At 33.0% G+C, this 57,171-nt stretch overlaps 2 protein-coding genes and 1 pseudogene across 5 annotated transcripts; 1 reads left to right on the top strand and 2 right to left on the bottom strand.

Moving 5' to 3' along the window:
* Positions 1-4,076: 4,076 nt before the first annotated feature.
* On the top strand, positions 4,077-10,509 carry LOC133672563 (lysM domain receptor-like kinase 4; annotated as a pseudogene).
* Positions 10,453-12,667, bottom strand: LOC133673516 (serine/threonine receptor-like kinase NFP). The gene has a single exon (XM_062094371.1). The coding sequence runs from the start codon at positions 12,535-12,537 to the stop codon at positions 10,672-10,674; it is 1,866 nt and encodes a 621-aa protein (XP_061950355.1). The 5' UTR covers positions 12,538-12,667; the 3' UTR covers positions 10,453-10,671.
* Positions 12,668-16,759: 4,092 nt separating this feature from the next.
* On the bottom strand, positions 16,760-23,394 carry LOC133673137 (protein DA1-related 1-like). 4 transcript variants are annotated; one of them, XM_062093796.1, is made up of 13 exons: positions 22,969-23,394; positions 22,713-22,865; positions 21,888-22,027; positions 21,516-21,606; positions 20,720-21,011; positions 19,870-19,990; positions 19,632-19,715; positions 18,484-18,603; positions 18,119-18,331; positions 17,974-18,036; positions 17,769-17,887; positions 17,418-17,476; positions 16,760-17,331 (listed from the first exon to the last, which is right to left on the bottom strand). In XM_062093796.1, the coding sequence occupies exons 3-13, from the start codon at positions 21,984-21,986 to the stop codon at positions 17,012-17,014; spliced, it is 1,581 nt and encodes a 526-aa protein (XP_061949780.1). In that variant the 5' UTR covers positions 21,987-22,027; positions 22,713-22,865; positions 22,969-23,394; the 3' UTR covers positions 16,760-17,011. The 4 variants fall into 4 exon arrangements, with proteins under 4 accessions (XP_061949780.1, XP_061949781.1, XP_061949782.1 ...); XM_062093797.1 differs by having other exon boundaries at positions 22,986-23,394; XM_062093798.1 differs by having other exon boundaries at positions 23,072-23,394.
* Between the last annotated feature and the right edge of the window lie 33,777 nt (positions 23,395-57,171).

Below are 57,171 nucleotides of genomic sequence, written 5' to 3'. Positions count from 1 at the left end.
ATCTTAACAACAAAAGCTTCAAATCCTTATAAACCGTAATCTCTTCTTTAATCATTCCATAAACAAACTATAATTGAAAGTAATATGAAAGAGAACCATTTACTTGCTACTTCCACCTTTCTTGAACCAAAAACTCAAGATAAAAATATAAAATCTTTGGTTTGATGAGGAGAGGGTCACGATGGCCACAAGAATTAGAAGAGAGAAAAGTAATTCATTTGAAACTTTTTCTTATATACCTAAGTTAACTTAAGTTGGGTTTGGGCTGATTTGAGCTTAGGTTTGGGCCCAAAGTTTGGGTCTTACGGGTTTAATGTTAAGTGATTGATTTTAAGTATGTTGTTAGCAATAAGGATTGTGAGTTGATTTGGTTAGATTGATTTTTATGAGTTAAGAAATTCATTTCAACCTTGTTGGAAATTCTGGACAGAATGGTCTTGAGGTTGAAGATAATGAAATTTTATTTTGGTCCTTGATGTATGATAAATTACAGTTTAGTCCCTAACTTTGGAAAAATTATTATTTGATCCCTAATTATATTTTGGGATTCTTGGCAGTGTTATTATTAGGTTGAGGATGATGAATCTCAGTTTGATAATTGATTTGGAATATTTTTAGTTTGGTCCCTTAATTTTGAGAATTTTCATTTTAGTCCCCAAACTTTAAACAAACTATAGTTTGGCCCCTGGTTTGTTCTATATAGAATTGAGGATGGTTTATGGGTGAAATTTCAGTATGGTTATGTATTTAAAGTTTGGTCCAGTTTTGGTAAATTTACGTTTTGGTCATGTTTTGGAAAATTATCGTTTTAGTCGCTAAACCTAGGACACTAAACCTGGTTTTCTTTTATGCATTGAAATCTTTTATTTGTGTTGTTTTGAGAATATATTTCGTATATTTATTGTAAGTTCTCTTAACGATTCTCAATAGGTTTTTCGGATCTTTCATCTGATATTCCTTTTAATCTATATTTTTTTTTCAGGTAAGTGAAATAATCTTTAATATGCATATAATATAAATAAATATGTATGTTGATTATATTATAAGTACGACTTGTTAATCTCTTGAATATTTATATATGTTGCTCTATTTTTCGAGTGCTCATTTATTCTTAAATTTGCACTTGTATTCTGTTGAACTAAATTCTATTTGATATGATATACATTTCTTTGATGATTCTACGTATATCTATTATGCCTTGATATAGGACTTGTCAGTAACTTCATGCTAACGTAGAGTAGTTAGTCTATGTGCACATAATATTCTGTATACCTAGTTGGTGAGAGAGACACAACCTGTGGCGACTGATTATCCCACAATGGTCACCTTTAGGTGTCATCTGGTCACTTTTGAGTTTCATCTGGTCACCTTCGGGTGTTATCTGATTTTTGACATGTATTCCACTATTTTATGATAATATGTTTAGTATGTATATGTATATGTATATCAAGATAAATCAATTTGCAAACTATTAATATGTAAAATATCTAAAATGTATATTAAATGTTATTTCCTTAATGAGTTGGTTGAACTCACCCCTCATTCTTAATATTATTTCAGGTTCTTAGTTTCTGATAGCAGGTGGACTTTGTAGAGTGTTCCTGCTTCTTCAGTTTTGGTCAGCATGCCTTACTTGTTTTGCGAGGCTTTCCTTTTAGTTTTGATTCGATGTTTTAGACACTCCAATGTTACCTTATTTTAATTAAGTTTGGATTTTGACAATGTAATGAGTATCATGGATTATTGTTTTTGTTTTAATTACTGATGAGAAGTTTTGAATTATCATTTAGTTTCGTTAGTTTTGAATAAAATAATATTTTTAAGATTATAAAATGCTGCGTATTTTTAAATAACTTGTTCTTTAGATATGTCCGTTCTGAAGCTTAGCGTAGGTGGGGTGTCTTTCTGATGCCACTCCTACATTGCCGGTCATGGATCCGAGATTCAGGTCGTAACATAAGATTCAATAAAAAAGAGGAGAAAGAAAAAGACCTATAAATCACACCGAAACTCTGATGATGACACCATCGGTACCGTTAGAAAGATCTCAACAAGCCGAATCCAACGATACCAAAAAAGGTCACCAATGGTGATCATAATGGACCACATGAATGGGCCAAAGACAAGGGAGCTCTGACTGTCACAACCTGATTCCCGGATCCATGACCGATATATAGAAAAAGGTCCCCTTTCAAGTTCTTTACCTATGCAAATCTAAACATTCAGACATACCTTTTCATTTTAACTCAATCAAAGCTCTACATAACATTTGATATCATAATAATTCCATAATATAAATTAATATCTTAATACAATCCTTAATACAAATTCATTAAATGTGAAGTACTAACTAAACATAAGGAATACCATTAATTATAATCAAAAGAGCAGGTTCTAGAAGTCCAATAAAAATGACTTGCTAACAAAGCTACATGCATGAAAATGATAAATAATGAGAGGGTAAGTTCAAAAACTTAGTGAGTAAATAACATTCAATATACACTTATAAGGTAATACAATAAAAATGAATATATATAAGTTTGGCTTTATGCTTTTACAGGAGAATTTCACAAGTAAGTCATAATAAGAAATATCATCAGGTAAGGCTCATTAGAAAATCAAAATGCAGTGAGCATGACGCTCCAAACTATGAAATGATCAATCACTATAGGTTGGTGACTCTCTCGACCAACTAGGATTCAGAACTACGATGTGCACAAAGACTAACACTACCCCTGTTAGCATGAGTATTCTGATTTGCATACCACATGGTCATAATCAAACAAATAGAATCATTATTATAACCTCAACTCATGCAATTAATCAAATAAGAAGCTATCAATTCAGATATATATAATATCTCATATCAAGAAATCAGTCTCAATGAATGATTATGCTTTATCATAAACAAGAGATAATAAGCACTATATACTACCAAAAAGCATGATCCATTTCATATTAACAATTCAAACATCTATATTATTCCTCTTGCATATGGAATATTACTCACTCATCTGACTTAAAAGTAGAATGAACATAGAAACATATATCGATGGAATCCTATTAATGCTTATTAAATGAAATATCTAGAGTATATGAATATGAAAGAAGACATACTCAAAACGACTTGAAGTAGATAACATAAGAGATTACAACTCTAAGATTAAAGACCAAAACATAATTATAAAAACAAAACGAATTCCACTCGATCGTTCCCAAATATATCTCAAACTAATAGAACATAAAAAAGTCGTTCAACCTTCATTGTTAGGTCAACCGATCGACTGAAACTTACCAAATGGTTGACCAAAACTTACCAACCGGTTGACCAAAACTAGTCAAGTCAACCGGTCGACTAGTTGAACGAGATTTTAGAATCCCGATCCACTAGTCTCTCCAAAAATGACAGATCTCTAATTCAACTAACACCTCAAAACCCTACAACAATTAACCCTTAGCACTTTAATTAACCCATCAATTAAACTAAAAAACATAAACTTTAAAATCCTAAATCTTAATTAATTCAAAACCATAGCTAATAACAACAATTATACATATCAAGGTATAAATCTTCCCTTAAACACTTATTTTCTCTAACCTCCTTCTCTTTCCTTTATCTTTCCCTCTCCTTTCTTCTTTTTCTTTTCCTCTCTCAGTTCTCTCTTCAATTTCTGATTTCTCTTAATCTTCTTTTGTTTATCTCTTTCTATTTATATTTATCAATAATTATATAATTACCAAATTACCCCTTACCCATTTATACCTATTATCTATTCTTCCAAGGGCATTGTTGCCATTTCCTATTAAAACCTTTCTTTTCTTTCAAAATATTACATTGACAACTTTAGATGGATGGTGTGGTCCACTCCGTTTACCGCTGTGTTTATTATTTTTTTATTTCTCTCTCTCTCATCTTTCACAAATTACAAGGAGGAGAGGAGAGAGAAAAAAAAACAAAGAAAGAAAAAGAAAAAAAAACCCTGAAGGCACACCGAAACTCTAATGATAACATCACCAGTATTGTTGAAAAGATCCCGATAAGATAAATCTAATGACACTAAAGAAGGTTATAAACGATGAATAGAGTGGGCCACACGAGCTGTTCAAAGGTGTTGGGACTCACTTGCCTTTGGGCTGCTCGCGTGGCCCACTCCGATCAACGTTGATGACCTTCATTAGTATTATTAGATTCGTCTTGTCAAGATCTTTGCAACAGTATCAGTGGTGTCGTCATTGAAGTTTTGGTATGCTTTCGAGGTTTTTTTTTCCTTTCATTTTGCTCTCTCCTCTCTCTTTATTGAATTATATCCAACAATTTTGCAATTTGAGATAGTTGCAAATGGAACTCGCGACTCGCGACTCATAACTCATAAATTTCATATGCGACTCTCTAAATTGTGTTATTTCTCTAAATATTTTTTTACACTGGATTATTTTATCAATTTTTTTACTATGCTAGAATCCCAAAAAACTCCTGAGTTCCTAGTGCTCACATTTTCTCATTTCAATTTTCAAGCAAGTCTTCAGAAAAGATTTCCATAGAAAAATGAATCGGCTTCTTCTTAGTCTCCTGTTTTTCTTCTCTATACCTCCATGTTTTGATGCCCAATAAAGTTATTCAGGAAACAATCATGGATTGCGATAACTGCGATGCAACTTTCGCATTTTCAGCTTTCCTTTACACCAAAAATGGTAAGAATCAATCCTGCCAAGCCTTTCTCATCTACAAATTTCATCGTCCTTATAACACAATCTCTAGCATTTCAAACCTCCTATCTTCAGACCCGCCTGAGCTTACTCGAATCAACAATTTCTCAAGTTCCCCTGGTAAGAGGTAATAGTTCCTGCTCAGGGCAATACTATCGGGCCAACACCTCCTACACAATTCCAAGTATCTATAATACATATTTTACAATTGCAAACTACACTTTCGAGGGTCTAGCCACCTTTAACTCTCGTATACGTGAAAACAATTGCAACAAATTTAGTTTGGATGTCGGTATGAAACCGTGGGTGCTACTCTGATGTGCTTGACCTACAAGCAATTAAACCAAAAATAGCACCATTTAATCCTGAAGGGTAGCTTAACTGGTCAGGTTTTAGGTTTACTTCTTAATGATTATGAGTTCGAGTGCTCTCAAGGCTACTAAAAGCTTACATGGTTATTAACTTTAGGGTCCGTGAACATCCACGTTAATAAAAAAATAATAAAAATTGCACCATCTATTAAGTTACTTGGTCAGTTGGGTTGATAAAGTTCATATGTCAGTGAGAGATTCAATGCGAGCATAGAGAGTGTAATCTATGCAAAATAGGTTCACTGAAGATGATCCAATTGTTTTTCCTTCTACCACAATTCTTATTCCAATTTCAAATGAACATTCACTATCCACCACCACCCAATTCTTCTCCTTTCACTCCATTTCATCGGACTCAAGTAAAGGATTTGAAAGAACGATTATAATTGGAATTTCCTTGCTAGTCCTCTCCTCTGTTTTCCCTATGGTATTGTTGCTTTACAAGAAGAAAATTTTTGGAGTTAGAAAGGAGAAAAGAAATTCACTTTGTCTGAAGAATTCCTACATGACGTTGCTGAGGGTACATTAGGGGTTGAAAATCTGCAAATTTAAGGAAGTAAGGGTGGCTACCAAATATTTCAACACCCAAAGTAGGTTTCAGTTGTCGACTCAGGGTTATCGGTGGACAATTAGTAGCGATAAAAAAGATGAGCAAATATGCGTCTGATAAGGTGACTTTGCTGAGAAAGATCAACCACTTCAATTTGATAAGGCCCTATACTGCATTGAGAGTTAGAATTTTAGGATTCAGATTTTCCTTGGATGTTGCTAATGGGCTTCACTACTTCACTGATCCTACATGCGTGCACAAGCGCATCTGTAGCAATGTTCTGCTCAACAGACATTTAAAGGCTAAAATTGGCAACTTCAGCCTTGCACATTCATTAAAGGAAGAAGAATATATGAGTTCTTCAATGAGGTTGGCTTTGGGGGGAAAAGCTTACGCGACACCTGAGTATGTAGAATATGGCTTGGTGACTCCTGAGATTTATGTATATGCTTTTGGGGTTGTTCTGCTGGAATTGGTCACCAGAAAGGAAGCAGTTTTTCCATACAGGATGGAAAAGAAATGCAATTATCAGAAGCAATAGTTTCAATTATGGAGGAAGATGATGGAGAAATTGAACTTGGCAGACTTATAGAACCTTGTCTGATGGCAAAGCACAGTATGAAACTTTTCCTGTGAATGGTGAAGTTGAATCTGTTAGGTTGGTTACCATTAATGTGCAACAACCCACAATTGCAGCAGCCACCATTGTCAAAGAAGATGGCTGCAATGGTGGGTTGTTGGTGGCAGCCAACAACCATTGTCTAATGTCAAAGTTTGGTAAGTTTGGCAGCCACTATTATTGATAAAAGAACAAGTGGAGCAGCACCATGAAATGCCTATAAATAGAGGCATTATGTGAGAGCAAAATGTGAGAGTTGTGAGAGTGAGGGAAAACGTGAAGTGAAGAGAAAGAGGAGCTTCTGCCATTAGCAGCAGCCCTGCTGCCATATCCAGCAGAGTGTGTGAGCTGGGAGTTGAGTGATACTCCTCAATGTATTTATTGTATCCTTTCTCTATCCCTAAATAATATAGGCTCTCTCCCGTGGATGTAGGCGTTTTGTCGAACCATGTAAAATATTGTGCCAGTGTGCTTAACCCTCCATTGAGCAAATATCAGTACACCACCGGTCCGCGCATGGGGTGCCGGAATTCCCCAACACTTGGTATCAGAGCACATGGTTTAAAGTGGTGTTTGATTTTTGCTCAAAAATGAAAGTTGTCAAAATTGTGTTTTGACCATACCACTGTGTAGAGGAGGAAGAGATGAAGCCACTGGTGAAAACGACGTCAAAATCAGACATCGGACATGGCCGCACTCTCCATCACTCTCCGGCAAGGCGTCTGCCCACGCGCGCAGACGCGCCCCACGCGTCTTCTTCACCCGGATGAGTTGACTCGATCCGAATACCAGTTGACCCGACCCATGTGACTGACCCAGATAAGGATGACGCCAGCATGACGTAAAGTGACGTCATCATGCACAGTAGACATGCGAGGGATGACATTAGCATGATGTAAGTGTGACATCATCATGTATAGTAGCATGGTCCATGATGACATCAGCCTGATGTAATGGTGACGCCATCATGCAAAGTAGGCATGCCATGTCAGCAACCACGTCATCGACCAGTCAGCAGACATGTCAGCAAAGTGGGACCCCACATCATCAGCCGCGAGCCGAGCCGAATTGGAGCCGAGCTGAGCCGCGAGCCGAGGGATAAGATTCTGTGCAGCAGAGTCTACGTGCAACCGGATCTGAGATTGAATTTGGGCTGTTCATCAGGCCAGAATTGTTTTGATCAAATCTTAGCCGTCTGAAATGCGATTTGGACGATTTCAGACTTGTTTCCAGCTAATTTGATCGTTCCGGATGCAATGGTATGGTCTAATCATTGAGATTTGAGACCGAAAGTGGTGGTGGTGAATTAACAAAAGAGATTTCCCGATCAGGAGGCATTTGAAGGTCATCATGGTGGTCGATGGAGATGAATAAGAAGAATGTACACATGTTTACCCAATTACATGTGCTGAACTGTTAAGTGGGGAGAAATTTAACTGTCTTGAGGGAAGGTAAAATTGGGACACTCTAGACACCCGATCATGTAGATAATTTGAGGTGAAGAGTGGAAATTGACGAAGACCAATCTTGACGAATCTAAGAACTGATAATCTCGCCAGATGTTGAGAAATCATGTATTAAACTAGTATATTCCAGATAACTTGTAAAGGAAAGCCGGGACAAAGCTAGCAAATGGTTGTATATACGGAAAGACAGTACGATGATAGATATGGCCTGAGAAGTTCTGTCTAGAAGATTGGGTTTTAAGCGGGACCAGTGTGACCCCTCCAATCTTTCCTGGGAACTTGCTTAGTGGAAGGATTATCCATACGGTACTATTTTTGTATATATAGCAGTTTGTAATGAAACGGTTGAAGACTAGCAGGATGACGGCACAAGGGAACAGTTGGGTTCCGAAGGTTCAAGGATCTGATGGAGTGGTGATTTCTCTAATGAAGTTAGATTCGGTGACTGTGATTTCTTCAAGGGTAGAATTGATGAAGACCCTAATAATGGAAGAGAAATACAGCAAGGGGATAAAGATTGGCACCCTATTTTGACTTGGACAGGTGTTGTGACAGGATGAGCTGCTGTCAAACATAAGCAAGGAATAGGGAGAAATCTGGAGAACAAAAATTGCACGAGGGCACGCGGAGATTGTGCAGGAGTACCCGTAGGATCCAATAAGGTACTGTAATGAGACAACAGGTGCAAGGAGAAGAAGTGTTTCCAGATGAAGCTCAGAGCAGAGACTGTTAAAGTTTGTACAACAAGAAGTCTCTTATGCTCTTGATGAAGACAACAGGCGAAGACCTTTCCAATGCATGCAAGGATGGAAAGAGAGCTGTTGTAGAGGCACCTAATTGAGGGGGTGCAAACGCCTGTGATAAAAGGCGACCGCCTATGATGAAAGACGAAGACACCAAAGAGAGTTGGTGTAGGTGGAGCTATCAAACAGAAAGGCGTAAAAGCTCCAAACATAGAAATCGAGGTGGAGGATTGCGAGGAGTATACCGCAACTTTCTCTTTCTATGTAGTCAGTGGCAGTAATCTCTCCCATAGGGCACATGGTGGTAGAGAATTTTGGAGCCACTTTGAAGCATCTCAGCTGAAGAGGATGCGACCGCCCCATGACAACGGGCGAAGACGCCTTAGAGAGAAGGTGTGAAGGCCGTGATAGAAGCCCCAGTTCAGACCGCCGCATGGTGACGAGCGGAAACACCGAAGGAGAAGGTGTGTGGGCCACGATGTAAGCTCAGTTCAGAACGCCCTAGAGCCAATGTGATGGCTAGACATGAGTGGACAGGTGTATAGCCAATGAAGTGGCTATGATGAGTATGGAGATAAATGCAGGATTGACTTTCATGGATATTGCCCCCATGCTAAAGATCAATGAGCTAGAAGACATTTGCCTTGGACAATAAGTGTGTGACTTGTGGAGCATTAAGACGCGGTTGCTATGAAGGAGCAGAGGGCATGCGCAGGTTCCGGGAACGAGTTAACTCTTGTCAAGGTGGTGAGCTTGGTAATAGCATTGTAATACTCAGAGTATGAAGATATATATGGATCAACCTTTAATGGGCTGCCCCCATAGGTGAAGGTGGAGAGCTACCTGGACTCTTACGACTAAGAGCGAGAGACTCAAGGAGAAGTAAGGTGTGGTTCCTAGGGTGGAACAGAGAGCAGACGCAACTCCTGGATGAGTAGACTCTTGGAAGAGTGGTGAGCTCGTGATCATATTGAGATACTCAGATAATGACTGTCGCACTTGGAAATAGAAATTTCCATTTGAGGGGGTGTTGTAAGCCTTGGTGTAAGGCTTGATGAATCATTCCAAACCGAGCATGGTTGATACGCTCGAAGGGGAATGTTGTGTTCCAGAGACAAGCGTTAACACTCTTCAGATGTGATGTGGGAGACTATCTGGTTGTAGTGATCCTTTTGTGTGAGAAAAGGTGTGCTTTGGTAACTCTGATGATTAAAAGGTTTGACGAGTACCTGTAAATTCGGCCACAGACGCTCTCAGAATGGTAAGCTTGGAAGAGTTGCAAGATGCAAGCTTGTGCTGAAGAAGCAAGAGGACAGTTGCCCCACATGAATGGCAAAGGGGGTGATTGTTAGGTTGGTTGCCATTAATGTGCAACAACCCACAATTGCAGCAGCCACCATTGTCAAAGAAGATGGCTGCAATGGTGGGTTGTTGGTGGCAGCCAACAACCATTGTCTAATGTCAAAGTTTGGTAAGTTTGGCAGCCACCATTATTGATAAAAGAACAAGTGGAGCAGCACCATGAAATGTCTATAAATAGAGGCATTATGTGAGAGCAAAATGTGAGAGTTGTGAGAGTGAGGGAAAACGTGAAGTGAAGAGAAAGAGGAGTTGCTGCCATGGGCAGCAGCCCTGCTGCCATATACAGCAGAGTGTGTGAGCTGGGAGTTGAGTGATCCTCCTCCATGTATTTATTGTATCCTTTCTCTATCCCTAAATAATATAGACTCTCTCCCGTGGATGTAGGCGTTTTGCCGAACCATGTAAAATATTGTATCAGTGTGCTTAACCCTTCGTTGAGCAAATATCAGTACACCACCGGTCCGCGCATGGGGTGCCGGAATTCCCCAACAGAATCTAGCCTGCTTGGAACAAGAACCAGAAAGCAGACCAAGTATGGCTGAAAAAGTCTCCTCACCACTGAAGGTTCAAGTCAATGTCTGGTATAAATGTGGACCTATCCAGCGTTCGGTTGACAGATGCTGTAGCATGTATATGTTCCAAAAAAGATGTATTTTACTGTCTATTATGTTGTTTATTGAAAATAAGCTAGAATATAAACTCATTAGGAGGTCAGGTATTTCTTTTATCCGCACAATAAAACAATCCATAACCAAAACTGAAAAAGGGCTAGTGTACAAGGATTTTTAAAGCATGAAATATTAGTAGGAAAAGATCTACATGGACTTGTCTGTCCTGTTACTTCCATGCTAAATCAACGAGCTGTGACAGGGCTGATGAGCCGAGTAAAATCTTCCGTTTCCACCTCAGAAGTCCACCTTTCTAATGTCTCTGGAGATGACTGGGTGAGAACTGTGAGGTTGAAGACAATCTCTGCCATGCTTGGCCTTTCTGAAGACTTTTCCAGTGTGCACAACCTAGCCAAGGTTGCCAAGCTCATGGCACTATCAATGGGATAAAATCTCTCCAAGTTGGGATCCATCCACTTTCTTAACCTCTCCTCTCTTTTCTCTTCCATTTCCAAGACATCTTTGATTTCCCTGCACAAAAGAACAATCTCGCCTTTTTCTTTGGTTACCATGGCCTTCTTTCCAGAAAGCAACCCTAACAAAACAACTCCAAACTCAAATACATCATCTTTAGGCATCATCGAGTCTGTGGCAGCTCTAGCCATTGAGAAATTTGCTATCTTTGCCCGAAATGTGGAATCGAGAAGAATATTACTCGTTCGAATATCCTTGTGAACGGTTCTTGGTTGAGTATGTTCATGCAAGTATTGCAGGCCGTTGGCCACATCTAGTGCTACTTGCATCCTTTGCTTCCAAGTGAGGAAACCCACGGAGCTTGAGGAAGATTCAGACTTGGGATGCAACCACTTGTCCAGTGACCCGTTTTCTGCATATTCGTAGACCAAGAAGCGATTGCCTTCTCTATCAAAGTCAGATGACATCCCCATTAGTTTCACCAGATTTGCATGACTGACTTTCTGCAAAATCTTTAGCTCTTCCGTGACATCATCCTTGGTTTTCTTCACTGCTAAGACACAGCCATTGATGTTGGCCCTGTATACTGATCCTCCTATCTTGTAGTGTTCGTGTAGATCCATGGTTCCCTCCATAATTGCTTTAACCTCATAAATTATTGACTTGCCCAGACAACCTGAAACCCCTGGAAGCAGCTTATCCGGCTTGATCTTTGCCTCAAAACTCTCAAATTTCACAGGTTCCTTCGTTTGAATGACATCGCTGGTCTCCAAACAGGAACCAGTACGATCCAAAGCTTTGGTTGCCTTATATGAACAACGCTTGTGGATCAGAAAAGCAACCAAAGGACAGGTAAAAAAAGTGCTTGCTATGCTTGCAGCAACAATGACAATCCAAAGATGCTTAGATCCTCTTCTTTCAGGAGTGAGGTATGGTTGAGAGAGAACTGGTAACTTGGACACAGGGATCACTATCGGGTTATAGACTGCAGCATTAAAGTTATCATAGTTGTTTTCAATCACAATATTACGTTCAGATGCATTAAGCATAGCAGCTACTTTCTTGAGATCATCACCAGGTTGCCACACATAAGTAATGAGATGTTCAATCCCATTCTCCAAATGAGTCCTTGAAGGGCACTTACAGAACAGAGGAAATATAACCTTGTCACCAGCATGCAAGAGGGTTGGAGTCAGACTGCGGTTCAAAGCTTCCACCTCTTGCCAACGGGTGAGGTTCTCAAATGAAATAGTTGAAACCGAGTAGATGCTATCACCTTGCTGGATTTGGTAGGTGATATTGACAAAAGATTGGCTACCAGTGCAACCACAACGTACAGGTACAAGCAAGAGTTGATTTGGAAATAATGGGGTGTCCTCAGACACCAGGTTACTGGCACTTGCTATTAGCGTACGACTGATCCCAAATAGATGAGAAATCTTTCCGAGGTCCAAAAAATCTGGTGGCTGGGCAAGGTAACTAATATAAGTAGGACATGAGGTAGGTGAATCAACAGGGCATGAAAAATTTGTGCCGGGTGGAGCTTGTGTTGTGACATAGGTGGAGAAAAATACAAGAACCAAGAAAAATAGAGCTTGAGTGAAAAAGGAAGAGAGCAAAGAAATTGCCATGGCCATAAGCTTGAATGATTAGACTCTGAAAGAATTTGTCATATGAACTAGATAAAAACATCATTTTGCCAACTCTCGCTTAAGGTTGATGGAAAAGCTAAACAGCATTGTTAGCTTGGAGTTTTTGTTCCAAGTAAGTTAGATTTTATTGTAATGAATATACAAGAGGCCTTGTCTTTAGCTTTGATTTGAATGATTCTCTTGGTTACTTCTGCTTGATGTAGACATCATATAAAAAATTGTGCCTGGAGTACATATTATATGATGGGCTGACATGTTAATACACCTAAAGGAAGAATCATGACAAAAGCTCCTATAATTGTCTATTTTTTTTAGTTTAATTCCGTTTTCTGCTTAGAAATCAGAAGCCTTGTTAGTCACCCTACTATTTTAACACAGAGCCCACAGGGACGGCAATGAGTTGCATTTATTACTAATTCTATAAAGTCAGTGGGCCAATGCTTTAGTGAACAACTAATTTGATGGCTCCTCCAGGACTGTCTATACAGAGATTTCCCAACTACTACAGCATCAGAATCTGATAAAAATAATCTTTTTATAGAGTTAACTCGGTCCAAAAGTATGCCTACACGCTGCCTTAGTTGTAAGAAATATCCAATCAAGTTAGTTTACATATGTTGCAAAACAATCAGGACAGCCAACACACGAAAGACAAATGCACATATGAAAGGATTTTCCAGTTTAATGATTTGCGACCAAAACAAAGGATCAAATATCTCTTTCACATTGTGTCCTCGAGTGGCTTGACAGAGGAGGTAATTATCCCCGTCCTAAACTATCGTTACTCTAAGAATACATGGAAGAATATAAATTCCATTTTCTTTTTCTCAATATAGAAGGCTGTTAGTAGTAATAAGCAAAGAAAAGCAGTGTAGAGAAAACTCACATGTAGCTCATTAGTTTTCTGCTGGGAAGGAACGATGTTACGCAATAAGAGACTGAATTGCACATGTTCGCAGCTAGTCACTGCTGTTCAAAGAGGTTCTCTGCATATATATATAATATATAGAATATAAATTCCATTTTCTTTTTCTCAATATATAAGGCTGTTAGTAGTAATAAGCAAAGAAAAGCAGTGTAGAGAAAACTCACATGTAGCTCATTAGTTTTCTGCCGGGAAGGAACGATGGTACGCAACAAGGGACTGTGAATTGCACATGTTCGCACCCAGTCACTGCTGTTCAAAGAGGTTCTCTGCATATATCTGTGTGTGTGTGTGTGTGTGTGTGTGTGTGTGTGTGTGTGTGAGTGCAACACCTTATACGGCATGGTAACAATGTTCAAAAACATGTATCAGGATCAAGATTTATTTAATAGCGTTCGAATTGATGCAGCGGACCACATGGTGAACCCCAGGAAGTAATGACCTCTTAGGGTCGTTTTTGTTCTTTTAGCAGAAAACCATCTTTACATAATTTATCTGAGAAAATAGTTAGAGCTTAATTGTTTTTGCAGCCACAAAGGGCAGGATGAAACACATAAACTCAAGTCCAGATGAAGAGTCAAAGGAAGAAGTCATTTTTCTATAATGTTATGATGCAATGCAAACATATGGTTTTTTAAGAGATCACTGCATATTTTCCTAATCAATAGCAAACTCTACCCGGTGCTCAGCTTAAAACAGTTAGAATAAAGACTATAAACTCTTGCGAGATCTTCAGAGTTCACTGTCCACTTATGACCATGCTGTTTATGAGAACGGACTGAATTTATTTTATCACAGCTTTCTTCTACAATGGAAGCCTCTTTCTGCTTGCCTTCCTTCCAAAGACTCTTCACAAGCAAATCTTTTGTTGCAGCATCAGGTATTAAATTTGAGTTCTTCATGTCTTCAAGAATCCTCCACGCAACTACGCAGGAGCAGCGCTCTCACATTTACAATAAACTTGGATCAATACTTTGTACATGTAAGCATCTGGTTCCACACCGTTCTGTCTAACCATTGCTAACAGTTTCTGCACGGTTTTAATATCTCCTTGTGATGCAAAGTGATACATCAATCCAGAAAATGTCCGAGTATCTGGGAATATCCCACACAAAATCATCTCTTCAAGCACATCAATGGCATCAGAATCTCTCTTGCACTTGATCAATGTTTGTAAGAGAGATGAATACCAAAACATTAGATTATATTTATTGTATTTTGTTACGGGACCACAGAGTGCTCTGTCTTCTCAGAAGACCTTTAGAGCAGAATCAGCATTCTTTGAAATACCACAGAAGTCAATAATCAATCTAATGGTGGTAAAAGGAAACCTTATTACCTTACTTCTTATATTGGTTATAAGTTGATTAACCAATTCAACCTTTCCATATTTCGCTAAAATTGTCATCATCCTTCGTACTGTATAAATCCCGGCTGATAAGCAACCCAATAGAAGTTAACACAGATCGATTTTGATATTTTCTTGGTTCTTTTTATTTTAATATTTAATGTTTAATTTTTTAAAATTGATTCTCATGTTTTATTTTTCATTTTCATTTCACATTTAATTTTTTATGAAATCAAATATTTTAATTTCAGTTATTTATTGATTAAAGATTAATATATTTATTAGATTCATGTATAAAAATTTTGATTTATAATTAGATTTTTTTTCATATGTCAGGAGTTGGAGAAATCAGTATATTCATTTTTACTTTGAACTTACTGTTTAATTTGTTTATTTAGTCCTTATATTTTTTTTTGCACGATTGCATTTTTTTTTAAGCCAAATTAAAGGATAATTGAATCAAATTTATTAACCAAGGATAAAATTAAAAGACAAAAGATCAAAGTGAAAAAGGCACCACAAATGGATAATGCTTTCAAATTTATCACATAAAATTTATTTTAGTCCTTAAACTTTACAAATTATATCTACTTAATCTCTCAATAGTTTTCCAATTCAATTTTGGTACAAATTTTTATTTTTATTAGTTTTTAGTTCCTAGTTTTTTAGAGGAGAGAAAGAGTGCTGAATCCTAGTAGTAAAGAGAAAAAATCAGTTTTGACATCGATTTTAGCCACCAAAATGATTGATGTTGGTGTCAAATAATTTCCTGTGGTAAGAAAAGTACTATATAGTTGTTTTTTTTCCCCTTAAAATTGTCTAAAATACTAGATCTAAGTTCTGGAAGATTTTTTTATCTTGGATTAATTTTCAGGTTTTTATGTGGTTTTTGATTTTTCATGCCTATCTATAGGTTTGTCAAGGTGTTTAAACTATTTTTAAGGTGTTTTTATATAAAAAGGGAGGGGGGGGGGGGTTTAAAAAATTGGTTTTTAGATTAAAATAACATAGATCTTATTTGTTTTAGTCACCATTATAGCCGGAATTTGAAGAATATCAAATGACATGTTGTCTGGATATTTTTTTTTCAAAAAATATTAGGGTAGACATATTGTCTGCCCCTATTATATTTTTTTAAAAAATAAGACCAGTGTGCAAACCCATTCTATTTAGTTATGCCCAGTAGCGTTTGATCCTTTTTTTTTGTAATTTTGCTTTTTTTAAAAAAATCATGCTTTTTTTATGTGTTTTTTTAAATAATATTTTAATTTATATTTAAATTAATGTCCATTCTCTCTTATTTTTATTTTTTGTATTTAGCCTTTTTTAAATATTATTTTTTAAATTATTTTGTATGTATTTAATTTTTGAAGAAATTATTCTAAATCATCTATAATTTTTTTATATATAATTGAACTTTATTTTAAAAATAAAAATTATTTATTTTTGGATAGTTTTTCTAATAAGTACAACCTTATATTTATTAAAAAAAATAATTTTAATAGATAGTCATTGTATAAACTTTTCAATTTATACTTAATATTTTTTATGTAAAAAAACATATAAAAAGTTACATGTTATATATTTTTTGTTGGAAAAATGCAAGTCAACTATTTTAATAAATAGTCATTGGTAGATAATTTGTGATTTATTTAATTAGATGCATGTAGAAGCTTTTCAATTTATATTTGGTATTTTCATGTAAAAAAACATATAAAAAAATTACATGTTCTTCTATTTTTTGGTTAAAAATAATATCTAACTTGTAACGAGAAACAACACGAGTCAAATAAACAGTGAAGACTAAATAATGTGATTAGATTAGCCAGCATGAAATGACACCATCTAATACGTTTCTCAAGTGCATTATTAAATATGGCTGTCGTGTTGATAATAATGTGATTCTTCAAAGTGAACAATGGAGAGCAAGGAAATGATGTAAAGAAAACATTCTTATATGTTCAATCTTCTGAATAGTTTCGACAGCTTGTTGGTGCCAAACTTTAAAGATTTTTACAATAATTGCGCAAAGGCAATTTCATTTTTATTGCTTGTAAAGCCTCCTGGTGTTTTCATTTTTTATGTCGGTCTTTGACTTTTGATAGTGTAGATTTTTTTATGGCAGGGGTGAGGGAGGTATTGTGCGAGAAAATACCCATTGTAGCTATAACTATCCAGTCATTATATCAAACAGGAAAGTTTCCCGTCATCCGAATGTGGTCGAGGGTTGTCCGGAGGCCATATTTCAGCACTGCCTGGTTACCTACCCTGAACCCTTCTCCATAAGCCGGCGACTCATCTGACTCGATCTGGTGTTTGAAAAACTCACCAAGTTTCTTCTCAAAGTCAGACTGCTGCCCCTTCTTTGATGATGGTGGTGGTGGTGAGGATGAAGACGACGAAGCACCTTCATTTCCGGAACTAGAATAAATCTCGGAATCCAGCCACATGTGAGCCAGCACCTGGCATATGCCTTCTTCAACGTCTGGACGGAGGTTGGGATAGCCTGTCAAAGACCAAATTTGTACTACTTAGCTGACCATACAAAAAAGAGGAATAGACACGTTCATATATGTCAAAGGACGGACAAACCTTTAAGTCGAAGCCATGCATGCATCATCTCATGAGCCAGAATCGAACCAGTCAACAACCTGTGTATGTATGGAATGCAGTGCGTGTTTGAGATTATGTTAAATGTTGTTTTTTAAAGTATTTTTTATTTAAAAATACTTCATAATAATTTTTTTATATATATTTTTAATTTTTTTTTATATTAACATATCAAAACAATACAAAAATATAAAATTAAAAGAAATAATTTAAAAAAAAAACACAGGAGAACACAAAAACAAACACAGCAGTAAAGGATGCATACAAGTAAATTCTCAATATCACGAACGATAATGAGTTTGACAAGTGATCAACGCAAATAAATGATAATACCTGGGAAGGCCATACAGAATGAGAATTGCAGTCACTTCACACCTACGGCTTAGCCTATAAGATTCTGTTATTATGTCTATGGAACGTTGTTCTGCCCCAATCCTTGGCCTCCTCGAAACCTGATTATTGGGGTTAAATAAATACAGAATTCCAATCTAACAAACAAAACAGTAGTTTAAGCAGGACTTGTGAAGGGAAAAATTACTGTTGTAACAGTTTGTTCTTCCGACAAGCAGAGCCCTCTGGTTTCGGGCAAGTGATGATGACCCTGACCACAAATATGTAAGAAATGAAAATAAAAACAAGAAGAAAGAGTTTAAATATTGACGGCCATGATACATCAGCCTTACATTCTTTTCTCCCTCCATGGCCTCATTTAGGGCTGTTCTCTCAACCAAAAGTAAAGGAATTTCCTGCTCCACCTTCATATTTAAACCTTCATAAAATTCTCGTATTTCAAAGTAAAGAGGTTGGCATTCAAGAGTATCCACTACTGCAGAGTCTAGACACTCTAGACACAGCTTCCTTCCATCATCAAGCGATAGATATCTCGTGTCCCTAGGCTGCATGGATTGGGAAAAAAACAAATATATTACTATAAAATTAAAACCATTTTTCAGAAAAAATACATTTTCTTTCTAAGATCCTTTGTTTCCCCCTCCCTTCTCTCCTATTTTGGATGAAAGGAAGGCGGTTTCAAATTCTCTCAACCAACCTCCATTCTCTCACAACAACAGCAACGAGGAGTTCCATCACGCTCATGTGAGGGGCAGTATTTTTGTTTCCAGAAAGGATGGACCTTATACTCAATGAGACCAGATGAATTTGTAGGAATCTGTACAAAAAGAGATGGAAAGAAAAATTTTTAGGTCACCAAGCAATCAAGGGGATAGATATATAGAAGCAACATGATGGAATATTAATGTTCTGGTTTTAGATGATATATCATTGAAATTAGAAGAAACCATCGTATTGTAAATTCCACATTCCCAGAGATGTTAGAATTAAACAACATATATTGTCTCCAGTTACTCTAGCAGATAGCAAAATCCAAGGTTAAATGACAGTATGACACTATCCAAAAGGTTGCACATGGACAGGTCAGGGACCCAACCCAGCACATTCCCGCACCTGTCAGCCCATGAGCTCTATAAGTTAACACAAAATGTGATCATAAAGATTACAACAGATGGACAGAAAAATTGGTTTCAGTGGTTGTTGCAGATTACTAAACCACAAAATTACTAGGATATAACTATTAATATTCATTACCTCGCAAACAAAATGTGTGTACCTAACACAGATTATAGCAGTCGAGTTGGTTATTGTTCCATCTCTAAAGATGAAAAACACTTGATCCTTATACATTACAAACTCAAATCCCACCACACCTTTATTCACCAAATGAGGTGCTTACATAACAAGTGATTCCTCCATTCGAAAGAACTCGTAGCAAAGAAAGAGCATCAGAGAACATTTCAGTGACTCTCTAAATTATTTATTTCTTTTGGATATACAACTAGCACATCTAATATTTAAGCATAACCATTGCTGACTTTAGAGGTATCAACTGATTTTTTACCAAAAAGGGCCACTGTTGGATAACTTTTAGCTACAAACATTGATTTGTCTTCAACTAAAAATAAGGATTCAACAAAAATTATTCAGGTTTGATATTTGCTATGGTTTCTCTCCACAGTAAAGCTGCTTATTATATAATCTGTTAGTCTGGTTAGAATGAAGCCCTACTATGGTTTGCAGAAGATTGGCTTCCTTGTTCAACTACTCAGCAAAGCCTTGAATCAATAATTATATACTAGACCAGAAGATGGGACTGTTATGTTTCTGTCAATAAATACTTACAAAGTTGTTGCAAACATCGCATTTTGGATGATGCTGATTCCTATAGCAGGATTTGTGATAATGACGATTCCCAGACATTGAAAACTATCACAGAAATGAATTTGAGAGTTAGTAAACAAACAAACACCAGTTACTTGATACTCCACAAAATAAAGGACATCAGTTAAGAACTCAAGCACACTGCCAATCAATTCCAGACAAGAATATCAATTCACTTGAATAAGATTTAGATTTATACCTCATAATCAGAAATTGGCAGATTGCATGCATCGCAACGAAAACAATCAGGATGCCAAACACTGTCCAGGCAACTCAAAAACCGTCCTTGACCAATCTCAGTGTTGCACCCAGCACATATCCTAGGAGCAATAAATTTTAACAATCAGATCTCTCTGAACTGTGATATGAAAAAAGAGATTTAGGGGACATGCAAGCAACATCATATCTGAAAGATATTTACATGCAATTACATGTTCAAGAATATATAGCACCTCCAATGTTTTCTTAACTAACTTCATTTGTCCCTTTGACGGAAAGATGAAAGCTCAAATGTCTGGCTAATATAATAGAGACCACATAATTTTTCTACAAACTGATCTCATAAAATACATATGAGTGCATTTTATCGCATGGGGCTATGCATTTCATTTATCACCTTAAAGAAGAAATTGTCAAGGAACCATCTCAACCCAAAAGCTTAAGCTATTAGGTGAGGTCCCAGAATATGATTTATATTATTCTATAACACATCCCCTCAAGTGAAAGCCCTTTGGGCTTGAAACTTGCACAGGCCCACATTACCTTGTGCTTAATTTTTTATCAAATAAATAGGGATGGTGAAATTCGAACTCGAGACCACTTGGTCATCAAGACTCTGATACTATATCAAGGAATCATCTCAACCCAAAAGCTTACGCTATTAGGTGAGGTCCCAGAATATGATTTATATTATTCTCTAACAGAAATCACTCTACTAAAAGAGTTTATTAAGAGGAAGAATAATTATTTATCCTTTCGAAACCTGATTTGAATGCATGTTGCACCAATGGAACTGCAGACAAATGACTGTTCTACAAAACCACAGTTACCTGTAGCTTGATGGAAAGAAGAATGCATAAGGTGGAACTACATTTCCACTGTCATATCGAGCTTGAGGAGGAGGCTCCACACTTAAACTTTCTTGAATAGCTTTGGCAAATTGCTCATCTTCTTCCAATTGAGGGTTCACATCCTTCTCATCTTCCTCTGGCTGGTGGGTCTGGTAATCTTCCTCTGACTGGTGGGTCTGGTAATCTTCCTGTGACTGGTGGGTCTGGTAATCATCCTCTGACTGGTGGGTCTGGTAATCTTCCTCTGACTGTTCTGACTCAGTATCTTCCTCTGGTTGAAATAAATTTTTTTACTTGATCATTGAACAGTGAATGAGATAAAAACAAAGGGGCATCACTGACACAATAAATCATCAACATATACAAAAGAAAAGGAAGAATGTTGCTGTCTTGACTCTGACTATGAATTTTATGAATGAAACCAGTCAGTTATTTGATAAAGCCGTGGTTCATTTTAAATGAAAAGGACTATATTATGAAACCTTTAAAATGATATATTATCCAGAATGAATTCTTTCTATTAATAGGCATGATTGAAAGCATTGTCATGTGATTTGTTGCATATTCGGCTTACATGATGCCTGATACAGAGAAAAAAAAACACAGCATAGACAGGAACCTAATTAAATTATAACCATTTTGGTATTTCTTTCTGATATCTTATCCAAAACTGCTTGAAACATTGAGTCAACAGTCATGTTGCACAGTCATTAAAAGTTTTCAAATTAAAATTGGGAGTAAGGACCTAATCAGTGCTTACAGCTTTGCAACTTACCAATTACTTTTTTCCCTTTTTGATCTTCTACAGAAAGGGAAAGTGCAATAGCACATTCAATTTCTTCTTTGTCAAAACCTGATGAATCATCCTGTACCAAGTTGTCCGTTAACATACAGTTAGCTCAGGAAAAATTTAGAACAAACTTTTAAAAGAAAGTGTCAGCATATATAAAATTATGAAGAAGATTACAACGTCCCATCTGTTTCATTAACTAATCACACAAAATTTATCCCACAAACTAGCTCCTTTCAGAGAGATTAGGCCAGCATCATATCACGGACAAGAGTAGGCCAGCATCATATCATGGACAAGAGTAGGCCAGCATCACATCATGGAGAACAGTTTTAAAAGCGCAGGGACTATGATTACCACTGATTGGCGAGGCTCATCCCGATATCTATCTTCATATCTCCTATGATAGTGCCCCTTATGGCTAGAACCTTTGAGAAACTTGGTCCACCAACGCATAGTGCAAAATGTTTTACACTAGCAGGCTGGTGAATTTTAGCCTGTTGAGTGACACATGAGTGCCAGAGAGATTCAGGATAGGAAAGAAAATCATATAGCTATTTAAGAAAACACTTACAACAACAAACTCATTTAATAAACAATTACAATTATTACAAGTTGTTAGCAGCATCAATTTGTTGAAAAGGAATAATTCCAATCTTAACGATGAATTAACGCATATTATTTAACAGGGTACGCAAAAAGGTTAAGATGTTACTGAAATCAAAGGTTAACAACACAAGTAGAAAATTGGAGCATATTTCAACAGATGCCTTGGAATTTCTAAATGTGGAGGCAGCAATTCAACCGATCATGGCAGGCATCAAGCAAAAGAGGAAGTATAATTAAGCTCACCAAATGTAGAAAAAGATAGTATCAATTAGGTCAAGAAAACAAAAGGACCTCAATCCAATCAAGAGAACTGGAAATCCATGCCAATAATAGACAATCCAGAATCACTCTCCATACAAATTTAGCCAAATTCACATATAATGTAATCAGTAGTCCCAAATATCTTACCTCATAGTCCCAAAACACCAAGCAAGGTATGACACAGTTGAAAGAAAAAACAAAAATTGAAAGAAAAACCCTTCAACTTCAGCTTGAAATCATACTGGAAGTATATGGCACAATTGTCTATCCAATCTTAAAACAGCAAGACATAAGATTCAGACAGAACCTGACCTGAAACAAATTAAGAATCTGCAGAAACAATAGAATCGGATGAATCCAAGATCAGTTACAGAACCCAATTCCCATAAATACATAGTTACCGAAAGAAGACTCTCATGACACAAAAGGTCATGGTTTTCATCATCTCTTTAACTGAAACCAATCCTGCAAAAAATACTTTTAACTTTTAACTTTGACAAAACAAAACCAGTATGTCATAGTCAGGATAAGAATTTTATAAAAAGAGATGGGATAAATAGAGAGAGACCCGAAAAAGAAAAATACTTGAATTGAATCCTACTCAAATCCTGGCTAAAAGAGGGGGGCAAAAAATGCCGACAGAGTGAGCTTTTTTGGAAATTGTGTCTAACCTTCCTTAAAACCCACAAAACCAAAGCAAAGTGAAACTGTTCTTATGATAGATTGAGAGAGGGAGGGGATGGGGGAATCAAACCCAAGGGCCAGAGTGGGGTGGTTTAGTCTGTTGAAATTCTTAACAACAACGTCTTCTACTTTTGCAAGTGGCCGGTCCTTCAGTCATTTTCCACCACAATTCGCAAAATGTCAAAGAACCCATAAATCTTTCTTGTTGGAAAAGTGACATGGAGGAACAGAGAGGGTGGTTCTTGTTGGTTTTTTGTTTTTTGTTTTTTTATCTTTCTTTGCTTTTGTGGAGTTCTGTGGATGAAGTGAGTGAGGTCTGTGCGTGTACTTGTATACCAAAATCTTTTTGTCAGTGATGATTCAAGTCAATGCATGTAGCAAAATTGTGACACTTGTCAACAAGATAACAACTTGCCTGGCCAAATTTACCAGCCATGTTTTTTTATTTCTTGCAAAACAAAAATTTCCCAGTTTGGTTTTTGATTATTGAGATTTTACATTGTGTTATTAGTTTGTTTATTGAAATTTCATAATAAAAATATTTTTATTTTAATTGAGAAGGAAAAAAAATAAAAAAAATAAATTTTAAAATAATTTTAAATTGAATTTACATAATTTTTTAAAAAAAAACATGTTTTTTTTCCTTATCATTGCTTAGGTTTATAATAATAATAAGGCCACCTGATTCCTTGCACATGTCATGTCAATTATTACTCAAAACTGAAAGCTTACCGAACTTCAATAAATTTATGAAGTTACCTAATTTTCGACCTCCATTTTCTATCTTTAACAAGAACAAGGGCCATGGATGAGGCAGCAATTTGGTTCTATACTATAATTAATGGCATTACTTTAATTATTATTATTTATTTTTTCCAATTTTTGGAATTTAATTGAATGACCATGTTTTTCACAAGTCAGGAGGGCTGATAATCTTCAATCATTGAGCTAGCTTAAAAACTCAACAGACACACAATGTGGAACTGTGCTTTACTGCCTCAACAGAGGTATTCAGAGGACTTTTGTGGGCTAAACAATCATAAACTTGCCTGCCTCCAACTTCATTCTCTTGCCAGATTCAAAAGTAAGCAGCCACATGTGTGCCATATCTCCCCAACTGTATATATCTTGGGATCTAGCGATACGTGTATGCCGATCACTACATGCGTAGCTAATGTTTTTATAACAGAAAAAAAAGTAGAAATTGATGGAAAATTAATTTGATATGAATTTATCTATTTAACTAGTATGAAGATAACCTAGACAAGTAGTAAAAATCTAGTTTAACTAAAAAAGTTTAAACAATATCTTTTTTAAAAATTACCAAAACGGCAACATATGAATCGAGTCGGGTCAACCTTTTAGATTCGTAATCGGGTCATAAAATCATGATAAGTCTGTATAAAGAAAATTTAAATAAATTATAAAGTTTAATTCTTAACCAATTTAATATTGAAAAATAAAATTAAAAAAAAAAGAATAAAAAAAAAATAAAAAACAACTCAAGTCAACTTGATTTAACCTGTTAAATCCTTGATCCGGGTCTTGAAACTAGGATAACCTATAAAAAGTAAATTGAAATAAATTATGAAATTTAATTCTCAATCAACTCAATGTTAAATGAAATTGAAAAAAAAACATAAAAAATAACTTGAGTAAACTCAAGTTAACCTACCAAACACATGATCCGGATCATGAGATTAGGGTAATCTTATCGAAAGTAAACCAAAAAAATAACCTAAGTCAACATGGGTTAACCCGCTAGGCCTGCGATTTTGATCTTGAGACTAAGATAGTCTTATAGAAAGAAAATTAAACGAATTATGAAGCTTAATTTCTAATAAATTTTGTTTAATGATATAATTAGAAGGAAAAAAAAAGCAATCTAAGAAAACGACATAATAAAACGAACCGAGTCTATCTAATTAGCTTGCAAAACCTGTGACTCGGGTCATGAGATTATGATAACTTTATAGAAAACAAACCGAAATAAATAACAAAGATTAAATTATAATCAATGCAATATTAAAGATGTTGAAAAATTAAATTGAAGAAAAAATAAAAAAAGATTAAAAAAAACTCAACTCAATTGAATTAACATGTTAAACTCGTGATATGTGTTATAAGATTGAAATAACCATATAGAAAGTAAATCATAACAAATTATAAACTAGATCTTCAATAAAAAAAACAAATATCAAAGAATAAAATTAAAGGAAAAATAGTTTTTTTATTAAAAAAAACACTATTACAAATGGAGTGAGAGCACAATAAAAACGATATATCTTTTAATTTTTGTTAATAATAATTAATGAACCTAGAAATGATTTTGAAACAAATTAACAAAAATTGCAGATCATCACCACTTACTTTGGATGAATCCTTCACTTGCCCTAGTATCATTAACAGGGGATACTGGTATGTTGTGGATGCTTCAAAGGGTGGGAAAAAATAATTCGCCGAGGAAAGCAAGCATTTCTCTGCCGACCATTTCTTTTGTAGCTTTCACACGATGTGGTGCCATGACCCTACCTTTTGTGTCTCCTTGCTTCATGTTCTTTACTTCTCATTAATCAAATTAGGTTGGGATTTAATTAAATGCGTCTTCTTGCATATATTGTGACTTTAACACCTTTACTATTATTTGGTTAGGGTTTAGAAAAGTCACAGCAATATCTTCTAGCTATATATATGCATGCTTTTAGCAGCTCTATCCAGATGATATGCGACTGGATTTTAATGATTACTAGCTACATTTGCAAACTCTCTTCATAATCATTTGTAAAATGGGTGCGTGTCGAATTTAACACCATCATCAAATTGCATTGTGCTAATTTTTTTTTAAATTAAAATAAATATTAAAACCAGTTTATACGTACATCGATTATCTCACAGACTCTGATATTAATGACCATATAAACTTTCAATAATCCTGATATTTGTGGGACTCAAACTAGTAATCTCTAAGGAGCAAATCTAAAATCTAATTAGTTAAATTATACCCCTCAAGATTTGTACTATGGTAAATTAAATTGCCTCCAACGTGCATTGACTTAAACCTATCAAATTTTTATTATTTTTTCACATATTTAGAGTCATTAAACTGTAAACTAAAATATATGAAGAAACTTAAGCAAGTGGTTTCTGATTCTAGCCCTTAATTATTAATGAATTCAGCAAATTTTGTTGGAGAGAGGTCTCCATCTTAACACCCAACATAACCTCGTGATTAATGAGTCCTGACAACAGGTGGGATGATTGGAGAACCGATATATATATATAAAAAGACACTCATTTATGACAAAGTAAAAGACGTTACCCCATCAATGGAGAAATGATAATAATACCTAGGACTCTAGGAGATAAGCTTTCTGCACGCACGGAACAAAGGTTACCATCATTTTCAAACAAGAGGTATGCTTACCATATGAGAACTTGAGGGGGGGAAAAGGAGACTTCGTGGGTCCTGAGGTCAATTGACCATGGTAACTTGCAGTCAAGGAAGATAAAACCCTAACCATCACGCACCAGCCTTTTAACCATTGACGTCAGGGCATGTGGATGACACAGAGGCCACCAGGCTGCAAGGGCGGCTGGTTCTCGGGTTTTTACTTTTTAGATGATGTTAAATTATACCTATCTGTTGTCCCATCTAACTTTTGTTCTCATGCAGAAAAAATAAGCAGCCGACAGCAGCTCGGTACACTGAATGAAATAATTGTATAAATTATATTTTACAGTCTTATTTAATAATTTAAATTATTAAATTAATATGATTATTTAATATAATATTAAATTTTAATTAATGTTATAAATTTAAATCTCATTATAATCATTTTATTTGATAAAGACAGTTTTTTAACACATTACCATAGTCAATAACATGCTTATATTTTCTTGTATGATTACAATTACTCTTGTAAAGACCTTAAATTTCAACCGTCGTATATAGACATGAGATGAAGGTCTTTCCATGTAAAAACTAGTATGGTGTTAATAAAATATTTTATTTCGGAGAACGGGAAATATAAATTCGAGTTGAGTCTAACCTACTTACCTCTTTTTTGTTTAAAAAGAGAGAGAGAGGCCGATTGGCCAGCACCTTTCCTCCTCGCTAGTATAATATAAATTCGATGACGCTGGGGTCTTCTATTGCCAATTATATATTTGAAGCAAATTATTTTAATGGTAATTAATAACCTACTTTCAAGGTAACCTTTCAAGCACAAAGAGGCATGTTATCGTTAAAATAAGTGTAGAGCCGTAGCTGGTCAGTTTTGTTTACATATGTTGGAGTATTATTGACGTGACCAAACTTTAGAAAACTGACTAAAAAATTACGTACAGATCCAACAATGTAATGATTCTTTCCAGTTCATGATTAGGTTAAACTCAACTGTTTTCCATGTCTAATTTGAACTGTAATAAGTTATAATGGCAAGTCTAGTTGATTCATATGGGCTTACGATGCATAATGCCCATGGCTTCTCAATTTCTTCTCTAATTTTCAATTTGTACAAGCCATAAAGAACAGGGATTTTAGTATTTGTACCAGCCAAGAATAAGGATTGTCAAAGCATTGTTTAAGTGGGAATCCTTGTCTTGGAATGAAATGGGTTGATATTGGTGCGAGATAGCCCATCATTAAAGATTAATTTCGAGCCTGATAAATCATTTTTATTTTCGTTGATATATATAAGAAATGTGGGATTTTTCTAAGTGGATTTTTATAACATTTACATGTACTTTAACAAAATAAACACTAAATATGTATGAAAAAAAATTTAGGTTCAAATCATAAAAATAAAGAGATGGGATTTTGGAATGGAGGAGGCTATCCCATGATGTAGTTCAAGATCCCTTAATGAAAACACACGATACAATACAACCAACCATCACAGGGATGGCAATGAGGCAATTTCGTGGCAAATTTTACCTCTCTCGTTCACTACTATAATCTTTGGATTTACCGATGAAATTTTTTATTAGTTTTTGCACTATCATTTCATTGGTAAAAAAATTACCGACGAAATCATCGATGAAAAGTCTCTATCAGTGAATCTTTCGTCGGTAGTTTGTTTTCATCGGTAAGTCCATTAGTAATAAAAAAAATATTATTACCAATGAATTTACTGACGGAAAAAAGCGACCAAAAAAAATTTCATTTCGTCGGTAATTCCCTCGGAAACAAATCATATGTAATTCCATCGGTAATTATTTAAAAATATTTTAAAAAATATATATTTTTTACAAAACTATAAAATAATTAAATTAATATTAATTAATACTCTATAATACTCAAAATGTTTGGAAAAAAGAAGAAGAAATTCAACTCAAAAAAATTTGCAACAAATAAATAACATGAAAAAATAAATTCAACTAAAAAAATTCATATGAAAAAAGTTTAAAAATCCTATAAATAAATCAACTAAAAATTGATCTCATATGAAAAAAAAATCCTACAACAACATTCATACAATTATTAAGAATAAAAACAATTAAAAATAAAATAGAAAACAAATATAGTGAAAAAAAAAAGAAAAAAGAAGATTTTTTTTTCCTTAATGTAGTTGCAAGTGAAGCTAAGAAAAAAAAAAACAAATTCGTAAAATATACTAATTAAAAAAAACTGAGAAGAAGACATACATGAGCATGGAGAAGAAGAGAAGGAGTTGAGAGAGAAGAGAAGAAAAAGAAGAAGAAGAAGACATGCCTGAGTCGGGTCTGTTGTGAAGTTAGGGATTCTAGGCTTTTTATTGGGACGTTTTACCAACAGTTTTATTGACGAATAATTAAATATTAATATTTTTAATCATTCCGTCAGTGATTCTATCTGTAATATTTAATTTAAAATTTGAATTTAATAAAACAATTTCAGAAACCGCCAAATATCACTGATGACTTTTTAATCCGTCGGTGATTCCTTCTGTAATATTTAATTTAAATTTTTAATATAAATTAAAATTTTCAGAAAATCACCAAATAACACCGACAACTTTTCAATTCGTTGATGATTTTGTCTGTAAAGAACAATAATTAACAGTGCAATTGGAAAGTGAATAGTTCCAGAGCTCTCTGTAAAATACAGAAGGAATGTTCCGTCGGTGATTCCCTTTGTAATTAACATGATGAATAGTGTTGACAGTTTACCAACGATTTTACTAACGGAATTTATTCCGTTGGTAAAAATAGCACGTCATCATTTTTTTTACTTTGTTTTAATTATTTTTCCCACTATAATTCCCTCGGTAAATACCGAGGGAATATTTCCGTTGATAAAATCTGTCGGCAATTTACCAATAAAAATATTCCCTCGATATTTCCGTTTGTATTTATCGATTTTCTGGTAGGGAAAGAAGTTCCCCATCAAGTTTGAAGCAAGTTTAAGGATTATCCATTGATAAAAGAATAATTGTAATACCAACGAAAACAACATAATAAAAATAATTTAATACTGAATATTTTTTTATATAATCTTTTAAAATACAAGCTAAATAACTCTATTTATAATATAAAAAAACACTTTAAACAAAAATAAAAAAATAATAAAAGAGTTCCAAACAAATAAATTTTTTTTCTTCAAACAAACTAGAAAAATATAGCAAATCTTGAATAATAACTTTTAAGTCATATTTGAAGGCTTTTACGACTTTTTATGGTTATAAAATTATAAAAAGTTTAAGGATTCATATTCACTTTTTTCACAACTGATCCTTAGGATCCTCACCTCCATCAATTGGCTATTCATTTTCATAATTTATTTTTGCATGTCTTCTATCACTAATTCCTGAATGTCTTTTGCTTATAGAGGAAAATCCTCACTCCATCCCACCTGAGCACTTCCTTATTCTCCTAGCTTGGTTACAAAGAGTAATACTTTAATTCTTTGGAAAACTCAAGTCAGAAAAAGAAAAACTAGAACTTCCAGTTTAAGTACAGTATTTCTCCATCCAAAAAGCTAAAAAACTAATTTTTTTTAGTTTTCAAAATTTATACAAAGTTTGGAAAACATATTTTAGAGTTTCTTCGTAGTTTTCTTTTACAAAATTTTCACTATTTTCTAAATAAAAAATAGAGTCATAAACAAGTTTGTTGTTGCTATCCCCTAATTTTATGCTAGATTTATAATGATTTTGAATGGTTTTAGAGTGGGTTCTACTATTAACCCATGGTTTCTCTTTGTTTCAGTTGCATCACATCTCTGATGGGATTGATTAAAAGATTGATGTGTTGTTTCAAACTCCTTATTAAAAATAAATAATTAGGGTCATTATTTCATTGTGCACAGGCTCATATTTTATTATGGATTTGCATAGTGAAATGATCATTTTATCATTCTCAAACAAAATCATTTAACTAGCCATATGGACATAACAATCTTTTTCCACAAGGTCCACTTGTCATTATCATATTGCAAAACAAACGAGAATTTTTTCATTTTAAGTGCATAATGAAATGACTTAAATACCCTTAAAAACAAAACAATTAAAACTTGGGTCTAGGGCTTTTTGGTCCTTTAATGCTTTGATTACATAGTGAAATGACTACATTGCTCTTAAAAAGAAAAGCAAAATAAAATAAAACTAACGTTCAAGGGAATTTTCATCTTTCCATCATGATTTTTTAGTTATAATTATTTTGAATAAGGGGAAATTTAGTCTTTTAACAAATATAAATATAATTAAAAATAAAAGTGGTTGACAAATGCAACAAACTTATCGGCTAGTACAACGTACCTCTTCGCAGTCAAATATCACCTTCGATGATGGCATTGAAAGCGTCACAACATCCTTTTTTTATGGTTAAGCGTGTGTGCTCGGCAAAGCAACAATTGGGCTCTGATGAATTTTTTTTTCTTTTCCTTTATACTTTCTCTCTCTTTGCCTCAGATTTTGCGCTAGGCTTTCAAAAATCAAATATGTCATGTTAGTTTGTATTTATATCAATTTTGATCTTTATTTTTGTGATTGATATTTGTTTTGTCTATAATGTTTTTTAAGATGATTTTTCTTCAATTGTTTCCTTAATATTTAATTTTTATTTAATTTTTATATCAAATTTGGTTCTCATTCTTTTGATTGCTATTTTTTTTTAATTTGTTTTATCCCTTTATTGGGTTTTTTTTTTCAATTTCTTCTCTCAACATTTTTTTCATTTAATTTTTATATCCAATTTCATCCTCATTCTTTTAATTGCTATTTTTCTTTTGTTTTTATCCTTGTCTTGATTTATTTTATTTTTTGATTTAGTCCCTCATAAGTTTTTTTGATTTAGTTTTTATACTAGATTTGGTTATTATTGTTTTAATTACTATTTATTTTGTTTTTAATTTTGAATAACTAGGAATTTTACTTCGTGATTTTTTTTTCATATTTATTTTTTAAGAGATAATTCTATTCTTATGACCCGGCCACGTTTCTTAAAGATTGACCTAGTTTAACTTTGATCTCCTTTTAAGTTTTTTTATTTTCAATTTTATCCTTTGATATTAGACTATTGAGACTTAAGTTTCATAATTTTTTCTACTTTTCTTTCTATGTGTTATTTTGATCTCATATCTTAGGTTGTAGGTTAGTCAAGTTAACTCGAAATGGCTCAGAGATTTTTTTAATTTTTTTTTTTTAGTTTTATCTTTCATCATTTAGCTTGTTATAAGGTTGACCTCTATTGTTTCATTCAGTTTCTTCTATGCGGGCTTATCTTAGCCTTATGATCGTGTTGTGATTTTGACATATTGACTAAAGTTAGTTTTTTGTTCCTTTTTAAATTGATTTTTTTAAGTTTGTTTTTCAACGTTTTTTTGCTAGTAATTGATCTTCAGGTTTCTTTTATTTTCCTCTTTATAAGGTTGTTATGTTCTCATTTAATTTTAATTTGATATCAAATAAGATCATTGAAATATTTTAAGAATTTTCAAAGGGTGTTTTTTTATAATATTTATAAGCATTTACTTTTTTTATAAATCATTGTTTATTTTTAATTATATTATTAAATTAATTGAGCTTATTGAATCTATTTCAATCATTAACTTGGGTTCCAGATTTTTCTTTTTTAAGAATATTATTGGATTTTTTTTATGTTAAAAAAAATTTAATCTAATCCATGGCATAACACTAATATCTATCTAGTTTTTCTATGCTAGTTCTTTTTTCTAGGGTTGTTCTTCACATTGGGAGCCAGCGGCATCTATTTGAGATTTTCTTGTGGTCAAATAAGAGGTCTAAAGGCATTCTAAATTCCTCGTTTTCAAGGGCATCATGTGAAAAAGGGTCTGCTGAGTATAAAAGGTTCTCTCTCCTTTTTTTTTTCTCGGTCATTTTCAAGGGTGCTGTCTCACTAATTTTCATTTTGGTTCGTATTTGTTTTCCATTCTCTCTATAATTCCTTTGTTGTTTATGAATTTTTCGTTATTCTATTTCTACTGCATTATGATCGACAAAAAAGGTTCTTTATGGTGCTAGATGTCCATCTTTTGTTTACTTCTTTGGCAATGACTTTGATGGGTCTTCATCTACTTTGTTTTTGGATAAACTTTTTGTTTTTTTGTTTTTTGGCTTTAACTTCTATGTTTTATGTTTTTTTGTTTGTTGTGTTGTATGCCATGGTTTTTAAAGCTGGTAAATGCATGTAATGATTTTTAGGGCCCCTTACTTTTTTTGGATAATTCGAACAATTTTATAAATATTTAATATTTAATAAAAGTAAAAAACATTTCTTGATATAAAAAGTTCTTATATTATTTCTTAAAGTTGATTGAATTTTTATTAGCATATGTGAAAAATCTTAGATCAAAATGCAAATTTTAAAAAAAAATAATAAAGTGATTTTATTAATGATAATGATGAAATCAAACAAAAAGATAATATTTTACTCTAAACATGATAATTTAATGATAAAACTGAAGAAATTAATAGGATCGCCCTCAATGACAATACCAATAGTTCAAATGTGAAAGTCATTAAACCATTTTTTTTTTATTTTATAAGTTACTCCTTGTTTCAAAAATCTCAAATGGATTTAGGTTTATGTAGAACTAGATTATTCGCCTGCACTATGTTGTAGGTCAGATCAATTTTTTTAAAAGAAAAAAAAATATCTAGGTGTTATTAACGTTTTTTCTAGTAAAATAAATTGTGTGGAAATTGACTTGATATGACCTGATTGACTTGGAATGTGTTTGGCAGTGTGGTAGCAGTTGCTTTTCAAATAACTTTTTGTGTCAAAATACATGCCAATGATGTTTTTTTATTTTTTTAAAAATCATTTTTGATATCAACACATCAAAACGATCCAAAACGTATAAACCATATTAAATTTTAGCAAAAAAAAATTTTTTGGGTCTTGGCGAGTTCAAAAACATATTGGATCACTAGCTAAAACATAATTTGACATAAAAAAATTTCAAGATGATATTTTTTAAAAATATTAAGGCGATAATATATTGGATCGATCCAAGTTAACTCAGATTAACTTGCTAAATCTTTGACTTAGGTCATTAGACCATAATAACACCATATAAAGTAAATTAAAATAAATTATGATGCCCAATTCCTAATCAACACAATATTGAAGAATGAAATTGAAAAATAATCAGTTAAAAAAGACATAAAAAACATTTTGAGTCAAATAGAGTTAACTTGCCTAACCTACGACCCGGGTCATAAGACTAGAAGAACCCTATAGAAAGTAAATTGAAAACAAATTATAAAACTCAATTCTCAATCAACCCAATGTTGAATGATGAAATTGAAAAACAAATCAATCAAAAAAGTTAAAAAAAAAACAATAACCCGAGTCTACACTAGTTAACTTGCCAAACCCATGATTCGGGTCATGAGACCGAGATAACCTTATAAAAAGTAAACAAAAAAAGAACCTAATTCAACTCGAGTTAACCCATAAAACCTGTGACCTGAGTCATAAGATACTTCTCACCTATAAAATATAAATTTGACCGAATGCAGAATCTGTAGGCATGCTTGGTATAAACCCATAATTGGTAGGGGAAGGACTCTTGTCACATATAAAAAACTAAGATGCTTCCCAATCACTTATATATTACAAATATTATTCATGTCTTTAAAGACTGTTGAGCACATGACATCATTCACATAATGCGGTAAATGTTTCAATGGTACACCCTTCTAATGGTAAAGCCTGGAAACAATTTAATAAGGTGCATCCTTAGTTTTCAATGGAACCGAATTCAGATATGTAGTTAAAGGCAAGATCTTCCGGTGAACCTGATACAAATTGAATTTATGGTATCTCAAACACTACAGTTAAGGATATATGAATGGACTGTTGTGTATCAACCATTTGTTCCTTGTAATTAGGTTTGAGCTCCCAATCTTTAGAGTTCCAAGCGATTGTACGAGAACAAGTAGAAATTCAGACGACTTGGCTTACTATTAAGTCCCTTAAAGAGTTCCAGAAAGTTCAAAAAATATTACAAGAAATGCCATTGCCAATATGTAAATCATCGACATGTTAATTTCATCGTTAATATGAAATAAACCACTAATAGCCTTACCAATGGAATGATGCCAACAAATTTATTTATATTTTTATGTTTTTTTTATTAGAAAATCTATTAGTTATTTTATTACCAATAGAATTATTAATAGAATTGAAATCACCGACAACAAGTTTTTTAATAATAGTTACCGTCCATGATTCTCTTAGTAAATGTTTCTTAGTGTCTAAATACCAACCAAAAAAAAATCTATCGGTAATATGCAAAATTTTGATAGTTTGCACTTTGCTCAATTGATTTCAGTCGATGGCACCTAGCATTAGTTCTGGGGACGAGACCTGTTTGAGATGGGGTTTCTTGCTTCTGATGGGATCAATATCAGGTTTGCTGGTGGTTTGCGTCTCTCTATCTCATGCTATCAAGGTGCCCTTCCTTTCACAACTTTCTGCTTAGAGATGATGAGCCAGTGAAAGCAAATAGGCCTAGTCCTAGTGGATTGGATCGGAAGAAGCTGGAGATGGAAATGGATGCTATGAGCTTAAATTCTACGAGACCCTCAACTTTACTCCACTTCACATTTGTTTTTTTATGATCTTGACAGCACCGGCCCTTGTGGAATGCATATATATGTCGTCTGTTATATCATTCTTGTGTATGGATCAAGCAAATAGCTTGGCGTTAGATTGAGAGGGGATGCTCCAAATCAGAGAAGGACAAATTAATCGAACAAAAAGCACGTGATTGCTATTCAGTTTAAGAAATTGGTAGAGAAAATAGAATTTGTCTCAAAATAAAAAGGATAAAAGATGAGAGGAAGAGATGTTGGGAATGTATTCAATCTCTTATTTCTTGGTCTCTTTTTACTAATAAAGTATTTGATATATATAGCTAGGTTTATAGATACCGTAAAATAAAAATAATTGTAAGAAAAAGTTTAATATCTCTAACTAGCTAATCAATAAATTGTCGCATTTCCCTTTCTTTTTGTATGATTGGATTTGGTTTTGGTAGAAAAATATAAAAAAAATTCAACATCTTGTTCCCTCTTTTTCAAAAATTCATTTGGATCTCTATTGCGTAAGGAGGAGTTCACCCGGGTCAGTATGTATAAATCTGCTACTTGATTGTGATATTGGGGTAACCTCATTAAAAACAAACTAAAAAAAACTTTAAAGCTTAATTATCAAACAAAAATAATTTTGAAGAGCGAGACAATTGGGATCATTTTAAAAATAAATGAAATTTCAATAGAAAGAAAATAAAAAAAATAATTAAGTGCAATCTTTAATTAAATAAATGTTAAAAGATAAAACTAAAAACCATGAGCTTAAAAAAAACCAAGCAAATCAGGATTAATCTTTTAAACCTAAGTTAATCTCTCAAATTAACAATCTTTGAAATCCTAAACTTAAACTCAATTAAAAAGCTTAATTCTCCACCAATTTAAAGTTGAAGGATAAAATTAGGAAAATAAATATTAATTTAAAAATACTTGTTAAAGTAAAAAAAACAATTAAAAGAATGAGTACCAAATCTGATAGAAAAATAAAATAAAAGGAGGATGAAATTGCAAAACAAATTCAATTATAAAAATAATCTTAAATAAGAAAATAACAATTAAAATAATAAGAACTAAAAATGAATTACGAAAAAAAAAGGAGGATGAAACTAAAAACAAAACTAATCTTATAAATTATTTTATACAAAAATAAATAGTAATTAAAATAATATGGATGAAATCTGAAGGAATAAACAATTTAAAAAGTTATTTTGAAATTTTAAAGTGTTAGCATTAAAATCAAGAAAGAGAGAGAAAAGAAAAGGAAAAATAAAGAATATCACTTGTGTCAAACTGAATACTTATTGGCCATAAGTGCTACCACATAATGGGGGGCGCAACAAGGATTTTAATGCTGTCATAAAAGAAGTGTTTGGTTATTGAAAGACGTCACACATGTAACCCAAAAGATGTAGAGGCGCCCCATGCATGGACGTGTTGCACACACGTGTCTAATTATTTTTTTTTAATAATATTTATATTTGTTAAACCATAGCCCCTAAATAAAATTAATTATTACAAAAAAAAAAACTATGATAAAAAGAAGAAAACACCCTTGTAAAACTAAAACACCAAAAAGCCCCTGAATGCTAGTTTAGATTTTTATTTTGTTTTTTCTTTTAAGAGTAATAAAACCATGTCATTTTACTATTTTTTTTTTTTAACAGACTAATTTGATAATACTAAATGAACTCCCCTATCTACTAATGGGGAGCAAAACTATTAGTGCAGTATTGCAATATACTGTACATTACTCTAGTAAAACATTGAACAAACTTAGTTTTTTTTTAATTGTAAAATTAATTTTGAAACATTAGCTGACGTGAATTTACATATCATAAGCCATATCATTGTAGAAGTCTTTTCAAGAAGTTCCTATTTTTCCAATAAAAACCCATTTTGCAATAGAGACATCCAATGGAAAAGGATATTTTTAAAAAAATGTAATTGAATGTATTAGGCGCTTATCCATTTTAAATTGAATGAGTATGATTAATATATATGATAAAATGGTATGAACCTAAATTTAGTTTTTTCTTTCTTTCACTTAATCTAAATTTTATTTTTATTTACTAATAGATAATTAATCCATACCATGCATATAAGTTTCATGATTTTTTATACGAGGTAAAAAAAATAGTAAAAAATATACAAAAAAAAAGCTTTCAGTATGAAATGACATGATAGTTTGTAAGAATTTCAGATCATTGTATGTCTCAGCAGCTATATAGAAAAAATACACCAACCCATCCTATCTTATCAACAGCACATTTATGTTTCTATCACCATTGTATTTCTTGTTTATGTTAGCCACATGATTTTTTTAATTGGAAGCATTTTTTATATTTTAAAAAATATTTATGATTATTAAAGCAAGTAATAGTTATTAAAATGGTATATGTATATATTTTGTTTTATTGAAAATTAAATTTTTTTTATAAATAGGATAAAATTATATTTCAAATCTATTTAAATATTGATATTAATAATAAATGATGTATTTCATTTGAATTTTCATATACAACTTAATTATTGTAATAATAATTACAAGCAAGATTCACATAAAAAAAATCTATAAAAAATATTCCTAGGTTCACATGCATAAACGAGGAGTGAAACAAAGATGATGAGCTCTCATGCATCAACAACTGCAAGTGCAGGGAACTCATCAAGGATTCTGTCTGCAAAACCTGAGTGGGATAAATTACAAGCAAGATTTATACAGAGTTTAAGCATCGAGAAAGAAAGAGAGAGGAGTACTGCGATACCTACTCATATTGCTTCCTCTCTTTCTTTTCATCCTTTTGGTTATCACAAGGTAACGGAGGTGGGAGGTGAGATCTTTTCTTTTGGCTCAGATATTGCAGGGAGCCCTGATAATTATATTTGCCGGCAAAGATACCTTAGGAGCTATGTTTTTACAAGAGAAGAAGAGAGCAATAAGAGTGCTTGAAGTTCTTGTTATGCAGCATTGTCAAAGTCGATGTTCAAACTTGAGCACCTGCAGCTTAATTCGATCTGTGAAGTGCGTTTCTACCAAGCATATTGTCATCACCCAATTTTGGATGATTCTCCAAAATTTACTTTTCTCTCAAAATAAAAAAATCAAAATGAAAAAATAAAATAAAGGCTGACAATGTGGAGAAAGCTGATCAAGAAAGACTGCCAAAATAGGCTGGGAAACCAAGTCGCAATTTTTGAAGGAGATTCAAGACCTATTGGCGCCCCATTGTGCCCAAAAATAGAAAAGTGCAAATTTAAAGGTCAAATTAAATGAGTATTGGACGAATTTGCATAAAAATTAAGTCTAATGACATAATTAAATTTTTAATGGGCCAATTTGATTTAATCATGGGCCAAATTAAATTTTAATTATGTTTAAGAATTAATTTAGGTCCAGATGAAGGAATTAATTAAGTGCAAGGACCTAATTATACTTTAAATGGGTCAAATTAATTTTATTTGGGGCTTAATTGGTGAAAAATTAAGTTTGGGAGCCTAATTTGGGCTTAATGGAGAAGATTAGAATTTTAAGAGACCAAATTTAATTTTTACCAAGTTAATTGATTGGAATCAGGGGTTAAATTGCAAGAAAATTGAAGTTTTGGGGCCAATTAGGGGTTAAATTGACAAAATCCAAAGTCAAGGACCACACTGCAAGAGGCGCCAAACTGCAGGGGCCCAATTGACAAAATCCGGGGGGCCCAATTGAAGACATTGAAAGTTTAACAGCCAATTAGGGACTTAATTGAAGCAATCTGAGACCAAGGACCAAAGCGCAAAACACGCGCAAGAGGAAGGATTGATGTGAAATCTGGCACTTTGGCGCCAGTTTTCATTTAAATGAAACAGCGCGTTTTGGGGAAAACGATGCCGTTTCATGCGTTTTTTTTTTTTTAAAAAAAGGGGGGGCAGGACCAGGCGACGCGTCGCCTGGTACTGTTCATCTTCTTCTCCACCGAGCTGCCCGAGTGGCTGACTTCAAGCCTTGTCTTCTGCCTCGTTTGTACCCCAAATTCGACAAAGCGTGCACCAACATGTCCACCTGAAACCCCTTTATCCTCGAGAACGGTCCGGTCGGGCCGAAGAACTTTGAAACGGCTCCATTTATTGGCCCAAAGTGACCACCTCGTTCAGTCTGCAGCCTTGGATTGTCAAATTTGGCAATTCGAGGTGCACACTTTGAACCAACGGTTTGGATTCCTCGAGTCGAATCAAGGGCTGAGACTTTTTCCCTGTTGAAGAGAAGATTACCCTCTTTCCAGCCCTATAAATAGGAGCCAATTTCATGCTCAGAGTACGCAGAAAACGGAGCTCAAAGTTGACAAAAAACCATATTTTCTGCCCGGTTTACTGAAAAAAAAAAACAGCCTCCCTCCTTCTTTTCTCTCTCCACCGTGGTCTCCAGCCGCCACCACTGATCTCGCCACCGTCCTTCCCACGAGACACCACATCCCATCCATCACCCAACAACCTCGCCACAGTCACAGTCCCTCTCTCTCTCTCTCTCTCTCTCTCCATCAAAGCGGTGTCCTTTCTCCCTCTCTCCACCGTAACTCCAGCCGGGACCAGTGCACGCCACCGTCCTCGCCGCCTCCAGTCGCACCGCGCACCACCAGCCAGGTCGCCAACTCTCTCCTCTCCATGCCAGGTAACTTCCTTGTCCCCTCTCCCCGATTCTGCATAGCCACTGCATGCAGAATTCATTTCTGCATGCAGTGGCTAATTAATTAGCCACGTAAATGGGCTGGGCCAGATGGGCCGGTTCTGGCCCGGCCCGAAAAAAAAAAGAATAGGACTTGTTGGGCCGAGACCGGCCCAACCCAAGGGTCCTGGACCGGACCAAGGGCTTGGCCCGGTCTAGCCCACTTTTTTTATTTTAATTAATAAATAAATTTAATTAATAATTATTCTATATTAAAAAATCAAAAAAAATAAAAAAAAATAAAAAATCACTTCAAAAAAAAATGTGTTTTTCTTAAATTTGTTTTTACCAAGGTTGCTTGATATTGGGTTGTATACTTACATGTTAAGATACAAGTCCGGTATTAAAATACCTGGTTTCTCCAAAAAAAAAATATTTGAAAAAATATTTTATGCATATGGCCAAGTCCTAAATAATTTTCCAAGCATGTTTGTTTCCAAAAACAAAATAAAAAAAATTTGCATCTTTCTCACGTTTTTAAAAAATCCAAAAAAAATGGATATCATAACTAGTTTATGATCATCTCTTAGGATTTGGCCAAAATGTCAAACTTTTTTTTCAAACTTTTTTTTCCTAGGATTCAGATGTAGACTTTAATATTTGTGGGGTGTAAAATTACACGATAAAGTACACTCTCAGGTATTAAAGATACAAGGTGTAAATAAAAGCAATTTTAAAATTCAGACTTTAGAATGGTTAGGATTTAACCCAATAAGGTAGAGACTCCCTCATGAAGGGAGATCTGCCTTGAACCTTAGAAAAGACCAACGAATAGAACCTCGACCTAGAAAAAATAATCAAACAACAATGCAGCTTACCTTAGGTAAGGTGCACTGAGGGTGATGCGTCTTCCCCTTGCACAACCAGTCCCTTACTCAGACTCTCGCAGACCATAGGTTCCTAGTGACCATAATACTAGATGGCGACTCCAAAGAACCAAGCAAAACCAATAATAACAATAATACCAATTTAGAATTTCTGATTGATAATGAGGGGGGCATTCACTAACTAGATTAATAAGATTTACTTTCCAGTCTAAAAAAAATAATTTTTAAAATGAGAAGATTAGTTTTTTATTAAAAAAAAATGAAAGCAATTTCCATAAGAGAATTAAGAATTAAAATAACATACCATTTCATTCTCTATAATTATAACATATTCTAAAAGGCTAAGCACTGTAACTTTCCACGCCTTTTATTTTCATTCACTTATATATAATAATAATAATATTACTATTATAATTATAATTATAAACTGCTCAATTTTTTTGTTTTTATTTTTTTTATTCATTTTTCTTTTTTTATGCCTTTACAGCTTTTTTTTTGCTTTTTTTTCTTTTAATGATTTTTTTTGTTTAATTTAGTTTATTAATGTTAAATTTTATTTTATTTAGTTATCAGACTTTCATGACATAGATTCCAAGTTTGACGGGTTAACCTAGTTTGACGAGTTAACTCGAAATTTTTTCTCTCTCTTTTTAATTAATTTTTTTTTATTTAGTTTAATTTGTTAATGTTAAATTTCTTTTTATTTAATTATCAGACTTTCATGACACGTCTCCCGGGCTTGAAAGGTTAACCTAGTTAATTCTGAGTTAACCTATAATTTTTTTTCTATTTAGTTATCAAACTTTTATGACGCGAATATCAGTTTTAACGAGTTAACTTGGTTTGAAGGGTTAACCCAGTTAATTCAGTTTTTTTTCTTTTTCTTCATTAGTTTTTTCTTCATGTTGGTTTTTTTCTTTTTAATTAATCTATTTAATTATCATACTTTTATGACACGAACTTGCAGCCAGACCCACATTCAAGGTTCTTGGGTCCGCTATTGCAACTAGACTCAATTAAACTTGAGTAATGTAAGTTTAATAATATTATTAATATTATAAATATTACTCTTGGGTCACGCGTTGTAGCTAGACAAAAGACTCTTGAGTATATCTTTGTTGAAAGACCTAACACTCTTAGATCTTAGTATTTTTGATATTTTTTATACAAGGAAAAAAAATAACTCGTGGCGTATGCTTTTTTTTTTTCCTTTGTAAGCCTTTTAGTGTGGTCTGCACCGTGCAATCGACAGTGAAAAAGCTTATGCCTTTAGTTTTTTTCTTGTCTTTTTTTCTTTTTTAATTTAGTTTTTTAATATTAAATTTTTTCTATTTAATTATCAGACTTTCATGACATGAATCCCAGGTTTGACGAGTTAACCCAGTTGATTCAGATTTTTTTTTCTTTTTTCTTCATTAGTTTTTTTCTTCCTATAGGTTTTTTTTCTCTTTGCTTTGTCCTTTTTAATTAATCTTTTTTTTAATTATATATAATAATAATAATAATAATAATTATTATTATTATTATTATTATTATGACATATACTAAAAGTGCTCAGTGTTTCAGTGTGCACTACATAGTGAAACGTCGAGCCGTCTTTTTTTTTCCTGTTTTTATTTAAATCTTTTTATATTTAGCTATCACACTTTCATAACACGAATCTCAGGTATGACGGGTTAACCTGATTTGGTGGGTTAACCCAGTTGATTCAGATTGTTTTTCTTTTTTCTCATTATTTTTTTTCTTCCGATTTCATCTTTTTATATTGTATGTAGTCCACGGTGAAAAGGCTGATGTCTTTATTTTTATTTATTTTTTCTTTTTTTTTCTTTTTATGCCTTTCATGGTGGATTGCACAGTGCAGTCAATGGTGAAAAGGCTGATGTCTTTTTTTTTCTTTTTAATTAATTTTTTTTATTTAGTTTGTTGATATTAAATTTTTTTCTATTTAGTTATCAGACTTTCATGACATGGATCTCAGGTTTGACGGATTAACTCAGTTAATTCAGATTTTTTTTCTTCATTAGTTTTTTTTCTTCATGTTGGTTTTTTTTCCTTTGTTTTTTTTAATTAATCTATTTAATTATCACACTTTTATGACACGACCTTGCAGTCATACCCACATCCAAGACTATTGGGTCTGGTATTGCAGCTAGACCCATTTAAACTTGGGTCATGCAAGTTTAATATTATTATTAATATTATAAATATCACTCTTAAGTCAGGTGTTGCAGTCAAACTTAAGACTCTTGGGTATAGTTTTGTGAAAAAACCTAACACATTTAGATCTTAATGTTTTTTTAATATTTTTTATATAAACAAATTGACCCGCGACATCGCGCGGGTCTTATAACTAGTAAATTACTAGAGTGCGTGTGTGATATTTTTAGGGAATAATATATAAGGATGTATCAATGTAAAATTAATATATAAAGAAAATATAATAACTTAATATATTAGTGTATATAAGTATTATTAAAAAATGTTTTAGAAAATACATTATAAAACACAATGTGTGTTTGTGTATATATTCAAAATCTTTTAAAGAAAGGGAGAATATTAATGCCAACTAAACCACAACATCTTGGCCACAAACCTTATTATATTACACAATAATCATATTAAATCATATAAATCTTATTATAAATATAGTACGTTATAAAAAATAAATTTATTTTCAATATATACCAAACATAAAAAAAAATACTATGTATTATTTTTAAAAAATCAACTATTTAAAAAAAGTCAATAACTCAAAAGTTTTGAGGTTATTTTCTATAACATGGTTAAACATAGAAAAATATTTTTTCAACTTAATTTTTTTAATATAATCAAAAATTGAAAAATAATGAATTTTCTCTTCTCCTTTTTTTTATAATAAAATCTACTTTCTACAAACAAAGAGGCATGAATTTTACGGTATTTCTCTAGAAACTTGGAGGTAAAATATGCAGGTTATTGTATAAAAGTTTATGGGCCCAATGTTGAATTCTTTATCAATTGAGATCCAAGCACCAACCTAGACTATGGGTTTGTTTCTTTATATGTAAGATATTTGAATGGGCTAAATCGGTCAAGGTTTAGGCCATCATTGGGCCTGCCTCTTTCATAATGTAAGTAGTTTCTTCCTTATCCGCAGTCGTAGTCTAATTTTGTAATGCCCACAGGCTTTTCTTTTTTTCTTTTTTCTTTGTTATTTTTTCTTTTGAGAATCTACCTTATTCCTTTCTCTCATATGTGAGAAAATTAAAATAATAATTCGGAGGGCTCTTAATAACAAGAGCAGAGCATTTATATCTTTATAAAATTCTTATTTTGAAAATATATAAATTTACTCCAATATTATAATATAAATAAATTTATTTCATGTTTTTGTTTCTTCAATCAAACACGGTTATGTCTTTTTTCAATTCATTTTTTTGTCCTGAAAAATTAACCAAACATAAAATTTCATGGTTTAGATGAGTGTCGTTGCAGTTATTTTTCAAAATATTTTTCATTTAGAAATGATCAAAATGATTTTTTTTATTTTTTAAAAATCATTTTTGATATCAGCGCATCAAAATAATCTAAAAACTCTAAAAAAAATTAATTTGAAGTAAAGAAAAAAAGAAAAAAATTTTAATTTTTTTTAAAATATTTTGAAAACGCAAAAACAAACAGAGCTAAATTTATTTAGAAGAAAAATCTAATTTATTGGACTTGCAAATACATTATATAAAATTTTCATAAATACAAGGTTGTGGCTTTTATTGGCCCCTGTCTCTTTCATAATGTACGGAGATTGTTTCTTTTCTCTAGTTGATTTTGTAATATTTACTTTTTTTTATTTTATTGGTTTTTTTTAAGTATACCTTATTCTTTTTCTTATATGTGAGAAAATTAAGATAATAACCTAGAGGGTTTTAATAACAAAAGCATAATTTTTTACTTAATTATGATAGTAGGGATTGACCTATCACATATTAATAATAGTTTAGTTTGAACCTGTTGATATTTTAGATAGTATTTAGTTACTGTTTCCAGATAAACAATATAATGATAGTGAAAACATATAAAATATATCTTAATATACTTCATGTTTTGAAAGTATATGAAACCATTCCAAAACTATTCCATAAATATATTTATTTTATGTTTTTGTCTCTTCAATTAAATATGATTGTCTTTTTTCAATTTGTTATTTTTGTCTTAAAACATTAACCAAATGTAAGATTTCATGGCTTAGGTGCTTGTACCATTATTTAAAAACAAACCCTAATTTAAAGGACTTGCAAATATCTTATATGATGCGGATCTCTTGATCACGTGGTTAAGCAATTTCCAACGAAGTAGATAATAACTTAGAAAGCGAGAAATCAAGTATGATATAACTTTGACATATAGCCCAGTATCTAAGAACCAAAGTTGTTGGAAAAATACTTGGGCCCAGAAATAACCTTATATTTAAGAACCTTAAATATGCGAATGACACTACAAAGTTAGTTAATCTTTAATAAGTTGGTGTAGGATCCTTGTCCCTCCAAAAAAAAGTTATTTTACAACAAACAAACAAAAGAAAAAATCACATTTATTCTTCAACTTGTTGCCAAAATCCACAGCTTAGAAAAACATAATATAGTATCCTTTAACTAGCTCTAATGGACTACTTTTGGGTTGCAAGTTAATAGGCCTAAATTAGTAATTAACTAACATAAGTCCAATAATAAAATAAACCCCTAAATAATGTCTAATAGGCTAGAATAAATCTAAATTAAAAATAATTATTCAGCATTAAATAAGTAAACAGAATAAGATAATAAAAATAAAGTTTTCATGTTAAAATTTCTCTATGTAGCTTTAATTTCCAATCTCCATAAATTCTTGGTAAATTTCAGTCCTGATTTAAAACACATCATTCTCTCTCGTCTAGATGAATTATTGAGCTTACCATATATGGTCATGAAACTTGATATTTATAGTTTCCATCCCAACTTGAATCGAAGCCAAATCTCACATGTAGCTTCAGATATGTCTCAAACAATACATGAAGGTTTAGTTTGACAAATTTAACAAGATTCGTCCAGTAACTTTGATCATCTAAAACAATATGTTTCCAAACTCTATTTGACTTGAAAATGCACCACAATATAGCTCTATGTGTCTAGTATCTCCCTGTAAAATTCCAGTTTGATTTGATGTAGAGTTTGAGAGATATAATCAATCTTACAAAGTTGGGTAGCATATATTTTAAGATCAAATTCGGATATGATTTCGTTTGTATTATAATAACCCAATTTTTGAATTAAAAAATATAAAAAAATAAATAATAAAAAAATAAATGAATAAAAATTAGTTTAAAACAATACAAATTGAAAGTGTGAGGACTAACAAAAATTGAATTATAAATGTGGAAGTTAAGTGGTTAAAAATAGAAAGAATTAATAAGTTTAAAGATTTAATTAAATTTTAAATTAGTTTAATTAATAAAATCAGAGGTTAATTAAAGAATTAGAATCTAAATATTAGATGTAAGAAGTTGAAGTGGCAAATTAGAACTAGCAATTTCCAGGATACAAACAGAGCCGTTACAAAAACTATTCATCGCCTTCTTCCTCAGGAACTGTTTCAGTCATGGACCATGTCTCCCAGCTGCTATCCCTCGCCCCCACGATGCGTGCCGTTACCAAGCCACGATTGCATGGCATTCTCTGGCCTTATAAAAGCCAGAGAAAGGCGAAAAAACGGTGGAGAAAGGAGGGGGAGACCAGAGGAAGCGAAACTAGAAAACGCAGAGAGGATATAACACAGAGGCACAGAACGATACAGAGAGACAAACAAAACAAGAGAGGAACCCAGGAAAAACAAAAACAGAGAAAGATGAACAAGTAACAGAGAGGGAGAGAAAAGACTAAACAAAACAGGGAAAAACCAATGACGAGGGAAAAACCATGAGGAAACGGGGGGCACAGGACATGAAATACACACGGGGGACGAGCGCACTGGACTGGGGGAACAAAGAAGACCACAAACAAAAACAGAGAGGGGGGCTTTTCCAGACTCAAAACAGTAACACAGGGAAGGATAATAAATAAATAAAAAAACAGAAAGACCAAGAAGAAGGATCAGAAGAAGAGAAGAAGAAACAGAGAAGCTCCAGCAGACCAGGTAAGCCATTCTTCTTCTCTACCCGTTTTGTAGCTCAATTCATTCGGCACTCTTCCTTTCCTTTGCATTATAATTCACTTCCTACTGTAGCAGTGAATTATAATTCAGTTGTTCATGTAGCAAGCGTGCGTTGTCACGCAAGCCTTCTACTCGGCCGGTTCACTATGGCTTGGGCAGTGACGGGCTAGCCCAAAAAAAAAAAAACTGAAAATAGTTGAGATTGGGCCAGCTGGCTCTAGATCCATCCAACCCAATTTATTTTGGGCTAATAGTATTTTTAGCAATAAAAAAAAAATATTCTTAGCCAAACGAGCTTCTTTGTGATATCAGAATATTCCAAAAAAATTCATGGACCCTTTTAATTTATTTTTAGGTTTCTCGCAATTGTTTTTAGGTATTTTACTGTATAATTAATTTATGAATTTTTACTGTGAAATGTAAATCCGATATACAATACATTGTTTCTCTCTTTTAAAAAAATAAAATATGTATGCATTGATTTAAATTTATTTTACTGGTTTATTCATTGACGTCATAGTTAGGAATATTATATATTTATTTAGCTATGTAATATTTACCAACGCCAGAGTTGAAAATATTCTTTATTGAATATTCACTGATGCCAGAGTTAGAAATATCACAAGCAGACCATTATAGTATAAACCAACAAACTCTTAGTAATTTAAGACAAAACCAATAATGCAGTTTCCCTTAGACAAGACGCTTAATGAGTGATAATATCTTTCCTTTTGCGTAACCAGTTCCGTACCATAAAATCTTTATTGACTAATTAGGGTTTATAGTGACTATAATATTAGGCGATGACTCCTTAAAAAAAACATTTCCTCATCAAAAAACAAGATGCTAGAAATTCTGTTTTTTTCCGTGAATTGAATTTTTTTATAAGCCGCCGCGATGTCGAGTGCGACAAGTATCACTATAAAAAATTTTCATGTGTCCAGTATCTTTCTATAAAATTTCAGCTCGATTCAATGTATACTTTGAGAGATATAATTAATCTTACAAAATTGAGTGGCATTTATTTTAAGATTAAATTTAGATATGACTTAATTTGTATCACTATATAAAATTTCTGCAAATATAAATATTTTTCTTCATCAATGTTGAAAAATATCAAGAAACTGACCATAAAAAAGCTGTAATATGAAATTGCAAAGTTGATCAAAACTCAAATAGGCCCCTTCGTCCTCTTTTTTTCCTTATCAAAAAGCACTTTTTATGATCCTATAGCATATGTAGGAGGAGTCTTCAAAGCTTGACTTAAAAAACGTAGCCCCACCTTGCAAAGCTGCAAAAGCAAAAACAGCAGGGGCGCTTACCTGTTTTTTAGCTTGCAGGATGACTAGTGAATCGTGAAGAACAATCGTGGTATGCGCAAGTTAGTCTGAATACCTCACGTAAATTAAAAAAAAAAAAAACAGCAGCGGTTGATATACAAATTAATTTGAGAATACCTTTTGGCTACCTCCTCGCTACACCCTAACCGAAAAAACAAACCTTAATTCCCATGCCAACATCACACACACACTTCCCCTCTCTCCGACAGCCTGTCACCTTTCCTTTACAGACACGAGTCGTGTTTCAAACAAGTCTTGATCCCATTGGACCACTTCTCCCACGAGGCCATGGCCACCCTTTGCCGGCCGTGCCACATGGAACCCCTTATTAGGCGCTCGCACACACTATACATGTAAGCATTCTGTACCATAACAACAACAACAACAGCAACAACGAGCGCTCTAATGCTTTCAATAATTTCAGGTCCTTTTCTGTGTGGGCCCATTACTATAAGGCCCAAAAAAACTCAGCACTCTTAATTTTTAAAATTCTTTTCTTCCCTCTCTCCTTTCCTCCCCTTCTATCAATATTTTTATTTCTCACTCCATATTATTGATCATAAAAATGATTTCAACTTAGGTGATAGAGGCATGCATCCGAAGTTCAATCTAATGAAACCCACATGATTTTCTATTTTTAATTTATATATAAAACCAGTTTTCATATACAAAAGTTAATTAAAAAAATATTCCATGTGGTGGTAAAAAACAAACATCCATAATTTATCTATGAATATAACTAAAATCCTTGTGCATATATCCAAAGTTGTCTAGGTGTTAATGCAGTGTTGTGGGAGAAAAAGAAAAGGTGAAGATGGAAAATTAAAGTAGCAAAAGCAAAAGAAGGTAAAATTATGTCGAAAAGGGCAGAGCCATACCATGAGAATGTTGGTCCCTTTAGATAATGTAATCATCCGAGAGGAAAATGGACCACTTTGAGAAGGACATATGGCTGTTTCGTTCTCAAGTCCCAAGAACTAGAAGCTAACAAGCTATGGTAGAAAATTGTCTTATTTATATAAGCCGTAATTAACAATCTTGACTAATATCAGAGCACATCGATCCATTTTGTATTATTATATAATCTAAAGCTTAGAAATTAGCGTTTGGCTCTTGACATTTTCCTACCATCTTGGTTGAAACACGAGATTTGGGATTTATCGGTTCTTAATTATAAAATGTTTTACTAGTAGCAAAGAAGTTGAGGAGGATGTAACTTGGAAATCACTATACGTTCATAGACTATATATAGTCTATGAACGTATAGTGATTTCCAAGTTACATCCTCCTCAACTTCTTTGATTTAATTGGATTTCGAAATCTTTGATCAAAAGCGGGTGTGTGTGTTATTTTTAAACTCAAAGTTTTCTTTTCCTAGTGGCTAGTGGTAAAGTGTATTCGAAAGAGATCACTATCACATAAATTTCAGTTTAGTATCTATGAAGTTGTTTTACTCAGTCCACAAACACAACAACTAAGCCTTTTATATGATTTGATGCAATCATGGCTAATAAATATCCTTTCAGTTCAGAGCTCTAAATTGACCTCTAGAAGCCAATCTCTCTTGTTGTTTAGTCCCAAGTTGATAATTAATTAGGTAAATTGAGCTAGTATAAGAACTCTAAAGAGTTGGTGGGATAAGAGTTCGAATGTCAAGCCAATATAAGACATTAATCATGTTTAATTACAGTATACGAGCCTAAATAAATTTTAACTAATCTGCTAGATGTTTTCCAAAAGAAAGATAATTTTAGTCAAGATTTTACCATCAACATTCAAGTTTCAGATTTAGAAACCGAATCTCATAAATAGTAGAGGTGGATTTTATTTCGATATACGAAAAAGCTAAAAGTATACTAGATCATTATAGAAATTTTTTTTAAAAAAACGAGGGTAAAATTAAGTATATTAGGTGCTAGTAATTAGAGGAGAAGGATTTATGATATTAGTTAATTATCTTATCCTCAATCTAATTAATATATATTGATGTGGGGTTGAGTCCAATTATGATTAACAATGAAGATTTCTCTTCATTTAATATAGATTTTTTTCATAAAAATAAATATTATTTGCGATCAGCATGAATGGCACCTTTGGAATAAAGAACAACTGACATAATTGTAATGATTTTCATATGATATACGCTCAACATGGGTGGATTTCAACTTTTTGGACCAATAGAAGAAGAAAGGGAACCTTTTAAATAATCAAGGTTTGGTGGAGCAGAAGTGTCACGGGCTTGAATTTTAAGCAAATACACACACACACACACAAAACAAGATTTTGGATTCTTATAAAATCATAAATACCATCTATATATAAACTCCTCCAAGGGAAAAAAGTTTGGTAGGCCCTAACATCATTAGGTGAGAGTTGCCTATTTAATTTAAAATTGAATTTATTTTAGATTTCATGTACAAACTAGCAATTGGGATAAATTGTAGTGGGATTTTGCATTTTAATTTTGGAAGGATTAATTTGTAACTTTCTGTGTTTTAATGTCTGTCTTTTGTTGTTATGTTTGGTGGGTTGTATTGCAACATAATGTAAAAATAAGACTCAATATTTGCAGACAGTGTTAGTCCAGTTTAGAATTTCTTCTGCACTAATTAACAAATCAATATTATCTGTATAATCAGAGAAGTCTTTTCACAACTTCTTCACCATGATAATAATCTATGCAGGTCATTATCTGTATGATATAAACGTTTTTTTAATTTTAATTTTAATTAATTTTCCTAAGCTTTTTATCGTTTAATGTATTAATGTTAAAAATAAAATAAAATAATATTATTTTTATAAATTTCAAATGAAAATATTTTTAAAAAACAATCAGTATTATACTTTTAAATAGTCACTAATAACAAAACATGAATATATACTATAATTAATAAAACCAAGTCATTCCTGCACAACCAATGCTCAATGCTCGAAGCAATTCTATATAATAACAATCGCCATGCTTTCCTTTAGAATTTATCTTTAGCTGGCATAGACCATTGATACATCTGCTGATCAGGGTATATATACACAGTTAATTGTATATATGCAGTTACCACACACCAACTTGAGTGTTATTTGAGCCGTACAATAATGGTGCTGTAGAGACCCTGTTTTTGCTGATAATATAGGCAACATGGAACCCGGGAAGCTTAATATATGGATTAATGTTGTTAAGAATCTTAATTAAAACCCATTTCATTACAATCCTGCACTAATTAATCATGACTTCAGCTTGCTTAGGACATTCACCTAGGTTTCCTTGCAAATACTAGGTGAAAAAAATAATGACTACATATAATTATCTTTGGATGCTAGCTGGTAAAATTAGTAGGCATCAAGGCCTACCCGAATATGGTTCACAAATGAAACTTTATTCGTTTGATTTATGAACATGGAAAAGATAAAGAAAGGTGATGACAGCTCTAGGGAACAAAAAGGTGACTAGAAAAGTCATGTGTTATTATCTATACACTATGCATTAAACCTAACCTAGATAAGAAGTAATCGAAGTCACCAACATCGCTTTAGACTTTTAGTAAGAGTCCAAGATAACTTTACTCTAATTGTTTCTATGTCAAGTCATCATGCAAGATCAATCACAAGATATACGAACAAAATTGTTTCTGTGACTTTAGTCTCTCCATGTCTCTAGCAATAGCACTTGGTATCATAAATCACAATCACTTTTAAGATAGAAATCTATGAAGTTTATGAAGGACCCGAGCAGTACATATCATTGACCCAATACAGACTATGAACGAACGATTTCGTCCTTGGAAAACTGATAGCCATGGCTGGCACAGCCAAGCATATGTAAATTTGTTTAACTATAGTTAGTGGTCACTTGGCCCGAAGTGGTGCATCAGTAGTACTGCACTAAGAGTTTACCTTTGAAAAGGGAGGATCCTATCAGCAAGGACATTCACTCCAGTTTTATGAGCACCTTCTTTGTTGTTCGTTGTTCCATCTACCTGTTTTTAAAGCCCCCCCAGCAAGAGGCTTCTAAGATTTTAAAAAGCAGTCTTTTAGTATAACAAAAAGTGCTCAATAATATTGCGATATCGTAGTTAGCAGGTGGCTTACACAGCCAGAAAATTTCAAAATACCGATGGAATATTCCATCAGTATAAAAACACTATTTTTGTTAGTATATAACTCAGTAATAGACTGACCGATGAATATGTGATGCTAGAAAATATCTCATCGATGATGTTATATTTATCAATAGTTTCATAAGTGATCTTAATACCAAAAAAAAGAATGACAAATTATTATAATCGGTCCTTCAAAAAGGAGCCCATCAATATTTGTTGTCAAATTCGTTGGTGAATACTACTGACAGAATTAAGATGGATACTTTTGTTGATAATATTTTTGTGTCACCGACTATTTCTCAAATAGGATACCGACAACATATTTTGTTGGTGATTCTGTCAAGGTGGATCGAAATAGTTTATAGTTCTTTGTAATTCTCCGTTGAAAATCTCATCGGTATTTAATTTTATTTTTAAAAAATGCTATAAAATAATTTTACTATAGCATTAAACAACATAAAAAAACTAATTTAAATTAAAGAAAAAAATTTATATAATATAAAAAAATTAAAAATATCTATAAAAATCAATTAAATTGAAGAACAATTTTCTTATAATGTAAAAATCAATTACAAATATATATACAAATCAATTACAAGCTCTAGCTGTAGGTGGAGGGAAAGGGAGATGAAACTCTTGCGGAGGTTCGTAAGGGGAAGAATAATGACTTGAAATATGCTTCATACTTTGCCATGATCTCTTCCAACTTTTGTTCTTGTGCTTCATACTTTCCCTCCATTTCAACCCTCAAAGCACTAACTTATTGCTTAACCAACTCCTCAACAACTGGTTATGGTTGACTCGAGTTGGATTGTGGGGTACCTACAGTCGAGACATTACAACGCGATCTCATAACTCGGGTAATAGTTATAGAGATATCATAAACCTAATTCCTTCTGGGCCCACCAATTACCCTAGCCTCCAACCACAAATCTAGATAGCATTCTAGATAAGTTGAAAGGTTCTCTCCATGTTTTGCACACGTGGCGACGTTATATTGTTCTTATACCACAAAAAATAAGTCAGAGATATGGATGAAAAAATATTAGTCCAAACAATATACAGAAAGGTTTCAAAGTATACTTACAATAAACGTCTCAACTCAGCTATCGACAAACTATTGCACTCCTTACTGTCTATCCTCCTGCATATATGTGTTTCCATATACAACTCCATCGAATTAGGCTGGTGCCTAAGCCATGTAGACTATAAAATAAATTCATCGGTTTTTAGTTAAACAAAAACTATAGGTACCATTTTTAAGAGAAAAAATGAAATTAAAATAGGTTCTCTTACCAGACGATTTACATGTTTTGTAAAAGGAAGCGACCCATCATGCTTGCTAATAGAACCAAGAATCTCTTTGTTTCTGGTCGAAGATCCACTTCATGAATGCTTCCTAAAACCCTTAAAAGTATAGAACTCTAAATGTCTTTTCCAATTGCTCTCAGTGATATGAGGAGGTCTATAATTCTTCATCACCTCAAATTCATCTGACTCGACTCTTCTCTTAGCATATGTGTGGTCTTCATATCATAAATCACACAACCTAGTTCAGAAATTCATTCAACTAAAACAAGTATAATGAAATAAAATATTAAGATTTTACAAAAGAAACACATATATCACACAATAAAACTTACCTAGTTGCACTGTGATTTTTCTAAACTTGTCATGCCACTGTTGAGTTTGCATCATCCCACCAAAATTCTTCCTTGAAATTGTTTTTCATAAAATAACTAGTTTGGAAATTTTAAAAACATCTTTTATCCACCAACCAAAAATACTGATTATGTACTAACCTTTAACTTCCTCCACCAAGCATCAACCACATGCCTCCATTCTAGATTATCTTTAGTTTGGCTCAATTGAAAAAGAGGAATTTCTATCGACGCTTTCATTGTTGATGTTATTAATCTCATAACATCTAAATTTGTTTACCTGAAAATAAAATAATCAACTCCAAGCTATATAAACACGTTAATATTAATTTAATGTTATGTCTAAACAAAATTAGAGTTTCTTACATGCTTGAATACAATTTCCATTCCGCAATTAACTTGTTGGAATATTGATCCCTAATAGATGGGTCCTAGAACTATGTCCACTAGTTAACAAGCCAACATCGTTATATGGTACATTAGGTGCCTCTTCATGATCGACAACTAAATGAACTGAAGGATCAAGAACACTAATGTTTAACGATACAATATGGCTCTATTTTGACCCCATACTTTTCTTCAATATCTAAACAATATAACTAAATAACTAAGAATATTCAATTAAAATCTCAATCAATGGCTTTTTTTTTTTTTCATTTTAGTGCACTTATCCACTTATAATAAAAATTCAGCAACACCTCCCCTATACATGATTCAACACAACACATAATCATTTTCTAACTTGTACAAATTATCAAACAACAACCATTCACCCTAATTTTAAAACAATATGAAAATTACTTTTTTTGTTTTCAACCAAGAACTTATCCTAATACAATCTTTTATGCTCACCCTTAACATAAACACGTCTTATCAATTTAAACAAAACTTTTCAATGCATATACAATGTGAAATACCAAACAACATAGAAATGACATAAATCAACTAAACTTTTACATCTATTTCTAAGATTTTTCAAAAACTTACAACCTAATCATTTGGTCAATTTAAAACAACACTCAGAATTTTTAACTTTCTGAACTCATACCCAAGCATAACATTACCATAAGCAACCACATATATACAATCCCATTTAGTGCTTAAATAAAATTTAGAACATCATCTCACTATTCATATATGATCATCAATTGACTAATAGTAAAACCAAATGCTCTTGTATAATCTTTAAGTTCCATTCTATCTATTTCTTTATCTATTTATACCATTTTAACCCTTTCTTTTTCATTATTGTTTCTTTTACATTTCAATACTAAAATTTCAATACCTAATACAACATACCAATAACTGCATAATCCACTTATTAACAAATCAAATACTTAGTCAAATTCCACAAACACAAACAAATATCCCACATCCAATTTCTCACACAAACACATCATAATAACATATCATTATATGGGACTTCACCTAACTTTTCCATTCTCTTAAACTTCGTTTATTACCAGTTCTATGATTCATGGCCACCTATTGATTTTTATCAATTATTTCTAAAATTTTTACTCCATCTACCTACATGTACTTCATGCCAAAATAATAATTCAAACCCTTAATTCCCCCAATCTCATAGAAGAAATCAAGTAGAGAGAAAGATATACCTTGGACAATATTTAGCAGAGAGAAAGCGCTGCCACCAAAAAAGGTCAGAGAGAATGTCAACCACCTAAGAAGATGAGAGGGATTGTCATCCACTAAATTTGAATATAGAGAGAGAGAGAGAGAGAGAGAGAGAGAGTATGATAAAGTGTTAGAAATTAGGGGAAATGGGGGAGAAAACTAGGGATTGTCTCAATATATCTGTTTTAAATTCAACGATTGAAGTTCCATTGGTATAACCATCGTATATATCCATGTTATCTCATTATCAAATGAGTTTACTGATGGAATGTTAAAAAACCACTAGCAAACCGTCAATGCATCTGTTTGTTATTTAAAATTTTTAAAAACTTTAAGAAAAACCCTTAAATTCATCGATGATTTTTTGTTTTTATGTCTGTCCATTGGTGAATTACACCAAATTTTTTCCAAATTCTCTAAAATTCTCTAGCAAAACTAAATTCATCACTGAGTTTGTTAGTATTGTTACCCTCCATCAAAATTAATCTTCGATAGAGCTAAATTCATTGGTGAGTTCATTAATGTTGTTACCCTCTGTTGTTACTCAATTTTGGACCCCACATGCTGGAGAAGGTGTATACCTCTTTTGAACTGAATGTAGGAGTTTAGTTCATGTTTGCCAGAAGATTGATAAAAGTAGAGAATTTTTTTTTTAAAAACCTTGTTCGAGCTATTTTCTGTTTTTTTTTATCCTTCCCCTTTGCTACCAAAATTGTTAGGTTTTCTTAGGTTGATCAGGAGTCTTCATAATGCTAAATTCGTTTCTTCTTTATCTAGTCTTTAAGGTTGGATAAATCCTTCAGAATTTGCACTAAAAAAAATAGTTCTGCTGCTGTCGTAATTTTTTGTTCCAATTTAGGCTCTGATTCTGACTTGGTCTCGTACGATATCTAACCTTCCTAGTTATATTATGTCATTCATGACATGTTGAAAAATTGACCTACACCTTTATTAGGTCCTAGGGATCATTATTCTCAGGGCAGATTCTCAGTCAGATTTGGATGCTCAGCATTGTCAGATCAAAAACTTTTTTTGATCAATTAGATTATTGCCAGATTCTGTTCTCTAGAACAATTTTATCTCACTTTGACTCCTTCATCAAAGTTGTAGTCTTGGACGTGTAGGTAATTTTGGGCTTTTGAATAGCTTGATTTTGATATCAGAAGCTCAAGATATTCCCGTTTGAATATCTAAAGAGAAGGCAGAGAATTCTGCCGCGAGAAGGATACTGACCCGAGTTTGCACTAAAAAACTCTATTTCCATCATAAATTTTGTGATTTTTGTTCTTAGTTCATACTCTCAGTCATATCGGGATGCTCGGCATTGTCAGTTTCTGAATTAGACCCGAAGATCCTTTTTGACCAACTAGATTACTGCCATATTCTGTTCTCTAAAACGATTTTATTTCACTTTGACTCCTTTATCAAAGTTGTAGTCCTGGACGCGTAGATAAATTTGGACTTTTGAACCGTTAGAAGCTCAAGATATTCTTGTTTGAATATCTAGTATGGAAGCAGAGATTCCTGCCGCGAGAAGGATTTTTTTGCTTGAGTTTGCAGGGACACAATTGCAAGATGCTTAAAGATTGAAGACCAATTGCAGGCTAATTTGAATCTTTTTT

The sequence above is a fragment of the Populus nigra genome, chromosome 14, assembly GCF_951802175.1.
Source record: "Populus nigra chromosome 14, ddPopNigr1.1, whole genome shotgun sequence".
NCBI lineage: Eukaryota > Viridiplantae > Streptophyta > Magnoliopsida > Malpighiales > Salicaceae > Populus > Populus nigra.
Note: the sequence above shows the minus strand (reverse complement) of the source record. Positions and strands in the feature narration are given on the sequence as shown.

Coding starts and splice junctions, on each gene's coding strand:
- LOC133673516 (XM_062094371.1), bottom strand. CDS start 12,537: ATGGCCATGGCAATTTCTTTGCTCTCTTCCTTTTTCACTCAAGCTCTA.
- LOC133673137 (XM_062093796.1), bottom strand. CDS start 21,986: ATGCGTTGGTGGACCAAGTTTCTCAAAGGTTCTAGCCATAAGGGGCAC. Junction 18,037..18,118: donor CCATGGAGGGAGAAAAGAAT/GTAAGGCTGATG, acceptor ATTTGTGGTCAG/GGTCATCATCACTTGCCCGA. Junction 17,332..17,417: donor TGCATGGCTTCGACTTAAAG/GTTTGTCCGTCC, acceptor GGTCTTTGACAG/GCTATCCCAACCTCCGTCCA.